General features: G+C 40.9%; 2 protein-coding genes across 5 annotated transcripts in view; one reads left to right on the top strand and one right to left on the bottom strand.

Moving 5' to 3' along the window:
• Window positions 1–1,669: 1,669 nt before the first annotated feature.
• LOC146557689 (3',5'-cyclic-AMP phosphodiesterase 7B-like) lies at window positions 1,670–28,454 on the top strand. 3 transcript variants are annotated; one of them, XM_085246123.1, is made up of 14 exons: window positions 1,670–1,954; window positions 6,740–6,800; window positions 9,100–9,162; window positions 16,280–16,369; window positions 19,308–19,471; window positions 19,565–19,628; window positions 19,849–19,944; window positions 21,093–21,193; window positions 22,365–22,496; window positions 22,595–22,686; window positions 23,117–23,255; window positions 23,388–23,490; window positions 23,938–24,018; window positions 25,056–28,454. In XM_085246123.1, the coding sequence occupies exons 3-14, from the start codon at window positions 9,138–9,140 to the stop codon at window positions 25,265–25,267; spliced, it is 1,299 nt and encodes a 432-aa protein (XP_085102249.1). In that variant the 5' UTR covers window positions 1,670–1,954; window positions 6,740–6,800; window positions 9,100–9,137; the 3' UTR covers window positions 25,268–28,454. The 3 variants fall into 3 exon arrangements, with proteins under 3 accessions (XP_085102249.1, XP_085102248.1, XP_085102247.1); XM_085246122.1 differs by lacking the exon at window positions 9,100–9,162; XM_085246121.1 differs by lacking the exons at window positions 1,670–1,954; window positions 6,740–6,800; window positions 9,100–9,162 and adding an exon at window positions 9,196–12,667.
• Window positions 28,455–67,254: 38,800 nt separating this feature from the next.
• The window catches only part of myb (MYB proto-oncogene, transcription factor), an 8,241-nt gene continuing 3,406 nt past the window's right edge, over window positions 67,255–72,089 (bottom strand). Inside the window, exons 6-15 of one of the 2 annotated variants that reach the window (XM_085247725.1) lie at window positions 71,536–71,764; window positions 71,396–71,449; window positions 71,198–71,302; window positions 70,535–70,789; window positions 69,990–70,078; window positions 69,769–69,883; window positions 69,559–69,654; window positions 69,139–69,237; window positions 68,894–68,977; window positions 67,255–68,806 (exon numbers count right to left, since the gene is read on the bottom strand). In XM_085247725.1, the coding sequence (XP_085103851.1) occupies window positions 68,696–68,806; window positions 68,894–68,977; window positions 69,139–69,237; window positions 69,559–69,654; window positions 69,769–69,883; window positions 69,990–70,078; window positions 70,535–70,789; window positions 71,198–71,302; window positions 71,396–71,449; window positions 71,536–71,764 (1,237 nt within the window). In that variant the 3' untranslated portion in view covers window positions 67,255–68,695. Of the gene's footprint in view, window positions 68,810–68,893; window positions 68,978–69,138; window positions 69,238–69,558; window positions 69,655–69,768; window positions 69,884–69,989; window positions 70,079–70,534; window positions 70,790–71,197; window positions 71,303–71,395; window positions 71,450–71,535; window positions 71,765–72,089 lie in introns of both variants that reach the window. The other variant, XM_085247724.1, reaches the window with a different exon arrangement.

Below are 72,089 nucleotides of genomic sequence, written 5' to 3' on the forward strand. Positions count from 1 at the left end.
ACCTCATACTCTGCTTCTTTGGCTGCTAACTCTGCTGCAGCCTCTGCTCTTTTAACAGCTACTACTGACATTGCAGAGTATGACTTACTGGCAGAAGAGTTTTTACTTGAGTGCGTGACTGAGGAACTGTAAATGGACTGAGCATAGTCTGGCTCAAGAAGCTCACGGAGACGTATCTTTACCTTGTCCCTATCATAGTCATCTATCCCTGAGAGTCTTTCATGAGCAATCTTGATAATGTCTCTGGTGACTGCTTCACATGCGTCTATGAGTCGCCTTGTGCCACTCGAGGGAGTAATGTTTTCTCTAATTTCCATATACAACTTTATGACATTCTCCTTTTCATTCTCTAACATGTCCATGAGTGAAGCAATTTGATTGTTTGTCAAGTCTCCTTTTAATTGCTCTCGTGTTTTACGTACTTGTTTTTTCCATTCATCATAAACTTTGAGAAGCCGTTTTTCTTTCTTGTGGGCCTCCTCCTCCTGATACGCTTGCATTTTTTCAGTAGGCCTCCTTCGACGAACAGAGTGTGGAGGCTCCTCTTCCTCATTGGCCTTGGGATCCTCCGCAAACTCTGTCTCTTCTTCAGATGCTTCCATGCTGAGGACGGGGCAATTTAGTTGACCATCAGATCCCAGAAGACTTTGTGTGGAGCTGTGGAACTGGGACCTCGATGCTGAGCGTGGGATGGAGCTCTTCTCAGCTGGGGTCAAGCTCTTACTGTAGCATCCCCGGTTGAAAAGATGGTCTCTCAAACTGATGGTTCACAATCCTTTTATTAAACAGCCGTGTATGTGAACACACCGTAAGAGCTACAACATACAGAATAAAAGACTATTAGTAAATCAAACAGTGTGTTACCTTTAACCTTTTGACTTATTCATTAATCACAAATTAATTCTCCTTACCTTACATAACAAATAACACTAAAACTTGTAAATTATTGCATATAACAGGGAAATCGTTGCATCGCTGCCTAAACATGACGAGGTACGTTAGCGCCCTCTAGTGGGTGAAAACTTAGCCTTTATGCTTAGTAGCGGTCAGCAGCTATATGCTCCGTAAAACAACAAAATACATATCTACAGGACAAACTTTGTTACAAACCTTGTTCCCTCATCAACCAGGTGCTAAGAAACTGCTTTCGACTCAGTGTTGCACCTTAATAGCCGTTCTTTTTCCCATTCCCGTCCATTAACCATAGAGCACACCTTCTCTCTGTGCATTAAAACTCGCGCTTCTGCCATATGGTTTACGCCACTTGATTTACGGCACCTTGTCGCTCTGTGACTTTCAAAATAAAAGCATTCACTCCAACAATATAATAGCCACTCATAAGTTTACAAAACACTTTACCAAATATTAATGAGGTCATTTACACTGTTAGTATAAAATATATATACTCTTATTTCTTCCAGTAAACAACTAAAGGTTGGGCTGCATTGCTTTATTGTGTTGTGCAGTATCCTGTAGTAGTACTTACAGTACTCACCCTTATTTTAGAATATTCCAAATTAAAAACACTGTTTATTTGATAACGACCAATCGTAATTAGAGCAGGTACTGTATCCTAGTCCTGATTGGATCTTTCCCAACAAGACCCGCCCCGCCCCCCTCCTTTCCCTCTGCGGCTCACCAAGCACATACACACACAGCAGCAGCACGCGGGCAGGGGCGGAGAGGGAAAACAGCAACTTCGGTTTCACCTTTTAAAAAGCCCACAGTATCCTTACCACGCGAGTATGATGAGGGACAACCGCGAGAGGAGGATGAAATAGTTGTTTTAAAACAGTTGTCAGCTCGGACTCTGTCACCTTTCGTCCTGCTGTACGCGATTAACTCCTGAGCTCCCCCCGTGACATGAAAACAGTCCGCACGCGCCTGATTCCGTAGCGTTCACTTGTCATCTGCGAGCTGCCACGATGGTTAAATGTCCTGTTTAATGGTCGAGGTACGTAGACTGTGATTTTTTTCCCCAGCTGTGTCGGCTGCGTGCCTCTAAACAGACAGACTTGTTTTGTAATAGGCCTTAACGGCAGAAAGCCGTTACACCGTAACGACCTGTGAACAGTCTTTGGCGCTTAAATGAGAGTTTGTAGTGAGCGAATACTGTTTATGGTGCATGCTGTGGCGTTGCATTAATACCGGATGAGCATGCTAGTATTCTCATATGGACTAAATGTTTGCACGACATGTAGCAAGCCAATAATGACCTTGTGTTTTTTTGTGGTAAAGACTTATTGGTGCAGGCTTGTTCTTGTACGCCGTGTTTGCTGCAGTGTTCGGCCTTGTGTATTATTGCCATGTGTCACGTCAGTGTACTGACAGATTTACAGCAGTCAACCTGCAGCCTGGGCACTGCAGACCACACGCAAGCAGGGGAAAGATGTGAAGTGGACTTGTTTTTGGCTGGGTTTGCTTGTGGTATTTGCTGACATGCCACAGCATATATGTTAAGTATTAGATGTTCAGTTATAAATGTCTAAGCAGATACTTGAATTGAATATGCATAAATTATTTACATAAGGTATGGGTAAAGAGGTGCATGAAAATTATTAACCTTAACCTTATTAACCTTATAAATAAATAACTCTAATCCTAACTAAAGGGTCTGTAGCCTATTAGAGAGGGTGGTTTTTACAATAAAAGTTATTTCAGGAACTTTGTAACGCACCTCATGGTTTTCCATGAAGCGTGGAGCTTACTCAATTGTGGGGAAGATGGTTTAGCTGTCCCCACTTCTTGACTGTGTGGCATTGTAGTGCTACCAGCAAGTTTTTGGTAGATGATATTATTGAGTAATTGTTGAATTTTTGGGTTAGTTTCTGTTAAATTGTCATTGTTAGATTAATTCCCTGATTTGATGTTTACTATTCTCTGCCCTCTGATATTTTGAATAGACGCTGATTATGCATTATTATGCATCATTATGCACACTGCTTATTTCTTTTATTCCATGCATCACTTAGTACAAGTGATGCCTGCACAGACCCTGCCCATGAAAACTTTTGAAGAAACTGATCCATAACATTAACATTTAATATGTGTTTTCTTTGACCATGTTCCACTTCAGGGTTTAATGAAATTTGTCAGTGGTATATATGAAAAGTTTTAAATAATTTAAAACTATTTGTTGTCCAAACATCTGTATCCATGACTGTCACTGACCTGTTGGTACCCGAGTGGACATTTAGCTACAGATGCAACCATTCATATGTTGTACCACATCCATTTTGTATTGGCTAAATATTCAAACATAGTGTAACGAAAATTTAAAACACTTCAAATTGCCATTTGTTTCCCTAGCACAAAACGGATGGGGGATAAATATCAACAAAAACAAAACATTGACTCCCCGCTATGTACAGGAGAGTGAAAAGCTGTGTTAGTCATAAGCATTTGAGAGAGAGAGAGACTTAAACTAGAAAGCTGGCCAAATGAAATGAGTAATGATGTGAGCATAGAGATCATGGAAAAAAATGACAAGACGTGTCCTGTAAACATGCCATAACCACGTGGGCTGAATGAGCGAACAGTCACTGCCTCTGGTTTGCCTCCTTCCACCCATTTCCTGCTTGACGGTAAACAATGTGCGCTAAATCAGATGTAAATCCTCCTACTCAAGGTACATGCTTATGACTGTCTTGCTCCAAAGGAGTAACAAAGTAAGAACATGTTTAATAATGGATAACAGATGATTTGTCAGGTTAGCTAGAGTACCTGCTTTCAGTCATAAGATAAGATAAGATAGATAAGATAGAACTTTATTAATCCCTCGGGTGGGTTCCTCTGGGAAATTCGATTTCCAAAAAAAGCACAGCAACGACCGAAGTTACAGTTACAGAATTGTTATATATATATATATATATATATATACACACACACACACACACACACACACACACACACACACACACACATATATAAATACAGAAACAAATATAAATAAAATATACAAAGGGGATAAATAGAATAAATAGGAATAAAAAATAAAAATACAAGTGAATTGCACATTTCAAGTATTGAGTCTATTGCACTGTTGACTATTTACAAAAAGTATTGCACAAGGTATTGTACAGTGAGGTGAAGAGGCACTACAGCTTAGTTGTTCCCCCCTCCTTTGTCCTCCTACTTCCCCTCCCTCTCCCCTCCAGAGAGGAGTTAAACAGTTTGATGGCGTGTGGGACAAAGGAGTTTTTAAGTCTGTTAGTTCTTGTCTTGGGGAGAAGCAACCTGTCACTGAACAGACTCTTCTGGTTGTTTATGGCCGTGTGCAGAGGATGCCCAGCATTGTTCATAATGTCCAGCAGTTTCTTTAGTGTCCTTTTCTCTGCCACTGTCACCAGAGTGTCCAGCTTCATGCCGACCACAGAGCTAGCCCTCCTGATCAGTTTCTCCAGCCTGGATGAGTCCTTCTTTGCTGTGCTGCTCCCCCAGCACACCACAGCATAGAAAAGTACTCCAGCAACCACCGACTGGTAAAACATCCTCAGGAGCTTCCTGCAGATGTTAAAAGACCTCAGCCTCCTGAGGAAGTACAGTCGGCTTTGGGCTTTTTTATACAGGTGCTCTGTGTTGCATGACCAGTCCAGTTTATTGTCCACCCACAGCCCGAGGTACTTGTACTTGTTGACCACCTCCACCTCCTCCCCCTCTATCTGAACTGGCAGTGGACCTTCTCTGGACCTCCCGAAGTCCACAACCAGTTCCTTAGTCTTTGAGGTGTTGAGTTGCAGGTGGTTTGTGTGACTCCATGCGACAAAGTTCCTCACCAGACTTCTGTACTCCTCTTCCTGATCATCCCAGATACACCCCATGATGGCCGTGTCATCTGCAAACTTCTGAATGTGGCATAATTCAGAGTTGTAGCAGAAGTCAGAGGTGTACAGGGTGAAGAGAAGAGGGGACAGCACAGTTCCCTGTGGTGCTCCTGTGCTGCTGACCACTGTGTCAGACGTGATGTCCTTCAGCCTGACGTACTGTGGTCTGTCGGTGAGGTAGTCGGAGATCCAGGCCACCAGGCAGGGGTCCACCTCCATCCTGTTCAGTTTTTCCTGAAGCATACAGGGCCGGATGGTATTAAAGGCACTGGAAAAGTCAAGAAACAGGATCCTGACCGTGCCTTTTCCCCCATCCAGGTGTGAGTGGGCTCTGTGTAGGAGGTACAGGATGGCATCCTCCACTCCGACACCCGCCTTGTATGCAAACTGTAGTGGGTCCTGGGCATGTTGTACCTGTGGTCGGAGGAGGTTGAGGAAGAGCCACTCTAGAGTCTTCATAAGATGTGACGTCAGTGCCACCGGTCGGAAGTCATTCAGCTCATTGGGCCGGTTCCTTTTGGGGACCGGGACGATGCAGGATGTCATGTATATATATATATGTGTGTGTGTGTGTGTATGTAGTTTGTTCCCACATTGTACCCAGTCCCCTCTCACCCGTTTCCAAAATGCACATAGATGTCAAGCCATTATAACTATTATAGCCATTACTGGCTATTATAAATAGATGACCTCAATTGGGAAATGTACCGAGCTGTGTCTGACTGATCTACAGCACAGGACTCTGGGTTTTAATTATACTCAAGAGCTGACATCAGATCAGGGTACACAGGCAGATGTGGCACTGCTAGCAAGCTTTATCAATTTTGACTCATAAGACAGTCATGGTATTTTAATCTTTTGACATTCATATTACTTTGAAGGGACTCTTCGACATTTTGTAGTACAAAACAAAATTTAAAAAAAAAAACGTCCAGTGGGACAGTAGCATCTGAGCTGAGAGTCTTAAACGGAGGCCTGAGTTTAATTGGAGGGTGAGAATAAAGTTTTCTGAATATATAATTGAAAACAATTACATAAACTCAGGGATTGTGACATTTTTGTAAAAATAATTCTTAACTGTAAACTTAATGTTAACTTGCCGTTATACCAATAACGATAGTAACAGTGTAATAGTATCAGGTATTGGAGGGTGGGAGTTGAGAAGAACAGTACTGTGAGTCTTATCTGCTCCATCTTTCACTATTAAAGAAACAAACAAACAAACAAAAAAACATGTGATTTAAATTAGAGACAAGTACACCTTTGATAGAAAATGACTAAAAAAGATGACTAAAGACCCCTGGCTGTGAGGGCCAACCATGTGGAAGCATGTGATCAATGCGCAAATCATTGCCAGTGTATGCCAGTATGCCGCCTGACCCACTTTTTAGCATTCTTGGCCAAAACACAGATATGTCTCTACTGGAAGCACAGATGCCAGTGTCACTGATTGCCCCTACCCTCTCTTACTCACTGTGATGAATAATAATCTTTAAATAAATACCCTTCTTCCTTCCCCAAATTACTTTTTCAGTTTGACAAAGCACCCAACACAGGAAGTGTCCTGATGTGATGAAAATAGACCAAAATCTCCTGAAATATTTGCTATTTGCTATGGTTGGATAGATAGATCATCTTTAGTTCGTTTTTAGTTTAAATTCAATTTCCATTTATAACTGTTCATTTAGAATTTCTCTTACTTTTAAGTGAGGGCTTGTGGGAAAAGAGTGCAGGGGTGGCACACAAGTGTGAAAACCGTCTGTGGCTTCACACGTAGGGTCACTGCGGCTTTTAGCACAGTTTCCTTTTTCACTAAACACAGTTCATTGATAGCAGTGTGCATATTTTTGGCCTTTGTAATATTAATGTCAGCCTTTCCTTCCCTTTCCCCTTTTCCCTATTCCTCTCTGTCACAGAGGTGTGGAGCTGTAGCCTTCAAAAGTTGGGAGCAGAATGCCATACAGGTTCGCATGCTGGGTAAGAATGATCATTGACCCGATTCCATCAATGTGCTACGTATGCTGTAAATACAGCATATGTAGTCAGCTGTAGTCTGGTAGAAGATAGTGTTTTCAGATATTTGGTTTCAGGCTTTCACTGACCTTTGGCCGAGAATAATCTCTATGTCAAACAGGGATGCATATTTCCGCTATCTCTGTAAACTGTCTACATTGTTCAGCTCTGTGGGTTTCAATACACAATGTGTTTTTAATCTGGAAAAGTCCTACATATGCAGGACTTAGCCTGCTTAGGCCATGTTTTCAAAGGCTTTATCTTGAGAGGAGATATAGCTGTTAATCATAACTACAGTCTTAGACCTTGGGGATGAGACGATGAAGTGTAGCCACAACAGTGTGTCTAAAAATACAAATGCTGATGTCGTTTAACCCCTTACACCATGAATGTCATTGTAGCTGTTATAAAAACACAACCAGCACTATTTCTTGAAAGCTACTATATGAGACACTTTCACTGTTAAGACTCACTGTGTTATTTAACGTTTTTAAAATACATATATCCTTATATCTATCAATTTATCTATCTAAATGATAGGTAATGGGTACAGGCTAGTTTAATGACTGCAGGCTATAACTAGGCAGAAGACAGACACTGTGATGAGAGTACTCTTTGGGAAACGGAAACTCAAAATTAGGAAGGGGTTCCCATTAAAGAAAATAAGACACCTGAAAGAAGTCAGTGAGTCAGGCGAGCTGATTTTTGTTCACAGCTCTGACTTTGACCCCCTTTAGTTTCACATGGTTTGTGCGGGAAATCCTTGACAATGCTTGAGTTTTACGGAGAAATGCTTGAAAACATTTGAAATTGGAATTGCACTGATATCTTTATAGGTCGCTGTTTGTTTCAGTAGTTTGCCTGAGATCAATAAAATCATTTAGAGAAGATTTTATCTTTGTCTTTCTCAGAAAATGTAGGAGACGTTTGTCGATTATTGCATGCTGCTCTGAGCGTGTGACTGTAGTGTGATCAGCTATTCTTTTTTTTTAAGTCTGTGGGTGGGACATGACAACATGTGGGGGACACTGCAGTTTCAATGAGTGCAGGCTTGAAAAGAAATCATATTAAATTAAAGAAAGACCCAGTCTTCAAGTCTCCTTCAAAAATCTAAAGGACAGAGAGTCAGTGGTTTCCAGCCATATAAAGTGATCTTTATTAGAAAACCTACAAAACGTACACTGTTCACATCTTTTTTCCCCTTATTTTATTTTTTATATGTGCACATGTTGTGTATGAGCTGTGTCTATCTGATAGATAATGATTGGTTAAACCACGGCACTGTTTACCCCCTGTTAACATGTCGTGCAGAGATCTGGAAATGCATTACAATGATGCAGACGAAAGCCATATGTAGAGAGTGAGCAACTGGTTAAAATTCACTGTACGGATTACAAATGATTTCAAATGTTAAAATTTGAGTTGAATGAAATCTTAAGTATGTGTTATTAATGTTGATATAGCATTCTGCCTTAAAGGAACACCTCAGACTTGAACAGAGAGTTATCAGACACAGATATGTTTTTATTTGCTGGTGGTTTTAAGTAAAAGAGGCATTTTTACTGTTCTCCTTAGGCTACAGAGATTTAGTGTTCCAATCAACCAAGCTAAAAAGAGTAACCCACGGCACAGATTTTCTTATCTAGTACAAGGTAACCTTTAATTAAAAATTAATTCAAGCTTAATTAAATATTAATTCAATAGTGCAATGTTTATGGCAGCAAGACAGACATTTATGCCAGATGTAATGTAAATGTATCATTTTCCACAAGGATGGAATGCACATAAGGTCACTGTGACCTTGACCTTTGAATACTCAGATATAATCAGGTTATGATAAAGTCCAGGTAATCACATTTCATATTTGCCAAAATTGCAGAATTTTCCTTAAGGCCGTTGCATGAATGAATGATGTGAACATATAGACAGTCCAAGGGTTCAATCCTCTGAAAATGGCTGTCACTAGTCTAAGCATAATAATATTCCATGTTTAAGGGGAAATTTGTTTCTGATGTGAATATAGTAAGATTCTTGGTGCAAGCACAGAGAAATACTACAAATACAGCCAACAAGAAAATACATTTTACACAAAATACCAAATGCTGATCTAAGCTACAATGAAACAACTATATTCTCAGCACATAGCAATGATACATTTTCAATGAATTACTCTGTTCTGCATTTACTCTCACTGCCTGCTTCACACAGTTTCTCACAGTAGTGTATCTTTTATCTTAATGCTCTTTGTCTCGTGATTTCTTAGAACGAACTCCCTGCAAGTGATACGTGGCGTTCAAGGCTATGTTCCTGTCATGTGTGTGTGAGGGTGAGTGCGAGGGTGTTGAAACTTTTGTCTGCATGTGACCGTTTCTCAAGGAAACAATTCCACTGGAAAAACCAAAACTGTTAGTACTGCATCCTCCAAATGAAGTGCATGTAAAGAGGAGCACATGCTATATCTAACTGGCTTACATTCACTGAAATTCATTCAGATTAATAGATTTCAGCAGCCACAGAAATACATATATTTTCAGTAATGTAGCAGGTGATAACAAATAACAGATACTTCCATGTGAAAGTTCATTTTTCCTGCAGAAACAGAGCTTCTAACATCTTAGGGAGCTAGTCACACTAAAATACTAACAACAATATCTACATCAATTTTAGCTGTCATTATGATCTAGTTTTCTGCTTTTATCACATTTTTATCTCACTGTTATGGTTCTGAAAAGCTGGATGGATAAACTCAGCGTTAACAGAGACAACTGATAACCAGCAACCTTGTGATCTCATTTATCAAGGATGCTCAGTGTTGGGCTTCAATGCTGAGGAGCTTCATCAGCCTTGGTTCCTTATGAGAACCAGACTACATTTCAGTGGGTTTGAGAACTGAATATTCTGTTATTTAGTAAAAGAAAGTCGTGACAGGCAGAATTTATAGGCTGCATTTGTGAGTCATCAGTGAATTTCATGTAATAAGTCTTTCCAAAGGCAATGACAACAGTGTTTCTGCAGTTTTGCCATTGCCAGCTTTTTAGGTCCAGCACAAGCAATTTGCAGTGGAAATCCAGGTCTTTAATGGTTGAAAAGACATAAAACAGAGAGGTTTGAACTTGTCTTGAAGTACAAGTCTCTGCTACAATTGGGCCAATAAAATCAATTAGGCTAGAGAAGGGACACAGTTGCATGATGCATAATGGTTGTATGAGATAAAAGAATGAATTAGGCTTAAGGTAGAATTGATCGAACAGAGGATTGCAGAGAGTTAGCTTTAGTTTAGGGACATTAGCTAGCGGATTTAAAAATTACTTCATTTTAATTTTGAAAACTGACCATTTTCTTTTAACATTTCTAAAACATGAAAATCTTCTAAGAATTTAAAGGGGTTTGGGTTGTTTGTTTTTTTTCTCAAATCTTCTTCTGCCACTCTCAAAAACCCTTGCTGTGTTTTGGCCCAGGGCTGGTTAGTCACCTATACTGAAGAATTCAGAGCCAATAAATCACAGCAAATCCACCCAAGTGTTCCTGTGCCAGTGAGGCCTTAATGAATGGTGACTCACAGCATGCACCTCGTTTTACCCCCGAGCAGAAGAAGTTTATAATTGTATTCTGTTGAATCCTGCTCCTGTGGCATTGTTACTGAGTCAGTGCACCTGGGAACAGGGCATTAGTAAAAAAAGAGCTTGTATGCATAAGAGTTAAATAAACTATGCGCCCGTAGAGGTGGGAATCTTAAAATAGCTCCTGATATGCTGATGACGCAGATTGTAAACTCTTTCAGGTGATCTGTCCACTTAGTTGTAATATTCACTGTCAATACAGTGTGCTGATTAGAAAATGCAATATGTAATAGGCTGCAGTGGTAGGTGGCTTGCTCTTTGTGGTAACAGAGACTTTGGCAGTCAATATTCTGCCAAAGTAATCAGTGACAACTTCCCTCTGTTCTGTGTTTAAATATTTATTAGCACCAAGTCCTGTGCCATACAAATCCCATCCCAACTTCTTAAGTTTTCCCAAAGTAAATAAATAAATAATTTTAAAAAGTTTTTAATGTCAGAGTTGATGATTTAAAGAAAAAAAAAAAAAAAAAAAAAAGAAAGATCTCCCACTCTGGAGACTGAACCTTGTAAAATGACACAAAAATTACTGCATAAGCATAAGCTAAAAAGTTGGTCCAGCGTTCCATGGCCACGACAAACACTGCATGGTTTCTCCTGGATCTGAGGTTTAGCTAACAGATGGACTCCTCTTTGGTACCGTGAGTGACCTCAGTGCCCCCTCGTCCCCCTAATTTTGCTTCCTTTATAGAAGCTATGTCAGTGGGATTGAAGAAATCCTAAAATTATTCCTTCCACATCCTGACTATAGCCTAAGTTGACATCACCTCGCATTTTGTCCGAATTTCTTCAAGGCTGATCAAAAGTCATGCTCACCAAAGATCTCCGCTCCTGAGTTTTTGCTTCAACTACTACCAGAGCCACACTTGGCCTGCAAGTACCTACGAGCTGCCTTCAGACACCCACAAGCTAACCAAGCCCAATAGGATTGCTTCTCCAGCCTAATGGCTCACTTCACCACTGATGTCCACCGTCTGGTTGAGTTTACTACCTCTATTTATGTTATTGTAATTTTCAATATCTCTCTTTGCTTTAATTTTTTTTTAAGTAATTTGATGCATTGGAAGTTGAATGGACATTATTTAATATTAGTAGTATTTTCTATTGTTTCCATCCAACAATGATGCATATAATTGAACAAAAACTGTAGGCCTGTAGTGAGTTCTTATAGTCTTGTCTGCCTTTAAATGCTAAATTTGTAAAAAATAGACTTAATGTTTTGAACTACCGTTGTTGTGAAAATGAATTCGGGGGACTGATGCGTCTGTGTATATATCCTAAATTCACCTCAAACAGCTTTGGTCTCACTATTCTCACCATGTGACAGAAGCTGTGAACCGAAGCTCGACGGTGTTTCCCACAATCCTATTGGTCTGTTATTGGGCTAGTAGGCAGAGAGAGACGGTGTGTGAGCGAGCTTAGAGAGGGGGAAGGAGGGGCTTTTAGACAACACAACAAGGTTGGCGCGAGTGAGATTGAAGAGGGAAGAGAGAATGCGGCAGAAGGAAGAACCAGACTGTCAGTGGCTCTGGGACAGAGGGATACGCAACGATTCTCTTCTCTTGTTTTTTGGCTTTTCACGGCACCTCACTTTTTGTTTCTTTTTTGTCACTCCTCACCTCTATGCTCTCATTCTTTCTGTTCGACTGACTTTCCTTTTACTGATACCGTGTCTCCCTGCAGTCTCTGTTACACTGTCCTACATCTAGACAACTCCTTCATCCTCACCCATGGCTACCTGACAGTGAGCTTCTCCTTCTGCCTTCCCTCTTCTTCTCCCTCTTTCTTTGTCAACACCACCATATTTTCTCACCCTCTCCTCTGTTTCAGCCTCTGTTTGAGTTTGATATTTTTTGGTGCACCTGTCATCCATCCTTCTATCCCTGCGTGGTATCAAAATGCCTGTCCTAGAGGGACTCTGGGGCCCAGATCTCAGGATGCGGGACACCGGTCTTGATGTTGGGGTCTGTCCAGAGGAGCCTCCTGATTCTCCAGTTTGGGGTCCCCTCAGGACTCCTCCTGTTACATGTGGTGGCCTCTCCCTAGCCCTGGAGCTACCAGCTCTTATACGGCAACTCAGAGCAGCGTGGAGAGCACGCAAGGGAGGCTCTCAGGGGCCAGAGAGAAATCAAGCAAGTCCTTGGGTGGAATCAGGAAAGGAGCAGGAAGAAGAGATAAAGCTGGACACAGAAAACAGGAGTGCACGTGTGGAAGGTAATGCGTCCAAGTTTGAGAGAGACAAATTTCATACGTCTCAGTTTCACCCATTAGCACTGAAATTAGTTTAAGGTCTTGTTTTTTTGTGGTTTTGCAAATGCATTTCATTTTTTTTATTTAAATATTGAGCTTCTGAGTCCGTGCCATGTTTTCACTGTTAACAAGACAGATTTGACAGATTGTCTCTGACAAGCACTCCTCGGGCCGTATGCTTACATGCGCGTGTGGTCGTACGCCACGCAGGTCGAAATGCGGTTCAGAATAGTTCAGACAGCTGAGCAGAGTAGACAGTGAAATGAGGGATTTGGGCTGTAAAGCCAGAGGGTCCATTAAATAAAGCTGTGTTACCATCTGTGAGCTGCAGCTGTCCGTGTGACATCATCAATCAAGCCTATGTCTCTTACTAACGAAGTTCAGCATCAACCGCAATTAAGGACAATGTGTTTTATATTTAACAATCACAGTAATAAAGCATTGGAAAGTTGCACAGCATCAGTTGCATAGCATCATTATCACATAGGATGTGATTCCAAAAACTTACGTTGACTGAGTATTTATTGAATATTTATTTTTGACATTTAGAAGTGTTTTCGGCTCGATCTCGGGCTTCTTCTACGATACCTTCAGTTTGTCTTATCAGTGTTTAGTGAGACTTAACCTTTTAAGGAAAATTAATAGGTTTGAAGTCTGACGGCAACTGGAAAATATTTTTATAATAATCTGATGATTAAAATTGGAACAGCGTGGATTTTTAATAATGAATCGATGATTCATAATGTGGGGAATTACCTTTGCTGACTCAAGCAAGGGGGAAATGGAGAAATACTGTTTTCTGTCGGTGACTTTCCCTGTGATGACCTCATACATGCGACGATTTCTTAATGAGGGCGAATGGCTGTCTGCGCACTGTTCGATATCAGCACATACAAATGTGTGGAGACACTGCTGATAAGTTGTCAGTGGTGATTGTGAGTCATTGTGACATTTACTGTAGCAAGGGCTTAAAGAAAGCGTCACAAAGCACAGATGGATAGTTTTTAAAAAACACAATAAACTTTCATCCTGTGGTTTTGGATGTCAGTCTTAGCAAGACAATGAAGTAGAAGTGCACATACTCATAAAAAAAATAAAAGAATGGTAGCATTACCAGTGGGTTTTTACTGTATCTGGTCAGTGTGTTTACTGTATTTATCTGTGTATCCAGATAAAGCAGCAGCTGTTGGTGGAAGAAAACATCATCTCCCCCTTTGTGTTTAAAATGTGTTTTTCCTTTTGTTGTTGTTGTTTTTTGTTTTGCTTTTTTTTGGGGGGGGGGGGGGGGGGGTTGCTGTCATATGCTGGCACTGCATATGACAGCAATGCATGTGTTAAAATTTCAGAACAGCCCCAAAGTACAGTTTGTGCCACAAACACCCACAGATTCATGGAAGCCAAGTGAATGTATTCCTGTCAGTTCCCCTGTGTCTGCTCGCGTGAGTGGGCGCTATGTGGCAATTGTGCCATCTTGTTTTTGTATTTGGAATCAGGGATTTAACCTCATTTACAAGCGTGCATGTGCACAACAGCATGGTTTGCGTGACGAGGCGCATGTGCGTCGCCGCTTCTTTAATAAAACACCTCCCGACTGATTCACGTTTTCATCTGAAATGACCCAGTTTTGCGCATAGTGGAATCAATGACCTATTTTACCACACGGAGTTAAAGGAAGAGAGAGAGAGAAAGAGGGATGGAGAAGAGGAGCAGGTGGTGATGGAAATGATGGCTCATATTGAGAAGGGATGGGGTGTAGTTGTTGAACGGGAACGAAGGATGAGGGCACTAATGGAGAGGGAGGAGGATGTGCAAAAAGATGCCAAAAATTAGGGAAGAAAATGAAAACTTGGAATGATGTGAATGAAAAATACTGCAGCTTGAATAGAGGGAGAGAGAGGTGGGGGTGGAATTGGTGTGATTGTGTTTGTCTGAGTTAGAAGGAGGATGATCTGTGACTGCGGTGTTTTTCCAGAAGATGTATTTCCTCCTCTCCTCGCGCATCAGAACACAGGATTAAGAGCAAAGAGGCCTTCCCCTTATTCTCCTTTTATTGCAAAAACTAGGCCAGTGGGACCCCTCTGCCTTCTTTAGCAGGCTGAGTCACTTCCCCGCTGCACTTGTTTTTGTTTTTTTTTACATGTATAAATCAGGATTTATAACATTTGTGCCATATGTTTTTTCCTGCAAAGCACACATACACACACACATACAAACACAACATCTACCTGCAAACTCCAACGCTTTGGCAGCTTAAACTTGCATAGCAAGATCTGGCAACTCGAGGGCGTTACCACAGTGACTCAAACCCCATTAACAGGTAGTTCAGTTGCTTTTAGCATCTCCTAAGCAAGACTCAAAGAGGTGATGTGATTTGGCAACCTTAGGGATATAATACGCTCCAGTTCCCCACAACTGACGTGTAAATTATTCAGTATACCCATAGCTTATTCAAGTGCAAATTTTATCTGTGTGCATGTTGGCTGTGACTTAGGACCTAGTTCTTTTGTGTCTCCTCTCTGGCCTCAGAGTGTGTGAATTGCAAAGTGCTAAACAGAGGAAGTATTAGGAGTCTCTGTTTAGCTTTTGTGCTCCTTCTCCATCAGATAGATGCTCGAACCACAAGGAAAACCCAGAAGGGGACCTCTCAGGCTATTCAAGACTGTGGATGAGCGTTCACACAGTTTGCTGAAACACTCGATTCCTTTCAGGAGAAAATTTGCTGTTTGAAATCCATTGGCATTTATCAATATGTTCCCCAGAAAACATTTGTCAGCTGTGTAAACAGTGGAAATCAAGACATTAGGCTGATAAAACAAAACTTTTCAGAGAAGGAACAAAAACAAGACTCCGGCTCTTCAAAGAAATCAATTTTTTTATAATAGAAAAGAAAAAAGTTCAGGTCTTTCAATTAATCTTTGGTTGTAAGACAAACCAGACATTTGATTCAGATTAAAACCAATTGAAACCATCAGTTTCAGCTACACACACACACAGACACACACACAAAGTTTAGGCAATAACAATCTGATAAAGGCAAAGTGTTAGTGTGATCCATTACAGCTGGAAGGTGGCATGAAATCCATTTTCCTCTGGCAAACCCGGATGAGATGCATGATGTCCTGGTTCTTCTGTGTCATCAAGGATCCTCTTGTTTCACGGGGGCTGATCTGAATCTGAATCCATGAGGCTGATTATCGTGACTATCTACTTTAAGTACAACACTGTTCCCAAAACCCTTCTGGCTGCTCTGTTTTTTGTTCTTTGTAAAGTTTTATTTTGCTGTTTTCACTGCTTTGAGGCATTGTAAACCCACACAGGTTTTTGTTTGTATCATCTCTGCTAAGCACATTGAGTGTACTTACAATGAAATGTCTTATATAAATAAAATTGCCATTGCCGTCAGCCCCTTGTTTGCTCTCATTCCGTCTCCGCGCTTCCTCTTGAAATCTAGACTTATTATTCATGGGGTATGTGTGCCACTAAAAGCCACCACAAAAATATAATCCCAAATCTTTCTTTCTTTATTCATGTTTCTCGGTTACACCCCCTCTGTCTTTCTTTCTTCTCTCCATCTAGCTGATGGCAGGCTGAACACTGGTCATGCTGGTGTGCTGCTGGCTGAGAGACGAGGCTCTTACCCATTGATTGATCTGCGAATTTTAAAAAGTAAGTCTCCTCATTTAAAAAAAATATACATGTAAAAAACTATTCTCCTTTATACTTCTTGGAAAATGAAATTTTCTTGGAACAACAATAAACTGTATTTGATTGTTTCTGTATTTCAGTCTAATATTAACACCTACTAAAAGGTACAACAGTGAAATTTAAGTCAAACAGTCAAGATTTAATTGAAGGGCAAACTTTCAGTTTTCATTCAAAGGGTTTAACAAATGTAAATTAATTAAAACTTTGTTTGCAAATCACACACAATATAAGGATTGTTTTTAATACTTGGGTGAAAATCAGCCCATGACTGCCTGAAGTGTAGAACCCATGAGCATCATCAGATACTGTGTTTCATCACTTGAGATGCTCTTCCGGGCTTTTAATGCAGCCACCTTCAGTTGCTGCTTGTTTCTGGGTTTTTCTGCCTTCAGGTTTGTATTTAGTAACTGAAAAGCCTCTCTGTTGTGTTGAGATCAGGTGACTGACTTGGCCATTGAAGAGTATCTTATTTTGCTGCCTTGAGAAACTCTTGGGTTGTTTTTGGAGTTTGCTTTGGGTCATGATCTGGTTGCACTGTGAAGCTCTGTCTGATCAGTTATGCAACATTTGGCTTATTCTGAGCAGAGAGTGTAGCCTTGTACACTTCACAATTCATCCTGCTGCTTCTATCATGCAGTCACATCATCAATAAACACCATCCAGCCATACATGCCTATGCCATAACATTACCTCCACCATGTTTGACAGATGATGTGGTATGCTCCGGATCATGAGCTGTTCCTCTCCTTCTCCATACTTTTCTCTTCCCATCATTCTGGTGCAAGGTTTCACCTGTCAGATTCTTTTTTCTTTTCCGAACTGTGAAAACTCTTTGAGGTAGGGCTGTGCGATATGACCAAAATCTCATATCCCGAAATAAGAATTCTATTTTCCCGATAACGTTATAAATCACAAAAATTTTACATTTCCTGTAAATTCTGTGAATCTCAGGCAGCTCGACTTGCGTGAAGTGTTTCCAGCTGCGCGTCCTTCACCCTGAGTCGAGGGTTTTAACCGATGCATGAAACTATATATTTTTAGACATAAGTTGTATTTATTACACGGCGTGCTGCGGGTTGCCTGTTCTAACGTTTGAGTCTAAGGTTTATTTTTTAGCACCTGGCGGCTGTTTTTTTTACTTCTCATCCGTAAATAATCTGCTCTTTCACGTGATTCTGTTTATTTTGAAAAGTCTCAACAGGATCTTGAGCTTTATTGTGAAAAGTTTATGTGGAACATAAACAAGCGGACACGCGATGCTGTTACCGTCGTTGTTGCTAACCACAACGCATAAAAACAGGCGCTTGTCCGTCAGTAGTGTGGTTATATTACATATAAGAGAAAGAGAGAACTTTAAGAAATTAATATAGCCACTACAGTGACCATCAGAACGATGAAAAAATATTGTCGTAAACAGTCTAATCTTGCCTTGTTGTTCTTGAGTGTTTACCAGTGATTTGCACCTTGTTGTGAACAATGATACACCTTCTCCAGAGGTGTGTTCATGACTTGGTTAGATGTTGTAAAGTTGTTTTTCTGAACCATGTAAATGATTGTATCGTCATCCACTTTAACTGTCTTCTGTGGTCTTTCAGGTCTTCGAGTGTTACTTAACTGGTATTCCTTCGTTTTAAGAATGTACCAGATTGTAGATTTAGCCACTCCTAAAGTTTTTGCTCCTTCTGTGATAAGTTTGTTTTATCAGCCTAATGTTGGCTCTCTCACTTACCCTGATCTCTTTGAATCATCTCCAGATATTGTCTGTATCATTTGGGAACAGGCCTCATCTGTCCATGAAACTGCTTGTCAGTCAATTGTTATGTATTATTGTAGGGTCTACCTTACAATATAAAGCACCTTGAGGCGACTGTTGTTGTGATTTGGTGCTGTATAAATAAAATTGAATTGAATTGAATTAAATTATTTTTGACCCCTCTTTAACTGTGTTAAAGAGTGGCTGTAAGTCATAAACAATTAATGCACAATTTTTTTTTAACCCCCTTATCTTAAAGCAGAAAGTCTGCACTTTAATCACATCTATTTTTTTCTTTCTTTGATTTAAAATCCACTGATGTTGTTCACAGAGGCCAAGCAGTCTCTTTGTTCAAAACAGTTACCTAACTGTACATCAGTGTGAAGCAGTGTTAGTCGTGTCAACCTAAGAAAGTGCTCAAATTTCTTAGTTTTTTTTTCTTGTTACATAACAATTACAAAATACTATCCTTGTAAACCACAAAGGCCTTCTAGAAAAGACTGTCTGACATTCCCCCCTCCCTTTTTTTTTTGGCTTTTTACTAAGCTGTTTATTTCAGCTATAAATACATTTAATGACTAACAACACATGGTAAAAACAAACAAACAGTTTTTATGAGTGCTTCTGATTTTAACATATATATATTTCTCTTGTTTTACTGGCATCAGGTTGGATGTGATAGGCTACTACTGCCAGATGGTGGCAGCAATGTGCCTGTAAGCAGTTTACTGAGCATGATGAAACAATAACAAGAAGAAAAAAAACAAAGCAGTAAAACATGTGTGCCACTGTGAAATTAGATGCTACTGTATAAACAGGAGAAACATGCAAAGCCAGAGACAACCACAGCTTTCATGAAGGAGGTTCAGTGCAAACTCATATCACAAGTCTACCACAACTATGCACAGTCATTTGAGCAGGGGTGGAAGAGGGGATTTTCAAAGAGTAGGCAAATACCTCCTGGTGAATAAATTATTTTTGAAATTCCCACCCTTTGTAATGATGGGGTTTTACCTAAAATATTTCTCTTCTTGGTTTCTGTGACAGAACAACATACCATTTAAATCCTGTAGGTCACCCATTTGTGTAGAAAACGTGTTTCAGCTATTCACACAACATGCATTTTCTTTCTTTTTGTAATTTAAGCCAGTGCCCAACAGGGGGAGGTAGAGACCGTCACCAGGAGAAAGGTGAAGCGTCTCCTGAGCTTCCAGAGATACTGCCACGCCTCTAGGTTGCTGAGGGGGTTAGTTCCTCACACCCCCAGGTCCTTACACTTGCTTGATGATGACTACCTGGGACAAGCTGCTGTGAGAAAACACACAGACATATTCATATGCAGTCAAAGCCATACACATATTCCCAACAGATAAAGTCTGACAATTTTCTTTCTTTCTTTCTAGCACATGCTATCAAAAGTAGGCACATGGAACTTTGACATTTTCCTCTTCGATCGTCTTACAAACGGTGAGGTGATTTATTATTAAATTGGTTATTTTCATAAACTTTTTTGACCCCCACCTACAGGATACAATCCACCATCACTCTATGCATGCTTCCAGCACAAACACTGTATAAAGTTATTCCATATGAAATGTAAAATGTGATTTATTTATTTTTTTAACTTGGTGGACTTACTGATCTGAGTTATATGAATTCTTTTGAATGTCAATGTTGTGTGCTTTAGGTAACAGCCTGGTGACGCTGATGTGCCATCTCTTCAATGTCTACGATCTCATTCACCACTTTCAGCTGGATATGGTCAAACTTAACAGGTTTCTTGGTAAGCTGCAATAAAGTGTTCATAGTTTTTTTAAGCTTCCGACTTAGGAATTCTTTCTCAGCTTTAAAACACTGCTGTCCTTACACATAATTATTTCTCCTGCCTCCATAGAAACATTACTTACTATGAAGTGCGCCTGCACTGTTATTTTGGCGGGACTGAAAGCTGAGAAGGAAAACTCCCAATTGCTTTTTACTCAACCAGTAAATCATTACAAAAGAGACTCTGAGCACTAACAACAAATCTGGGCAAAGTGATAGTCCGCACATTCCTGTAGTAAGTGAATATTAACCCAGTAACCATAGCAAGCTAAATGGTACCTCATAGACACTGCAGAGTAACAATGAGCTACGTGTTGTTATGGCAACAGAGCACACAGTCAACATCGTTTTGTAATTTCACACAGCAGAGGAAAGAAACACAATCTATGGGTTCAAGTATAAATGAATTTTTGCACGATGGAAATGACATTGAATGCCCCGCCAAAATACTATCTGTCTACCTATCACCTGCCAGCTTCCTAGTACTGTGCAAGTCAGTGTGATGTCTGATTGTGCTGGGTGTAATGTAAAGATAATGCAGGAAGTAGTGTGGTAAAATCACAACAAACAAGTATTTATTATTTTCTGTAGTGAGATTATGTCTTAAACTGATCATATCCAGTGCCAGCTGACCCGATTCAGACATTGTCTGGACTTTGTGTGCGTAAACTGATCGCAGTAAAGACATTTCAAGTCATCAGAATTTTATAAAACTAATTAGCCATTTATAGGACTTGTTAAGGAGTAAACACATCACCCGCTGTGTTCACTCCTTCTGAATCAAACTCTGGTTCTTTTTCTATCGCGGTGCAGTTTGCTTGTGCAGGTGTGAATGTGGTTATCACACCATGGTGTGACTATGATCCAAGCTATGAGGATTCAGCTCCCACATACCAAGAGACCATTAATAATTGACATATGAAACTATCTAGCACATATATTTGTTTCGCAGGCCGGACGTGACACCCTTGGACCAGGGTAAACAAACTGTTGGTGTGAAAACACCCTTAAAATCAAATGGAGATTGAAACAGTCAAAACAGTAGTGCAGGTCAGTGGTGTGAAAGTCGTGTTTCACAGGGTTTGGCCTTGTGTTTTTCCTTGCTAGGCATGGTGCAGGAGGACTACCACTCCCAAAATCCCTATCACAATGCTGTTCATGCTGCTGATGTTACTCAAGCCATGTACTGCTACCTAAGGGAGCCCAAGGTAATGAATAATACTGTATTCACACACATGCGCTCTGCCTCTCTCTATCTGTCATACTCACACTGTAAGACCTCACCAGGCTAAGCTTCTCCTTGACATATTCTATTAGCTTTGTTCCCTCTGGGATAATTCCCGCTCACTTAGACTCAACGACACATCAATCCATAGCTCTGAGAACTCTCCAAAGCCCTCTGACCAGATTAAGCTTCTCTGCATCTTTCCCTTTTTTCAGTAATTGCTTTTGTGTCCTCTTTTGCTCTGTGAAGTGCTTTGTGATGCTTCTATTTCGGTAAAAGCCCTGAATGAAATTCAGTCAGCACACGCACCAGTGTGTCATAGACAACAAACATTCCTTTATAAGAACAGGCCTGGAGGTCAATATTCTATGATTACATGCTATGGCACACATCTAGGCTTTAACTGCAAGTACTTTAAATGGCATGATACACAATTTGTTTTCTCCAGCAGGTAATATTTGTAGGCTGTGCTATGAAAGTTAGAGGTGCTTTATACCACATTCAGATCTACTGAATGAGTAAAGCACAAGAATCACAGACCAAAACGCTCACATTATGTAGACGCACACACACATATTTTATCTACAGTCTGAGAAGCTGTTTTTAAAAGTGCTACAGTCATCAGCCCACATAAAATATTTAAAAAACAAACATATTACGGTGTGCCCCCACAATGCCAACAAGTGCATTTTCTTTCTTGCCTTCTCTTTTGAATGATTCTAGTTGAGTGAATTTATAAAATACATATTTTAGCCTGGTTTTCTGAAAATTGGTGTCACTTTGGCATGCAGACTGGAGCAGCCAGAGATCAAACTACCGAGCTTCCAATTAGTGGATGATCTGCCCTACCTCCTAAACTACAGCTGGTGTAGCCAGTAGCTACTTAAACACGCAGATACTGTTTGTTTTTGGTTTTTTTATGCCACTGCATGAATGTTTAAAATCTCATACACAGCCTCTTTTGTAAGTACCAACTGTAAAAACAGACCCAAGAAGTGGCAGTAATAAGAAAACTGGGCACTTGTCAGACTTAGTATTATTCTCCAAAGAACACGTGTCTTTTCACAATCAAGCAAACAAGCTTTCTTTAAAATTTCTTTAAAATGAGTCCAAGTCTTCCTCCTGTGTAAAGAACAAACATTGCTGTGTTGTAGCTGGCAGAGCATCTGAGTCCTCTGGACATATTCCTGGGTCTGATGGCAGCAGCTGCCCATGACGTGGACCATCCTGGAGTCAACCAGCCCTTCCTCATCAAGACCAGACACCACCTGGCATCCCTCTACCAGGTACACACCAGTTTGCAGATGGATGTCAGCGTGTGGATGAAGGGCCTTGTGTCTCGGCCTGTTTGAAACACAGTTTGGTTTTTATTTGTCCTGTCTAGAACACATCTGTGCTGGAGAGTCACCACTGGAGATCTACTGTGGGCATGCTGCGAGAGTCGGGACTGCTGTCCCACCTGCCTGCTGACATGTCGTAAGAACACACAAACACGAATACAGCATAGCAGGCTGATTTGGATATTTGAAAGTGTTACTGTAAAATTTCATTTGTTTAAATGGACAATATGCAGGCTTAAGCTTTAACTTGCACAATATAATGGCTCTAAAATGTAAATCCATCTGTGTTTGGACTGAGAGCCTCACGTCCACTATGTAAGTCTTTTGGAGGGAAGTATTCTAGTACTACTTTATACAATTAAAGCATTTTTGCTACTCGTTTCTTTGCACCATGAGTCTTTGAGCCTTCACAAGAAGGTCAGAGGTCAGTCTCGGTATGTGAGCGCCAACCAAGGAGCTCTCCATGTAGGACGTTATTGTAAAAACAGTTGTTGCTCGGTTACAGGTGGAGTTGAAAGTTTATGTTTTGCTGTTTCATCTTGGTGACGCTTCCCTCTTTTCTGCAGGCGAGACATTGAACAGCGGTTGGGCTCTCTCATCCTGGCTACAGACATAAACAGACAAAATGAGTTCCTAATGACCTTCAGAGAACATCTGGACAACCAGGACCTGGATCTTCAGCTGGCTTCACACAGACACTTTATACTGCAGGTATAGTGCACCGTCTCCATTTCTCACAGCAATTCTTCCTGTGACTTCAGCTTCATTATAAGCTGAATTTGAATGAAAACCTTCTCTACATTTACCGTATATGTGCATTTCTTTCAATCTGCAAACCTGCAGATTGCGCTCAAGTGTGCAGATATCTGTAATCCATGTCGGGTTTGGGAGCTAAGCAGGCAGTGGAGCGAGCGGGTGTGTGAGGAATTCTACAGACAGGGTGAGAGGATGTCTTATCTCAATTTATGTCAAGGTTTTCTCAAATGATCAGTGACATGATCAGTTCATACTTTTACTAATATTCAGTGTTAAAACCAAATGTGCATTTCTTCAAAATACCATTTCATTGTTTAATAACAGCAATACTCTTTCTGTCTTGCAAAGCAATTAAAAAATTCAAGCAAAACTCAATATTGATGTAAAAAAGAAAAAGAAATAGGACATCTCTAAATGTGAGATCAATTAAATGTGTGTTGTTTTATCATAAATGTATTCAATTTAGCCACCACTACCTACTAGTTATGCAGAGATGTCATTTTTGCAAATAAAGACATCACTGTGTTTGAAGTCTATACACAGTATTTTGTTTTTTAACAGAGATTAACATCTGTATCTCTCTTCATTATGTCTTATATCTGTTTTCTGAGTTCTGGCATTTAACCTGCAGGTGACCTGGAGAAGAAGTTTGACCTAGAGATCAGTCCTCTCTGCAACCAACAGTCTGACTCTGTCCCAGCCATTCAGATAGGTGAGTACTAGAGTGCACTTACAGACACACAACTGCACTTCATAGGGGCTCTCTGTGTACAATAAAAAGAAAGCACAACCCCTTTAATTCTAAGGTTTTATATATCAGGAGTTAATACAGTTTATCTGATCAACTACAAAACATCAAATATTTCACTGTGTCATTAATTGTTAAACAAAAACTAAGCCAAAAAGGAAGAAGCGGTTTGCAAAGGGCTAAGTATATCTTTACTGCTTCCACAGAAAACTGCTAAAAAAAAACCCCAAGAGCTACATCTCAGACTCTATAGGCCTCAGTTAGCATGTGAGATGTTAAAGTTCATGACAGTTCAGTCAGAAAAAGACTAAACAAGTTTGGCTTGTTTGGAAGGGTTGCCAGGAGAAAATGAAACACAGCACACTCATATCAGCAAGGAGGTGGAGGGGTGATGATTTGGGCTTGTTTTTCCAGCCAAAGGACTCGGGCACCTTGGAGTCACTGAAACAACGATGAGCTCCTCTGTATACCAATTCTATAGTCAGCTAAAGCTGGGCTAAAACTGAATCGTGCAACTTTTCAGTGATCCCCAGCTCAGCAGCAAATCTACAACAGAATGGCTGAAAAAGAAACAAATTAAGATGTTACCCAGTAAAAGTCCAGACCTGTGGCAGGACCTTAATAAATGAATGGCGACAAACCTTAATAGCCAGAAGCACTATTGTAAAGAAGAGCGAGCCAAAATTCCCCCACGGTGATGTGGCAGACTGATAAAGTCACACAGAAAAAAAATTATTGTTGTTCTATAAGATACTGAATCACCCTGCGTTTGCATTTTGGCTTAGCTTTGTTAAATCAATAATGACGGTGTAATATGTCATGGTTTTTTTTCGTCTCAGGTTGTATTTACCTACATTTAAGACCTGGTGATGGCTAGATTTTTCTTTTATTGTGTACTAATACGGAAATACTTAGAATCAAAAGGGAGCGTGCTTTCTTTTCGCCCTGTTCGCGAATGCCGTACCGTGTGTACCTAACAGAAGATGTCTGTGTGTTTTAAGGTTTTATTTCCTACATTGTGGAGCCCTTGTTTGAGGAGTGGCACCGCTTCACTGAGCCCAGCCTGCTCAGCCAAACAATGCTAGATCACCTGCACAAGAACAAAGCTAACTGGAGCAGCTTACGATGTGCTCACACACCTTCAGATGTGCAAGGCCGCTCCCAAGCTGAGGAGCCTGAAGGAGAAGTTGGAGAGGGAGCAGACATCCCTTAATCTCCCTCCTCTTTCACGGGGTGTTTCATCTTCCTTTATAAATGGAGGAAAGGAGTGTTTTCAACTCCCCTGTTGTGTCCTCCAGGGTGTTTGCTCCCACAGCCTTTTGTTCACGGCTCTGAAAGTGGGAGCACTGGGTTGGGTTGGATACGTGAGAAATGGGTCCCTCTGCAGGAGCAAAGGATTGTAGCGCTGCAGGAATGATGAAAATGGAGGGAGATTTTCACAGTTACGCAGTCAGGATGGATGATCTTAGTAAATTAATGCAAATTTTGACAAAGTCATGCCTTGCTTAATAACCTGTTGATAATATGTGCTTCAAATTAACTGAGGAAAGTGGGAACAGAATGAAAAGTCTGGCAGAAGAGGATGAGTGAAGACAAATGTTAGTGTGTGATTGTGCAATGCTACTGGGAGAGTTTTTTAAAAAGCCAAAATTATATACAAATCAGCTGGACGGTGGTGGAATCATGATGTAAAATAGATGAAAAAATAGGTGGAATATATAAATATATCAAATATACTATGCTTTTTAAACATTTAGACAGTATATATTAAGCTCTTTACTTTTTCCTCATTTTGTACTGCTTGAACTCCTGTTGGATGCTTTTTCAATCAAGTGTCTCACTTGTCTACTTTTCACTGAAGTGCGTTTTTAACTAAAAGCACTAAGTTGGTATGTCAAGGTACAGTAAACTGTAACATGTATTCTGTTTTAACCTGAAAGAGTGACCCAGATAATAAATACCCTTTCTGACTTATACGCACACACACACATACACAAAAGTGTCATCAGCCGCTAGATGCTGAACACTGACCGTCAGGTGGATGCTTGTTTTTGTGACTCGAGCTCGCTCGCCGAACGCAAACGAGAGCCATTTTTAACAAAAAACAACCAGTTTGTCTTCATGCAATGTTACGCTGTGTAAATACTGTGATATACAACCTCAGCACTTCACATGCCAAAATCTCAGCAATGTGTTCATCTACTTACAGGGTACGGTCACTCTTTGTAACAACTTTATAGGTGCATTTATTTCTAACCTCACTTTATAAGCATATACAACAAAGCCTTAACAGCAACTTGGTCTGTCTGTGAAGCACATTGTGTAAGGAGTTTTGTTTTTTGGAGAAGCTTTTTTACAGTGTATGCCTGTTTTTCTTCAGCCATACCAGCATATACTGAAACACACGCACAGTGCTGTAGCAGCTTGTTTCCTGATTGATCTTTCACCCGCTATCGGGGTCAGATTAGGTCGTACAACGGATAAACAAGGCCAAGGTGCCCATATACCGTTATGACACATCATCTCACTGCTTTGTTACCTCTCTCAGACTTTTGTACTTGGTACAGTATCCTGTCTTAGTGTATGCCATGAAGAGACTTGGGCCAATTAGTAACTGCAAATACCTCTTAATTCATATTTATTCTGCAGTGTTACAGAGAAGTATATGCCATACTTACTAAAAATCTATATGGTTTAAATGGTGTTTATAATATGTATTATGTCAATGGTGAGAGTCATCCATAGAAATTAAAATGTGTGTAAATACTGGTTGGTCCAATTACCAAACACACTGCTGTTAAACAGTCTATTTTTTAGCACTCTGCTCTGGTTCTATACAGTTTGGGTTGTCACATGTATGCAGTGTTTACAGATGCCCGGGTTTTCCTGAGCTACAAAGGAGCTTTACGATTCCACCGACCCAGCCGACACGCAGTATATTCTGTACACAATGGTTCTACAGCATAATTAAAGCTCCAGTAATGACATGTTCACAGAAAGTGTAAGATTAATGACGTTTCTATGATGTCTTTTTTTTTTCTAAAGCTGCGCTAGCTGTGTTTTAATGTGCAATAAAGTTAAAAGTCACTGGCCGAGTTGTATGAAAAAGGCCGTATTCATATCTGTAGCTCTGGTTATTAATGGGTAAATTATTAACGTGTCTTCACTGTAGCACTCTGTTGGCTTTGCTCAGACTCGCACTGTTGTTTGGCGTGCGCTCCTATGTCACTGTTATCACCTGTGAAAAGGTTTCATTACTGCATTGGCGCACACTGGCCTGTTTGATTGCATGTAGTGACAGCAGAGAAAGTTTACCGACTAATTCAGCCTCGTTTTCATTTGTGAGTTCTGCTCCCTTTGCCGAGAGCAAATCTGTTTTGTTTTTTACCATTAATACCGAGTGAAAAAACATATAAATATGCTACCTGAACAGTATTGAATTCTGAAGTCACACGTTACTGCCATACTGTAGACCCAGTCCAGACAGAAGGCCTCAGACTGCCTTGTATTCAAATACCTCTCAGAATTAGCACTGATACAGGGTAACTGAGCCATACTGACTTTACTTACTATTATATGTACTGTATGTCTATATGCCAGAGTAATTATAGTATCGACATTACCATAAATATATCTCACGAAAAAGAAGTCTGTGAATTTATATTTTGATTCTCTAAAATAACAGTCGCACCCAGCTGTTTTTTATACCTTATACATAGCATATACTCGTAGAACAACATGTTACAGAATCCTCTGATTTACGTCCTCTGAGGGTATTCTGCAATCAGCAATAACCGACTAACTGTTTGCAAATAACAAAGAAATTTAATGCCGCAACAGATTTTAATCTCACCAATAATCAAATGTCCTTCATTGCGTATAGTGCAGTAACTTAATGATTTCTAGAGAAAGTGACCGCAGTGCTTAAGACTTCAATATATAAGCTCCATTTTCAGTTCTTCTAGTACTCCTCATACTTTAGCTTAAAGTTCCCGGTCAGTTTCTGACTGTGAAATCTGGATCTTTTCCTATTGCATGCTCTTCATCTGCAAAAGGAGTCTTCTCAGTTTTAATTGTTCATATTTCTGTGTGCTACCTTATGGACTATTATTATTACTACAGTGCATAATTATTAGCACAGCAGCTGAATTAAACAGAATATTTTTTGAATGAAACCTTTCACATAAAGCTCTCGATATCCTGTATCACTAATAGAGGGAACTGGAAATTAAAGAGCTGTTTGCACTATGTCTGTCATGCAGTCTAAACAAGAAAAGAGTCTCTATATGGAAAGGTGGGGTGTCTGACGGGTCCTCTGACTGCTCGACTGTACATTTGTGTTCTGACAACCACCCTCTGAGCACTGTGAACAATATAATAAAAGATTTTCAATAACCATACGAGGTCTCAGTTTTTTTGTATCTGTATTTGTGCTCTAAAAAGAAAGAAAACGGGAGGACTAAATGGGAGTTTTAGCAGCTGTAATAAGTACAATTGACCACTAGGTGGTGACAAATCAATTTCACTGGCTTTGATGCCATGCCATTAGTCTTCAATGACACGAGGGCACCTTTGTCTGCTGTTTTGTTTACAGTATGACTACAGTTGTTAACCAGGCAACCAACATGATGATTTATGGGATGTAGGTATGGCTCGGGGTTATGAGCTCTTATGTAAAGCATAAATAAATAGAAGAAGAAAGATGGGGCAGAATCAAGCAGCATGGAGTCGTGTTTATTGCAGTTGCAGGGCAAAGACAGAAGATGAAAGAATCTAGACTTTTAAAATTGCCAAATTGCGATATCGTGGTGTGTTTACTGCATAATTGAGCATATTTTCTTGTGAATTTCGCACAATAGAAAAACAAGGGAGCGGGAGCTGGGAGGACGTGAGCTATGCAAAGTGTGAGGAGGGAGAACAAGCCTTAAGAAAATGAATGCGGGGGGTTTAGTATTCAAAATGGAAGAGTAAAGAGAGTGCTGTAAATATGGGCTGGAACAACAGGGGAAAGGACGGAAATGTACCAAGAGTAATGAGCAGCAGAGAGGTGCTACAGGCGACCTGTGTTCTCCTTATTTGCATATCTGAAATTTGCAAAGCAAAACAAGCGCACACACAGAGTCCACTGGTCAGCCAGTGCCAGTCACACTACACCGTCCTGGCTCACTTCTCTAAACTTTATCTTTATCCAACGCCACACTCCAGAGTGGCCCGGGCCTGGGTGACATGCTGATAGAGGCTGTGTTTCTGACATGATCTGCTCACTAGAGCATGACATCAGGCACCCATTCATGCTGGTATTTCCCTCTGAGTGTTTCCCTCTCTTTCTCTCTCTCACACACAAACACACACACACACAGAGACAGTTTGCCATAGTCAGTGCTCCTCCTCTGTGTTTGTCACTGTAAATATTGACACTGCAAACAGTGACCCTCTTTGCCCCTTAAATTCTACCCCTCCTTGTGTAAAAACATCCCCTCCATTACCTCATCGAGCTGATAACCATCTACCTCCAAATGCAAAGCTGGCAAAAGCGTGATCGCTGCTTTAAATGGGATACACCTTCATTTTTCAAAAAAAAAAAAAAAAAAAGGGGGCAAAAACTGAGCTAAAAAACGTAAAGTCAGCTCCTGCTTGGCCTCCCGGCTGTAAGATAAAGAGTGAAGGATGTGTGTACTGAAAGTGAAAAATGAAACCCGGTGTTCGGATTCAGCGCTTGTCTCACTTTGTGTCTGACTGCTGCTGAAAGGGTTAATCTCCTGTTGTTAGTCAGTACCCTTTTTTTATACCGTAAGCTCTTTTTGCCACGTTTCTCTGCCTCGTCCCTTGTTTCTTTCTTTAACTAGACTTCATGTGTCAGGTTCATGTGATCTTTTCCAACCTTTGCATCTGTATTCTTATTTGTAGGTTTTTGCCCACCTGCAGCAGAGAGAAGCACATACTTGTAAAAAAGAAAAAGAAGCATCTCTCACTCTTTCACTCTGACCCACTGTCACACTCACTCACGTACTATATTTATCATCATACAGACCAAATGAGTCTATATACACTTTTATGAAAAGAGGAACTCCTCTAGTCACCCCCCACCCCAACATGAGTTGTTGGGGTGGGGGGTGACTGTCTTTTTAAATTTACTCGGAAAGACAAAAGAGGACACATTCATTCTTCCGTTTTGCCTCAAGCCACGCCGTAAAGGCAGTTGAAAGGTCAGCATACCCTTTACATTGCTCTGTTCTCAGTTTGCGTAAACACACCAGAAGCATAATAAGCATACTGTACACTACTGTATGTGCTCACTCTCACTCCTCAGAGCTCTGAAGAACTTCACAAAAGACCAACCCAGTTGTCACTTCAGCAGCTCAGCCTATCGCGCCCCTTCTTTGCTTTATCGCGAATGAAACCTTTCGAACTTTATCACTCGCGCTTTCTATCAGATATCTTTGCACGTCTGTCTCATCCTCTCTCGTTTAAATCACATTGTGAGCATGCCATAAACGGATCGCTGCACCCCTACAATGTGGCTGCAAAGGGGGCTCCACTTTGGTGAAATGTGCATGAAATAATACGCGGGGCGTGAATCAGTGAGACCTGAATGTAAACCTACCGATGCACTTTATCTGCTTGCAATGATTTGAAAGAAAACAGTTATCACATTGAGGTCATAGCTAAAATCTGCTTCAATCTCGATGTTTTCGGGGCTTTACACTCTACTTCATCTGTCCTTAAACTGCACCTCAGTGCAGTGGGTGATTTCCATGAAACACACTGTGTAGTGGAATGAGTAAAGGGTTAATTTTTCTTCTTTTTTGGTGCAGTATTTACGTCTCTCACATGAGCCGCCCCCACACAGGCCCCAAAAAACACACTGCAAACAAATAAGTACATGATCAATAACCAGGAGCCAAACTTGTTGGCACCTCTGACTGTGCCCTCGCTCTTTCTTTGTGTGTGTGTGTGTGTGTGTGTGTGTGTGTGTGTGTGGAGATATGTGTATCTGATGAAATAATACCCAACCCGTAGGCGCAGTGGGAACACACCTGCCACATTTCACCCTCTCATGTTGTGTGTGTTTGCATGTTGGACAGTGAGCTCAGCATTATAATTATTATTATTATTATTATTATTTAGTATGTGTGTGTTTCAGGAGTTGGATTTGTTGGCCTCTTTCTTTTTCATTTTCTTTTTAAACATTTGCATACTGCAAATATGTGTAAGAACGTGTGGGCGGATGAAAAGCTTTTAACAAATGAAGACTAAGCGGTACATGTTAATGTAATTTGGTTGTTTTTGTTCTGAGACAATTTAACGCAGGTCTCAGCAGAGGATTGGCACGCAAGGAGCCTGCAGCCCGATATGCACTATGAGGGACCTGCTCACAGAAAACCTGACGAGTGAGCGCAGTGAAAGTGTTTTTGTGTATAAGTGGGCTGCGTATGGTTTCCTGGCTGGTTGACATGTATGATGTTCACCTCTATAACCTGCTATTGACCTTGGACCTTTACCTTTTTTTCTGGCCCAATTCATTTCCATCTTCTGGTTGTAAAGTTCAAAAAGAAAAAAAACAACAACAAAAAACCTCACCAACCATCATGGAAACGCTCAAATATTTAGTCAACAAGTTTTTATGGCGCTATTTATACTCAAGTGTTGTTAACAGCCCTCGAAATCATTGCGATTTTTTTCCCCTTTCTTTACTGCATCCACCTCCCGTGGCCTGCTGGGGGAAGACGTGCAGCTTCCTCTGACTCATGCCTCCTCTTGTTATTGCAGGTACAGCTCAGCCTGCTCGGCCTGTTCTTCCAGATCTGCATCATTAGTCAAATCATATTGCTATCAAAGTCACAATTACACAGGCTCAGTGATATTGTTGCTCCTGTAAACAAGGTGTCTAGTTGTGGATTAAGCCATGCATGGCCGTGTTTATTTTGTCTAGTTTTTGGGGGAAGTGTAATGTTTGTTTTGGGTTTGCACGGTCAAGTTCTGTAGTGCGATTGGGTAAAAGGTTTTCAAACCTTCTAACACACCCCAGAATCTCAAGTCAACTTTTCTTTTCTTTTTGTTGTTGTTGTTGTTTTGTTGTATGTGTGTGTTTCTTGCGGAAAATACAAGTTTAGAACAATTTTCTGAATGATGTTTCCTCATTATCTTTAACCCTGAAACATTTTTTAATACCTCGCAAATCCACATTAACGTGATCTTCCTTCTGATCCGTTAGATTCTTCTTCCCTTCTCCCAATCAGCCACAGCGTTGTTTGTGTGCCGTTATTTTCTAATCAGACGGGGTGTGATGTCACACTACAATGCCATGACTCAGCAGTTCATTAAAGGTCAGCTTGATTGTGATATACACACTATGAACTACAGACGTGCCAAAATAAATCACCCGCTGCTATGTGAGCCCTTCACATCAGCATCTGGCTGCTAAAATGCTGTTTTTTGGGAGAGAGATGACTTATTACTTACCAGCTAATGCTAGCAAGCTTGGTTAGCAAGTTGCAGCTATAAACTAATTATTAAGAAGCTAAAACTATAGCTTATTTAGTCATCTGTGCATCCAGCAAGTTGTGTTATTTATCATATGATTTCAGTGCATCAGCACCACCGAGGTGCTGGACAATGGACAGTGGAGAAGTCCAGATCAGTGACTCAACAGGTGAAGCCTAGCCAAATTTAGCTGCCTGTATGGGTACAATCAAAATGGGCATGCCCCACTTGCTCCAACTTTAAGCTCAGTTTTTACAAAGGGCAAAATTATCTTTAGAGAGCAAAACATATTTCTGTACACTGCTGTAAACATCTCAACTTCACAGCTAAAGTTGAGCATTTTAACATGTCATGAGGATTTACTCACTTCTGGAAGCAGCCTCTAGTGGCCACTTAGGGAATTGCAGATTTCAGGACGATCACGTCGGCTTCACTTTTAAGCACGGGGAAGCTGTTGCTCTGTCATCATCTGCAATCGCATTCCTATTTCTAGGTTTAGCTGAAGGTGTTCTCTAACCTCTTTATTTACACAGGCCTGCACTCAATATCTGTCCAAGTCCTAAAGCCTTTTAAACCTACAAAGGTTTCTATGTTTATATCCGTTTATATCTCTATGCTAGGCACATAAAGGTGCTATACGTGTAAAATTGCCATTACTTTCGACAATCTTGCTGCAACCTGTGAGTGAGTTTACAAAGAGTTTTTTTCTGTTCATAATCGGTTTAAAAGTTTAAATATAATCTCTTATATAAACACCCTAATCAGAGAGAATTGGCGCTGTCCCCATAAACCCATCAAAAGCAAAATTTTACAATGTAAATGATTTGATGCAGTTAGTTTTTTGTTTGTTTGCTCCTGTACTGACGCTGACTGAGGACATACCAGACATCCATTTTCAGTATGTTACCCAAACAGTTGCTAAAGAGATAAGATAACCTGATATGTAGAAAAATGCATGTGTTTGTCACACTTTTCTTTAAATGTATTGAAGCATGTAAACAAATACCGTTTAAACACTTTACCTGAAATCTTCAATCTTCAGTGTGAAAAAAAAAGTGCAGGCATGTTTCATTTTAAGGGGGAACTAACTGTAATGCTGCATATCTTGTCTGGGCAGTCTTTATGCCACTTATCCAGAAAATGGCTCAAAGTGAAACTAAAAGAAAAAAAAAAACAAACGGCAAATGAAGCTGAAATACTTTGCTGTACATAATGTAAAAACAGTTAAATAATCAAATATCACTAACATTTGCATTAGATGTCATCACATACATCTGTCAATATTATTTAGACTCCACTAGATGCCACCTTTACATGCTAAAGTCTTTTAGTGGCTCAAAAATGTCCCGCTTATCTCTTAAATGTAAATATTTAACTTGTAAATAACGATCATGTACGTGCCGTCTTAGTGACAAGTGTGTTATTGTTTCTGATCAAAATAACCAAAATGCTTAACCATCCTGCCAATACAACTGTGTACTCCATAGGTAATTTCTGCAGTCAACAAGGCCTCGGGTTTAGACGACAAAAGAAAATAAAGTACCTTTTTTTTCTTCTTCTTTTTTTGGTGTGGCATAACATCAGTTTCAATAGCACAATGTACTATAATAGTGTGTGTTCGACACTGATTGTAAAAGATTACACAAAAGTCCCACAAGATTGCACATTTGCTGTAATTGGTTGACAGATTATGTCATGGTGACAGAGAAATAAAAAGCTTTATTCTTCAACACGGCCTGAACTTTCTTTAAGTTGTGTTCAGGAATAGTTCTCCAGGCTTCCTGAAGGACATTTAAAGCTCTTCTTTGGATGTTGGCTGCATTTAGTTCCATTCTCTGTCAAAATGTTCCCACACACTGCTTCAATAACGATAAAGCCAGGTTCACATGGTATTACATGGTGAATCTAAACCTAACTGTACTTTCCTATGTTTGTATTTTACCTTTGATAAGTTCCCCAACACCACTGGCTGCAATGCAGCCCCCAAAATGGCAGAGGTTCCACCATGATTTACAGATGGCTGTAGACACTTGTTGTTGACAATTTGAACCAAAATAATCTCAAATTCATCACTCCATCAGACCCCTTGACAGTCATCAGTCACAGAAGGTCCTGATTCATTTCTCATTATACTTTTTAAGACCTGACTTACATATCATTCATCTGCTGTAGATAGTTTGCGTAATCTTTGGTGTTTGTCAAAGATCCGATTAAAAGAAAAATGGGAACAAATGATGTGTTTTTGCAACAGGATGCTAGTAACAAAGTTGTCTGTTACATGTAGACATAACCGCAATTTATCCCTTGGAGCCTTTATTATGCTTTAATGATTCATAGGTCAATGTGAAGTAGCTCAACAAACAAAAAAACATTCCTCTGAAAATGGTCAAGTACAAGGATTGAACTGAGAATGAGGGAAAAAGCAGCAAGTGTCCAAAGAAAATTCTGGAAAACTCCTATGCAAGAGTAAAATGATCATTTTGGCTCCTTGGAAGCAAAATATAAAGAAAAGCAAGGTGGCTCAAGACTCTTGCACAGTAGCATAGCCTGACTAATACAACCTAATCAACTGCTTGAAAAAAAATAGCATCACAGTCTATTTATGAGCTCCCACACTCCAATGTGCACACTGAAAACATCAGGTTCAATAAAAGCCCTCACTCTGCGGGTGATGAGGGTCTCCATCATACTGGTAGTGAACAGAGTACAGAAACAAAAAAAGGACACGGAGGTCTTGACCCCTCAAGCACACATTTCCAGTTATCCACAGTGTGTCAGCTTGTGCAACAAATGACAGCGACAGTAATTTAATTTCAAGAATCTCCCTGAATGAAGCGAGGTTCATTCTCACCATCAATACAGTGTTTTCGCTCTTGAACAATTCCAAATAACACACAGCTCGTTTTGTGCCATTTAACACACGCTCAAGTGCGTCTTCTCCCCCGGCCACTCAGAGAATGACATGCTTTTCTAGCAGTTTTCTTTAATCTGACTTCACCTCTTTTTTTCTTGGATGTAATTTGGGAGTCTCCTGAGGAAAAAGGGGGGAATTCTGGGGAAGTTTGCTCTCTAAAGTACTCACTGCTACTTTCCCATGCATTTGATTTGACTTGCAAACTTCAATGCAAATTTCACTGCGGACTGAGGGAGTGGGCGGGGGAGTGTACACCTTGAGCTGGGTCAGTGTGTGCGCATGTGAGCGTGAACCGAGGGATTATTGCCTTCATGCTCTGTCTTGCCCCCCTCCGGCTGCGCGGTCTTGCCTGGGTTATTTATTATGATGTTGGTTTTTGTTTTTAGTGATGAAAATGTTCCCAAGCGATAGGACTGGCTTTACAAAATTTTGCATGCAAGTCTGGATAAGAACTAAAGGCTATGTGTGTGTGTGTGTGTGTGTGTGTGTGCTCTCACTGAGTGTGCTTGTGTTGCATCACAAAAGAATGAGGGACACATGTACCTTCCTCTTTCTAGTTGCAAAACAACTCTCTTCTCCTTCTCTCTCCTTCCACGCGCACACATGTGTGAGTGTGTGTGTACATCTTTCTTCATTCATGTGCAGTAGTAAGCCTCCCTGGTAGTGAAAACCGTGGGGAAGTTGTCACAAAGAAGGGAAGTGTGTAGTAAAAATATATCAAGATATGTCAAGTATTGTTCAGCTCATTGACCGAGAATTTCCTCTTTTGCTTCTGTGCGTGTGCCATGGGGTGTGTGTGTTTGTGTCTGTGTGTGTGTGTGTGTGTGTGTTGCTTTTGCAGGTGTGTGTGTCCGTGTGTGCAAAGAGGGATACACCTATCACTTTATGCGACACATCTAAAATAGCTGGATTTTGCTTTTGTTCCTCCTGTATCGAACTTCCTCCCGTGAAGTTCTCTGTGAGATGATTACACCATAAAATAAAGAAGCTTCCCTCTCATTTATCCAACTGCTTCCCTGAAAACATTTAAATTTATTTAATTTCACCAGCTACTTCCCAGCTTCCAAACTATCAATAGAACCTCTACAAACCTCCCTCTCCTGCGACGAGTAAAGCTGCGGTGGAGTCGGCTGAGCCTCGTCTACAGGACGGCTCCTTTATATGTTATTTATGAAGAAAACCCAACTGAAACACACCAGAAAACACCATCTAAACAAATGTGATGTGTAATTGTGGCTATGGCAACACTGCTTTGCTTGCATCATCATCGTGCGCGTTAGTCTGCAAACACGTGTGCATTTATTTATGTGCTCATGCATCTCTTCGCTCACTTCCTGCTGTCTCCTCTTTGTCCACTCTCTTTCTGTCCGTTCAGTCGGACTTGACTTCTCGAGAGAACCGTTTGGTCTCCTGCTGTTTGCGTCTGTGCGTGACGGAAGGAGGACCCTGGCGGTTGTGCCATGTCCAAGTGAGTCTGCTTACCGACTAGTTTTCTCCCCGTTCTTTTCCCTGCTTTCAGCCTCTCGTCTTTGGATTCATCCGGACACACGACCGCTCAACTTACTCGCCTTTCCACCTGTTTTTTTTTTTTAGGGGGGGGTTGTAAGTAGGCTGGGGATTTGAGTGTGTTTTGCCTCTTTTACAATTTGCTGCACATGCTGAAAATCTGAACTAAAAGCATGACCAAAAAAAACCCAGAGTCCAACAGTTCGACTCGATTCTTCTTTATAACGCGCATCAGAGAATCCAGGCAATGTTAGAATATGCACAAAACACACCAACGACACATAAAAAGAAATGTAATTCAGCATTTTTAGTGTGTGTGTGTGTGTGTGTGTGTGTGTGTGTGTGTGTGTGTGTGTGTGTGTGTAAGCACATGTGGCTTTTTTTTACACACACACAAGGAATCTTCCTTATTGTTTAGCTGGTTATGTTTCATTTTCTCTTTTTGGGAAATGTGGAGAAGTGGAACAAGGAAGTTGATATGAAAAAATCTTTCATGTCTTTCGAGCCTTTAGGACACACTAATTAAAAGGTTTTATTTTTCTCAGTTAATACCAAATTCTTCACCTTTTTAAAAAAAAACAAATCTGTTTTAACATGCAAAAGTGAAACTATGACAGCTATGACACATGTTGTCTGATGTGAGATTTCAAAGACACATGGGCATTGGAGCATAAACAAATGCGCAAATACACATATTAGACATCAATCTTTGCCTCTCGGGGACCAGTGTTGTCCTGTAAAACACCGATGTGAGTGAAAATATTATCTAGTCCACAAACATCCTGGTTTGTTTCAGGTGCGCCCGGGGCAGGTCACACACTATTCATCTGTGTGCGTGCATTTGTGTGTGTGACCTGCCCCCTCGAGTGCACACAAATGCACTCTCCTGACTCCTTAAACTTGTCTCTCAAGCTCTGTTTCTTCAGACACTTACTTCCTTCACTTTTGGAGCGTGTAAACAGAAAAAAAACACCATGAGCGCCTTTGAGCAGACTCCCAGCTTCCTTATTTCACAGCAGACCCCTTTTCCCCCCATATATCTAAACAGGTGTAAAGGCTATAATCTAATGTATTGACACTATGGCATGCAAAGTCATATTCTTCCAACTTTTTCCTCTGTTTTTAAGATACCTCGTCAGGAGCCAGTGTTTGTCAATGGGAACATTTGACCTCATGGTGGCATGAGATAAAGGGCAGAGGGGGTCACCAGAATCCCTATTATTTATCTCATGGAGACAGGAGTGGGGGCAAAGCATTTGATAGGCAAAACAAGCTACTGACCAGCTGCCAATCAGATTATTGCAAGCACTCGTGCATACACAATAAGCAGTGCAGGAAAGAAAAGAAAATACAAGAAAAACAACTGGATTTTCAAACGTAGCACATGTGCAGGGTCTAATTTAAATAGATTTAAATAATTTAAGTTGCAAATGCAGCTTTCAGAATAAAGTCCAGTGTGCACCAATGAATAATTTGGCTTTGCAAAAGGTGACATCTCATTTTTTTTCCCTTCAGAAGGCCTGCAGGCTATTTGTTATTTACTTATTCTCATAAGTAAATAACAAATACACATTTATTATTTACTTCTACCCATGAAGTAAAACACTAATATAAAGATGGATCGATCTCGCTGCCTCCTTCTTGTCCTGGGCCCTGATGAATCTGCACATGTATGTGCGTCACAAATAAAATGTTTTTCATGTGCTTTCTAATGGTAATAAAACAGGGGTAAAAAAACAGCACAAATTGTGGGTCTCTGGGTGTTACCTGTTGGTTTTTTTCTTCTCCTATTTGTTCGAGAATTACATTCTTCACAACGAGGATTCGCACGCATCCAGATTCGCATGCTTTCTCTGCATTTTAAAACATGCAAATATACATTTATCATATATTTTATAGGTGGGAAACATTACTTCCTTGTCGAAGCTGGTTTCTTCCTGAAGTGATCGACTTACTGAAAGTCATGTGACTTACTTGACTTGACTGGGGAGTTTGATAAGTATAGTGTAGCAGCAGATGTACAGGGAGATATAGTGGATCTTTCCATTACTAATTCCACTCCCATTCTTTCATTTTCTTCTGTTTATCCAGCTAATTCCAATTAAATTCAATTATTTTTCTTCTTAGCTAAAAATGCTGGTAAATAATTTACTATTATAGGCTTCATGATAAACACTTTGCATTGTCATGTTGCATTTTATTCAAAGAAATCAGGGTTGTCTTGATTGCTTTAATGTAGGTGTCTTCTTTGTATGGAAGAGTCCAAATCTGCTGTGTTGAGGAAAAAGACAGAAAAAAAGATGGATGAGTTTCAAAGAGAAATGTGAGTCATGGATTTAGCTAGAAGAAAAAGTCAAAAGACGAGAAGTCGTGGAAAGGTGCTGCGCGCAACCAAAACCTCTGAATCCGGCTGAGCGAGAATTTCCTAACATCTGCGGCGTGTTCGGACACGATGCCAGTCGTCATGAAGACTTTGGGATTGGATCATGAGTGGGGAGTGAGATTAAATCCTGAAAAACGGGATTCCACTCTCACTCCCTGCTCACGGAGCAACATACCTCTCCAAGATTTTCCCATGAGAAAAACCTCAGGCGTTTTTCGGTCCAGGTAGAAAAAAAAAGAAAAAAAGAAAAGGAAATCAGCGTGGTGCTAGATATAAGACGCTATAGGGCTGCAAGGGAGAACGTGGGGGCACGTTTTAGTGTGCTGCACTTACTTTAGACCATCTGACATTTCAAGACTGGCAAGCGGCTGGATTAGGAGCCAGATTCATGAGAAAAACCGCTGGATAGGCATCAGCTGGCCACCTCTGGACCACAACGTTTTCATAACTCTCTGGTGAGGTGTGTGCAGCTCAGACATGGGCCATTAATGCCAAGTGGTTCGCTCAAGTTGCCGGAGAAATGATCAAATGTTAATGATTAAATGATCTTTGCTACTGTTTGCCATTAAGACAAATAGAAACACGTTCATAAAAAAAGAAAAACACTTGGGTGTGGTTTATATTTCACTGTGACCTACTAATATACCTGGAATTGCCAGTGATGTGACATTTTTTTTCTTTCTCTTTCTCCCTCTGCCTCCCTCCATCCATCCATGTCTTTGTTGGAAGGATTGAGTCAGAGCTGTCAAACCTGTTCTTGGTCTTCATTTATCAGCTGGATCTGGATGGATTTCTTTCATTCACCACCTCTTCCTGCTCTTTTAAGGAACACGCTTGGGAATTATTTCGAGCTAAGTCTGTCGCTAAGTAGTATATTATATCTTTAATCCCTCTATATGCTTTTTGTACCACAGAACTTAGGTACATCGACAGAGGGACATCTTCTTGAAGATGATGTGACAAGTGCTCACTCACCTACAGCACTGTTTCTAACTGAGACTGACCTGGATTTTGAACTTTTGCCCTCTTTCCCCACTCAACCTCTGTGTGACAAGAAAAACGGTGTTACATAATGGAAATAATAAAATATTCATTAAGTATTAAAACACCAGTAGCAAAAAAAAAAAAGAAAAAAAGAGAGAGAGAGAGACAGAAATGTCCAAAACTCTCAAACAACCCCTCTTTGTTTATGTTTTCTGCCGAGGAGTCACACTTAAAGTGATCTTGAGCAATAGTTGAGCAACAGTTCCTATGAAAACCACAAAACGATATCGACTGCTTTTTCACTCATTTTCATTTTCATTCCCAGTTCTTGGACCTGATCATTATGAGAGGGATGTATTTATTTGTTAAGCAATTTGACACTTAATTATGCATCATTCATTTTTTTTAAAGGCTCCTAACTCAAGGGATGATTCAGTGTTGTCTCTACACGAAACAGACAACTTAACAAAGAATCAATATTTAAACTGTATCTTTACTAGCGGACTGTCACAAAAACATGTCATTTATTCCCATTTATTTGGTTGAATCGGTAAAAAAAATGCCAAAAGATAAAACAGTTAGACAGCATAAAATATTTTAATCTAACAAAGCTATTCCTAAAGAGCTATTAGTTGAAACTCGATATTGTGGGTGCGTGCCTACATTTTTTTTTTTGAGAAACTGGAAACTGGGCAAGTGGAGGACAAAAGAAGAAGTGGTAGATCTAAAAACAAACCAAACAAACTACAACAGATGAACAGCATCTGAAATTAAGCCCTTAAGAAATCATCAGAAATGGTTTCATTAGAAGAGTGGCTGTCAAGAAAACACAAAATTAAACACTATCAGTCCTGGATGGGCCTCCCCAGAGCCTGGACTTCAGTATTATTGAAACAGTGGGATCATTTTGACAGGGAATGGAACTACAATAAGTTCTCACTCCCAAAGCATAACATTTTACGCTAGGTGTCAGTATATTATATGTATATCCGAGCACCCAATATGTCCCTATATTACGAGATTGTAAAAGTGACGAAACATGAGAACCATTTGGAATGAATGGAAACATGTACGTTTATTTTACTTAAATCGCTTTGGAAAACGCAATCTAACGTCATTAAAGTGGTGGTTAAGGTTAGGGATAAGGTTAGGGTTAGGGCTGGAACACATGGCAGGAACATCTATTACCGCAGGACCGCCGTTCTACTGGATTTCATCCACAACCTGGCGCGTAGCATAGGAACACGGAAAGTCGCCTTTTACATTCCCATGGAATGCCTTACAAATCGTCGGTATATGACGCCTCGGGAGTGAGAACAGTCTGGGAACAAAAAGGCAGCCAAAATCCAAAGAAGAGCTTTGAAAGTCTTTCAGGAAACTTGGAGAACTATTCCTGAGGAATGCTTAAAGACATTACAAGACAGCTGTCTAAGAGAGCTCAGGCTGTGTTGAAGAATGAAAGTGGTCATCCCATATATTGACTTTCAAGCTTGTCAGAATTGGGCAAACTCTGCTTCAATAAACTGCTACACCTATTAGTCATTTTCCTAGGAAAATACAAAGAAATCACAAGTTGCTTTAGACGTTTGCACAGTGCTATAACTAGTAGAAGTTGCTTATAATAATAACCTTGTTGAACCTTGATTTCAGTAAACATAGCAGGAAAATAAAATCTTGAACATAGCTTGACAAAGTTGTTTTCATGTTTATTAATGGTCACACTTTGGAAAATCCTTCCAACTGGATTCTTTCTCTTAACCCCTGAACAAGACATAGACGAAACAGACAAAGTTCTTATAATTATTCCTTGTAATATCATAATCTCCCCATGTCTTTGGACTGTGGGATTGGGACAAAGCCGGAGTACACAGAAAGATCCCATACAGGCACAAAGAGAATATGCAAATCCCATACAGAAAGTTCAATCTCTTGGTGTATCCACTGAACCACAGTGGGGGTTTTTTTCTTTTCCCTTAGGGGAAAATGAAAAAAAAAAGTCTGCTATCTCATTATTTTAACCTGAGTTGTTGTGTAACCATAGCTGGAACCTTAAGACTAAGCTCACATTATTTACTCACTCACAATAGTGCCAAAAAAAATTTCCATTATGGGACTGACTCAGTGTTTGCATCTTATTTGCATAGTTTTGCATTTGACTGTGTTGATTTGGCAAGTTATCCTTCAGCTGCATGTTTGTAAAATATTACATTACACTATGTTAAAGTAAATCTAAAACTGAGATTTTTATGTGTGGGCACTCTCTCGGTCCTCTGAGCGACAGGGTGCAAGACAAATTGTGGTAAAGTCCCCGTCATCAGCACAACACGGACCTAAGGTTTACAGTAAAGGATCAATTTCATCTCTTGTGCAAACACAAGTTCAAAAAAAAAAGTTTTTAGGCATTTGCACTGCTACATCCTGTTTCACAGAACCCCCTCAATCCACACACACACATACACACACACAAACACTAGTACCACAGAATTTTGTCTACTGTAAGTTCCCCTTATTGCAAAAACAAAACCTTTCCATTATGCCAGATCTTCAGCTTTAGATCAATATTATCTGAACATCCAGCGTCTGCTTGGGGCTAGACTAGTGGGTTTTTAATATCTGCATTTTATAATTACTCTAACTACTGTACTGTGATCATAATAAAGAAACAGAATTACTTATATAGGATTTGACAATGCAAGTACAAATATAAAAAATATAAAAAACCTGTTGATTTGCCGCCCAAAAACACATAGCTTCATCTCTTTTCGGCAGCTTCACACTCTTGACTTTTTCAGCAGTGACTTTTAGTTTTCGTCCTATAAATTGTCTACCTCAGATAAAAACAGGTAGCCAATTCAAGTCTCGTCTCTGGTGATAGCTGAGGGCATAGCTGGCACAAACAAAGGCCGATCTCCAAATACGGGTGGGGGAAAATATAATTCTGTACAGCTGTTGTGGCATATGGTCTGCCTGCAAATGTTTCACAATAAAAGCCTTTTAAAAACAAGTTAAAGCCGTTCCATTTCACACCCACATAAGTCCAGTGCTGCAGTGAAAGACCTTTTAAATAGCAATAATGCAACATAATGCTTGATGATTTAATTACTATTTAAATCTACTTCTTTGCTTGAGTTGACAACACTTGTGTTAAAACACCTGACATCATTCCGGGACCTAAACAAGCCTGCCCAGACAGGAATGTGAACTCCTGAGCTTCTGTTTGACAGCAAATTTACTATTGTAGCCTTTTACTGTTAGCATTTTTTTACACTGTGATGTAAGTGTTTTTTCTGTCAATTCTTTTCTTGCTTAGCCTTCAAATCTGAAATGGGCTGGAACTAAGTACAACTGATGTAACCTCTCCCAATATACATGGGTAGTTTATTTACTAGGTATACCTTGCTGGTACCAAGTTGCTAGTACCTTTTGTTATCAGAACTACCTCAATTCTTCATGGGGCAAATTGAACAAGCTGCTGGACACATTCCTCAGAGAGTTTGGTCCATATTGGCATGATAGCATCACACAGTTGCTGCATCCATGATGGAAGTCTACCGTTCCACCACATCCCAAAGGTGCTCTTTTGGATTGAGATTGGACTGTGGAGGCCATTTGAGTACAGTGAACTCACTGTTGTGTTCAAGAAACCAGTTTGAAATGATTTGAGCTTTTTTAACATGGTGCAGTATGCTGGAAGCAGGCACGAGAAGATGGGACCACTGTGGTCCTAAAGGGATGGATATTCTATTACTCGAAGCGGTATGCTTGATCTCTTCTGACCTCTGGCATCAACAAGGGAATGTTGAATATCCAGTCCCACTGACTGGATGTTTTCATTCTTTTAAACTATTCTCTCTAAACCCAACTGATGGTTTTGTGGAGAAATCCCAGTACTTTAGCAGTTTCTGAAATACTTTTACGGGCCTGTCGACGTCACTCAAATCACCTTTTTTCTCAGTCCAGATGTTCATTTTAAAACTTCAGCAGGTCATCTCGACCATGTCTACACACCTAAATGCATTGAGTTGCTCCAGTGCGATTTGGGTTAATTAGCTATTTGCGTTGATAAACAGTTGAACAGGTGTACCAAACAAACTGACCTGCAGTTTGCATTTTGCGCCAGTTACTGCAGGGTGCAAGAGCAAGCACAGAAACGCTGCTTGTTCTGTCTGAACTTAAGTTTGAGTCCAAGTTGTCTGAGCTACTTCAATTCATTACAATAACTGAAACTCCCAAACACTGCAACAAGGCACCAGATGTTAAGCTTCAATTAAAGCAAAGGCAATGAGAAGGCAGAAAATCCTAAGGTTGCGGTTTGTGTGACAGAATAGCAAGCAAGATGTAAACGATTAACTTAAACACACAAGTAGCCATATATTCAAGGATGCAGAAGAATATAAAGCTCCCTCATGACAAAACCCTATCATGTTTCTGATGAAGTACTAATAAGTGCTGTCTGACCGGTTCAACACGTGTGTATTGTGTGTGTTCAAGTCATCTCGGGCTAGTGTGCAAGTTCTGTCTTGTCCTGCATTCACGGAAAAGGCAGAGTGCTGAATGCATATGTGTATTACAGAGTAATAGATACACACACAGAGAGATTACAGCAGGAATGCACACATCCTTCTCAATAAGCGCCCTTCATTTTGCTGACACTTTCTTTTGTTTTCAGTGTTTTTCCATTTTTATGTTTGTTTTTTCTTTTCTCACGTTATTTTTTTAGTCCTCGAGTGTGACTGACAGCTAAGAGCCCCCGTACCATTAATGACACATGATCATTTTTGGCAGCTATGTGAAGCCCTAAACACATCTTTAGCTTCACAGCTTGCATACAAACACACACAAACACACACCCGTATATATCCTGTACTTACTGAGGTGTGTAGACAAACGCATCAGATAGGGCCATGTCGCTGTGACACATACACTCGCTGTTTTTCACTCTGCCCCATCTCTCAGTGTTCTAAGCAACATGCCCACACACTTTTTGTATTGCCCTTGTATATGTGAGTTATCAAGGCCTCGTGTTTCCTGTTTTGCAATCACCACCAAGGCCTCCCAGAAAACGTCTGCCTCTGGCTGATTCAGGAACAGCCTGGTTTCTGGCCCCAACCCTCTCGAAGTGGGGATTTAACTCTGAGGTATATATTCATGTATTCTATGTTTCAGCTTGAATATCTCAAGTTTCATTTAACAATTTCCAAACCTTAAAGGGTCTGTATGTTGTTTTAAGCAGATGTGGCTTTACCCTACTTATAAACATAATTTTTAACCCTCAAAGTAGAAGTGGAGCTGTGAAAACAAAAAGTAAACATGTAAAGCTCTGCTTTGACAACACATTTGAGGGTAAGCGCTGCCAGTTTCTGTGCACACAACATATAGTTTAAAATGACAACAGTGGCATGATTAAGTTCAAAATATGGCCCAAAAAAAGGATTCACAATCTTACACCATGGTGGGAAAAATCCAGTTCCTCATTCTAGCAGACAGTTGTTAGTTTTCCTAAAACTGCATGCTGCCGGATTTCTTTTTCTTTTTTTAGCCGCTGCTACCTAAGTAACGTAGCGTTAACATTAACAAAAAATACTTTCTGTATGACTTTCAGCAGACTCGTTTAAACCACGAAACCTGTAAACATGCCTTAAAAAGTAATTTTGTTGTATTAACCTCACCAAACTGTGACTGAAAACTAAAACTAATATGATGTGTCGTCTAGTTCCATCCTACTACTGATATGAACCAAAAGCGATTGCTGATCCCAATTTGGTGAGTGAAAATTATGTTTGCGTGGCCAAAAAAGAGACAAATAAATTGTGTGCAGGCACACTGACTGACACAACGGTTAAAGTCATTTGCACGACATGCTCTTAGTCAGGCAGCTCAGTGGCTCCACATTGGAAATCTCATCCCACCAGATGAATGCAATGAGCCCAACCCCTTGTAAAGAAAATTAAACAAAAACCATAGAATTTCTGAAATGATGAGATGACTTTGGACCGGTCTTTTGAAAACTACTCACTGGTCTTTGTGCCTGCAGATGCAGCTCTTACCGCTAGTGTTATTAACATAAAAACTGTGTCATTATGACACAGAAGTTGATGTTTTTCTTTTGTTTTTCTGAGGATTTATGCTTCACTGGGAAATCTACACTGTACAACCTGCGATGTAACATGATGTGATGAATGTTGACATCAGTCCCATGCAGGCCGCAGCTATTGTGATTGGCCTAATTGGTGCTGGCTATTCCTCTTGTGAATTTTTGGCTACTTTGTTGCTGCAGTTTTTGAATTTATCTATCCAAGGATTCATGAAAGTCTGCAAATTCCCTGTCAGAGGTTGATGAAACTATTGGAATGGATGTGAGGGAATGAATATACAAAGAAGTGGAAAAACTTGAGAGACAGATATGCTCGCCCCCAAAGAGTAACACAATCACCAGGTTATTTAAAACACTTAATGCACCACACACAAGCACAAATGCCATCAATGATGTCAGCTACTTACGTAGGTTGTATCTTAGTTGCTACAAAGACTCAAAACAGAAGGCTAAATAAGGCCTTTAAATGTCCAAGGTCAGAAGAGGCCACTTTCACAAGGAGACGACTTTGAAGGGTGACTTTCAGATCACTCCTTTAGTTTCAGCATTGAATTTCTAAGTGATTCCAGAATGTCCAGACTTCCTGTTGTCAACTGTTCCAGTTCTGACACAGCTACCGTAGATGATGACGCCCACTCAAGACACTTGTCAAATTTCCCCATGCTAATTAAATGCTCTGCTTCTGTGTGAGTTGAACTCTTAGAAAGGACAGAAGAAAACCTCATTGGGCACAGGATGTTACAGGCACACAACGTATGTATTCCCAGGGGTAGCCTATATTTTGATTGCTTCCAGGACCAGCTTTGAAACAGTGTGGAAGTAAAACGGCATGGACAATGAGCAACTGATACAGACTAAAAAGGATAACAGGTTTTAGATTATTAGAAAAGTCAATTTAACAGGATGATTCTGTCAAAGGGAATTAGAAACATTTTGGTTTAACACGCTGCATGTGTTGGAAGTATCTTTATCTTGTGGGTCAAAAAACATAATGCCATTCTGCATGATAAAATTGCATGCCACGGGGTTATCTACTTGGATGCTCTTACTCATGTGTGTGCGAGTGTGTTTGCATATGAAAAACTCCTCCCCGCCCAGCAAATTATCTCTCCAAATGGTTGCACACCTGTACTTTACAACTTATCTTCACTAACGTGCCACACAATAACACTTAAGACCACCTAATCGGGACACATACCTCTACGCCGTTTAAGCGCTAACACATAACAGACGGGGGTTTCCTGTCCATTTTTATTGCTCCCATTTTTGTGCATTAAAATAAATAATCAACTTATCTATGGACATGCCCTTGGAGGTGGTTTCCCTGCTGACAGGTGCGTGCCTGTTTGCATATGTGAGTGTGGGAGTTCCCCTGAGGAAAAGCACAACTTTCACTTATCAATTTAGTAATCGATGAATGACTAAACCATTGACTGATAGTGATCTATACCAACCATGAAAGCAAAGCAGTTATATTCAGTCTATATTAGCAAAATTTGTGCTAATTCTAAATTAGCACTGCCATAGGTCTTGATAATAAGTCAGGGGCTTTAGGTGTGGTCGTGGCGATGAATTGTGGTCAAGAGGGGTACCTACTGTGGTCAGGTGTTCTGTGTGTGTGTGCGTGTTTGTTTGTGTGTATCTCTGTGGTTTGTGTTCAGGATGGGTGGAGTTGGGCAGGGCTTTTTCTTTTTTCTTTTTTTTGCTCATGCACAAAAGAGCAGGGCCACAGCTAAAAAATTTAAAGTAGTAAAGGTCAAAGCAACATTTCTATGCAACAAAAAGTGTTTGCATTGTGTTGCGCCTGTACAATTACAAGTTCCAGCACTGAGCATGTCCCAGCCTTTGTTATTTTGTGAAGACATCTGGTGTCTGACCGAGAGCGGTGTCTGTTTATACTAGTGATGCTTACATGAAATAAAAGAATACTTTTTTACATTCAGAGGGGGAGAAAAAAAAAGAACAATGTCTCATCTTTATAAAGTGATGCAAAAGTGATTCGCTACTATTTTTTTAATGCCTTTATAAAGACATTATACTATGTAGGAAACAAACTACTGTTGGAAACAGACAGTAGGAAATTACTAAATCCTTTTTGCTTAATGCTCTGCTCAAAAATAAATGATATTTAAAAGAAAAATAGACAGAGCCATCATCATATCGCTTGTCATCAGTGAATTGTGTAAGGAAACCTCGGACTGACCGCTTTTGCTGTTGTCATCATTGCAATTTTAAACTGGTTGTGACCTGCTGGGATAAAAGGACTGGTAAAGAATGCTTTTCTACTCTATCTGAGCACTCAGTGTACTTTTTTTACTACAAGCCCCATTCACACAAGCCATTTTTTTCTACAGCTAAACACTTTTAAGCTAACATTCCACACTCGTACTCTAATAAAGACAGTAATGCAACTGGATAGTGTAGTGGTAAGACCACACACCTTTGGAGGGGAAGTTGCAAGTTCAATTCCCTCCCAGTATCCAGTAAGGGTCCTGGCTAGGGCCCCCAGGCGCAGCTATGTCTACAGCCTGTCTGCAGCTTGGACACGACACATTTCACTGCATGTTGCTCAGTATCTTCCCCCAGGATACTTTAAAATGAGGATTAGAAGATCCTGGGTTCAGCCACAGCAACCCTAATGGATGGCCAATCAAAATAATACAGGGTTAGGGATTTTTTTTAGACCTCAAACCTACAGCCATCTTTTACACCATCTATGTGAGCTACCCAACCCTCAGCTCTCAGTGGCACGGGACTGCAGGTTTTTTGGCTTTCCTCTTGTGGCTTCAGTTTTCTTTTCAGGTTTAGTCCCTGAATAACTAGAAAATAATCATTTGAATGTGGTCTGCTGTGCTAACATGTCAGCTTCCATAGAAAAATAACAGCCTTTTTTTTTTTTTTTTTTTTTTTTACGTGATGGCAGAGCTTCAGTTCATCCTTTGTCATTTTTTTTTTTTTTTTTTTTTTTTTTTTAATAAATAGGACAGGGGGAATGAATGAGAGAAAGAGGGGGAGAGAAAGAAAGAAAACCAAAGGGGAGAAGAGACGGTGAGAAGGGGGGGGGGAAGAGAGAGAGAAAAAAAAAAAAAAAGAACTCCTGGGTCACCTGTATGGAGAAAAAAAACAAACAAACAAAAAAAACAAACAGAGGAGACAGCAAACAACAAAGAGCAACATAATAATAGAGAAAACAAAGCACCATCACAATAAACTAGCTAGCCATAGATATCAATATTTACTAAATAATAAACGATATTGTGCAGCACGCAAGATAGACAGCGCACAGTGTGCTTTGAGGCAGCAGCCAAGAAAGCTTTAGTCCGCGTCTGTGAATACCCATGTGTGCATACCTGTGTGGATCAGCATGCTTGCATTCCAAAGGTTTCTCCATGTAATGATCTGCTAGGGAGTGTGGGGGGGCCACAGCCCCGTCCTCCAGGGTGTGAAGCGGGTATGGAGGAGATCAAAACTCCGGACCTCCAGAGGCCCCCAGAACACAAGAGACCAAGGAAGACCAACAGAGGGGCAGCCGCGCCACTGTTCCAGTAAGAGCTGAGGAGAGTCCCAGATGAGGGCTCGCCCAGCAGCCGCGGAGCAGAAGTCAGGGGGAGTTGCAGTGACGCGCCCGTGAGCTCCGCCGGCCCCCAGCTGCGCCTGAGTGACCGAGCCCCAGGCCGAGAGGCCGGGGGCACCCCACCTCCAAAGGGGCCCGAGCGAGCCCCAGGCCCCAGGCCCCGACAAGCGGCCGCCAAGGAGTGAGCCGGTGTGTACCCGGACGCCCACCCCCAGACACAAAGAACCACCAACACACCGACACCTGAGGGAGTCCGCCACCGGCAGGGGAAGTGGTGGTGGGTGGAGATAGGCCTCCAAACCTTGGAGGGCCTGAGGTGTCCCCAGAGAGGTGGCGTCTGATACCCAACCTGACATATAGACACAGACATACAGGCACACACAGACACAAACATCCATTCCCACCCTCATGCTCTCATATGCACTCACTCCACACTCAACCAACGTGGAGACAGACATAAAGAGACGCTGTACACACGATCACACTCCCCAAGCGTACTCTACAAACCGGGTCTAGGTACCCTTGTCCCTGGAGGGGGGAATTGCACCCAGACCCAGGTGGTGTTACCCTTTTCCCTGCGGTGGGGAGAGGCAGACCACCCCGACTCCGCAGCAGCAGGGAGGCCCCACACCCCAGACCGCAGTCGGACGGCCAACTCCTCCTACTAGCCCTCCCGCTCCAGCAGGCCGCAGAGAATGGGGGTGGGAAAAATAACAGCTTAACATGGACAGAAAAGCAAATTGTCTCTCAGACAGCACACACCTCCCTGCATCCAATTGAATTACAACAGGTGTCCAAAACTGTGCAAAAGACCCCCGGTAGCATTTTAGCCCTCCCTCAGATGTGTCCTTCAGATGTGTGTGCAGGTCTGTCAGTCAAGAGTCAAGTCAATCATACCGTGTTTATTGTTATGGTACAGAGGTGATCCCTCATGTCTGTCTCAGTGAGCAGCTGTCACTCCCTACACCTCTGCTGTTGTTGTTGTCTTGATGAGGTACTTTCCCTCTCTCACACTTCCTCCCACAGGACCCTTTGTTTATGACAGGGTGTGTGTCTGTGTATGTGTAGGAGCGTGTGTCAATACATGTGGCACACGCATCTGATGTGGGCCCTCACATTCTCAGAAAATAATTTAAACCAAATGTACCCTCACAAAGCCGCCTCGCACTCACAAAGAGACAGACGCGAGAGCGCACGCCGAGATTTGCAGTCATTTGCATCATTTTGTCTTCCTACATTCAGACACTTTCTCGAAAGCGCTCCACGGGTAGGTACCGGTAATAAAAGCAGCCAAAACTCTCAACTGAGCGGTGTTTTAACCGAACGACAGCACTGCCTCCCTGGTCGTTTGTACACCGCCGCACTGGCAGAGCGACCAGGTTGAGTCGTGATTGTTTTTGCATAAAAACAAAAACCAAAAAAAACAACCACGCAGCTGTTCCTGCGTCTCATTTCCTCTCTCTCTCTCTCTCCATTTCCCTTTCCCATCTTGCTTCCCTCTGCTTCCACTGCCCCGGGGTCCACTCTTAAAAAGCGCACCCAACATCCATCAGGTGTGAGATCGAGACCGTGACCTCACGAAGACAGGAAGTGACAGGTACTTGCGCCCACGTGTGTGTGTCTGAGTAATTGTGTGAGGGAAGACACACAGCTGGTTTCAGCAACACCAGGAAAATTTGCTTACTTCAGCTGAGCTCTGCCGCGGGTGTGTTTGGTGAAAATACGTGAGTGGCCGCTCGAAGAGAGCCTTGGGTGTCAAGTTTTGTTTTTGCTTCTTGCTGTGTTGTTTCTCACCCCGCCATCTTTTTTCTTTTCTTTTCATGTACAGCACCACTGTACATGTGCATAAAAGAAAAGGTGCGAGACTTATCTGTCTATTTGCATGTGTGAGTACTCTGCAAGCAGGATGTGCAGTAGCCACGGAGCTTGAGTGTTGCGTTTCCCTGTAATAATTCGAGTCCATGCATTCGATGCGATGGCGCTAACACGCATGCGCTACGCGGACACTAAAAACCGTACCACGTATTTGGATATCAGTTTTATGAGGAGAAGCACTCAGGCTCTGGCCTACTTGCTAAACTCTTGTCTTTGTCAAGGAATATTATCCAGCACCGACCTCTCACCTTCAACCCTTCCCCAGCTTGTACTGGAATTCTCAGGGATAAAACTCCGGGAAGGACTGGAAATACCCCCAACGGCTTCTTTGATAAAAAAGAAAGGTAGAGAGCTGCACCCAGCAGATGGTACGTGGTGAGTGGATAAGGGCTTAACCCGACAGATGTAGGTAATAAACTCGCTTTCTGGGGAAAACTCATTAGAGTGTCGCTCTTTTATGTGGTAAAGCTGTTATGCATGTAAAATATGACACGTATGCAAATCAGATGAAAGTCCGAGATGTGATAGCTTAGTTTTTGTTGTGTAGTTTTGCTTTGTGCCTTGTTTTTGGTGTATAAAAGAGACATCTCTATTAAAATTGAAGGTTTGTGTGAATTGTGTTAAACTGCATCCCAACAATAAATATCTTTGTGCTGTTTCCTTGTTGTTGTTCTTGTTTTTTTGTGGTAGGGCCTCTAATTCAAAACTCCTAATGCTGACAACACTGAAACAAAGCATAACCTCTCACCCTCTCTCTCTCTCACACACACACACACACACACACACACACACACACACACACACACACACACACACACACACACACACACACGCAGTCTACATATCCATCTGTTCTCTCTGCTTTCTGTCTCTCGATTCGACAATCCCACAACTTCTTATCTCTTTGCACGGCTGTGCTCCCAACACCCTTAATCCTGCCCCCCCACCACGACCACCAGACACACACTCTCCACATCCTCACACACACACACACACATATACACCTCAACACCCCCCCCCTCCTTTTCTGCTGATGAGCTAAGGCGCCTCTGCTTGGTTGTTTGGTCACACTACCCCAGTGTTGCATCCAGATAACTACACTGTGAAGCCTGTGGTTTTGCCTGTGAGTGTGTGTGTGAGTGAAGCAAATTTTCAAGGTGTGTATAATGTCCCTGGGTTTTACTCGAGCTGTTGTCAGATGGTGTAACTCAACAAATAAAAAGGTTTGAAAGTAATGCACTCTTGTGTTTTCTTTCTTTTTCTTTTTTTGTGTGACTTCTACAACTTAAACACCTGCTGGGTAAGGTAAATATTTTATATTGTTATATTTAAAGGTGTGCCCTGGGTGTCAGGCTCACATTGTAACGGAGTAGTTTGTGACGTAAAAAAAAAAAGAAAAGAAAGAAGAAGCAATAGAAGCACTGCAGCTACATTTTAAACCTTCTGCCTTCACCACTTGCACACAGCAAGTGTTATTAAAGCGGAGTGTGCATACAGCTAGCTTTGGAGCTCAATAAAATGAGAAAGCAAATGAGTTAACCTGTAATAACCTTAAACTCTATAGTGACTTACAGTCCCATCGACCTTTATCGTGGTACATGTCTCGGATCAAAAACACATTACATATACTTAGATGCTGGTTCATCAGTGACTATATTAAAAACAATCCAAATAACAATCGTATCGATATCAATGCTGGTATTGGTTTTGGATCAATAATAGCCCAAAAGGATCCGCATTCTATTTCTATCCTCCAACTTTTTGTGTGTTGACTGTCACACCTATATTACTTATAGCCTATAGCGCATTTAAAGAAGAGAAGGTGACCCAAAGTGCTGCAGAGACAGTTAAAAACACACTGCTGTCCCCTTCATATGCTGCCATTGTAAGTTAAAAGTATTGGTACTAATTTCAGCAATACCGCCCCCTGTATTTATTTCTAATTATTGGGTTTTGGATTAATACCAAAGCACTACTTACAGCACTACTTTATACTGGGGGGTGTCACCTTTATTGGATGGTAACAGGAAATGTGGAGGGAGAGAGCAGGATAATGAGCCGCTCGGTGTCAAACCACAAATTCTATTTAATGTTCATGTTGCCATGTTGCATTATAAGCCAGTGTTGGGGTGGTTACTCAAACAAAGTAATGTTTTGGACATCGCGTGCTAGTGTTCTTAAAAGTAATTCGTTACACTACTCATTACATTACTTTTATGTTACTCATTAAAATTAAGCTAAGTTCCACACACCAACACTATTCTACAGAGGATACACATAAAATATTTCTTTGAGTTTTTACATAGGGGCACAACAATCACAATACAAACTGAAGATGAAAATTCAACTGTGGAAACACGAACAGGTAGTAATAGAGGCTACACTGCTGCGAGCCTCACTGCTCATAACTGTTTTCGTTACCTGATGAAGTTCAGGCTCTGGGTGCTTGCCTGAGGTCGACATTCACTCAGTTTCTTCTTGACTAGTTTTGCGCTAGCATGCTGTCTGCGAAAGATGCTTGGAGAGAGTGTTTTCTATCCTGGATGCAGTTGGACATCACACTCTTGTCCTTTTTGTGCAACAAAATTTAAAGTAATGGCCATATCTCCACTCAACAAAAGCTGTACCACTATTTTCTCTCGCTAGCACACAAACTAATATCAGCTAATAGTAGAGCGCAGGAAGAAAAAAAAGTTTTGTTTATTTTTTCTTTCTATCCAGATGGCATCGAGATAATGGAAAAACCTTTGTAACACACGTAAGATCGGTACATAACAGTAACAGTACTGTAACTACTGAATTTAATACAGTAACATGCTACATTAAAGTGCTACTAAATATGTAATGTGATTACTGTAGTTTTTCATCTTTTTATCTGTAATAAGTTATGCTATTTTTTCCTCTGGTGGATACTGGTAACTGCAGTATTAAATACAAAACTCGACACATTACTCACTGTAACCCACTCACTCACTGTTTGCTTTTATAAGAAGCAAAAACAAGTCAAATTACCTCATTCTGTAAAACTTTGCATCTTTTAAGGTAGGGCTGTATATAAGAATTCTATCGTCCCGATAACGATATAAATCACAAAAATGTAACATTTTCTGTATATTCTGTGAATCTCGGGCAGCTCGACTTGCGTGAAGTGTTTCCAGCTGCGCGTCGTGTAGCTGGAGTCGAGTGTTTTAACAGATGCATGAAACTATACATTTTTAGACATAAGTTGTAAAGGCCGCCGTTTTCTTTGTGAGTATTTATTACACGGCGTGCTGCGGGGAAAAGCCTGTTCTAACGTTTGAGTCTAAGGTTTATTTTTTAGCACCTGGCGGCTCTTTTTTAATTCTCATCCGTAAATAATCTGCTATTTCACGTGATTCAGTTTATTTTGAAAAGCCTCAGCAGGATCTTGAGCTTTATTGTGAAAGGTTTATGTGGAACATAAACAAGCGGACACGCGATGCTGTTACCGATGTTGTTGCTAACCACAACGCATAAAACCAGGCGCTTGTCCGTCCATAGTGTGGTTATATAAAATATAAGAGAAAGAGAGAACTTTAAGAAATTAATATAGCCACGACAGTGACCATCAAAATGATGAAAAAATATTGCCGTAAACTGTTTATTTTGCGACACCACGAAACAAACGATAGCGTAAAATGAAACGATAGACGTTTTTATATCGTCATCCGATATATATCGTTATATCGAACAGCCCTATTTTAAGGCATTGCATATTAGCCCATTTTACTCTCTGTTTAAACTTAAACCCTCTCTCTGAGTGGAGCAAAAACAGCAAAAACCGGAATGTCACAGCCACAGTGATGTCACCTTCTGGTTTTGAACTCAGCACTTTGAAATATCAGTGTTAGCTTTGTGGCTCTGCTCTGGCTGGAGTGTTAATTTATGAGCTAACACTTGAGAACATGCTTAGCAAGCTGGATACATAATGCATGTGTACATACATGCAACGCACAAGTATATGCCAATTAGCATTAAGTGGCATAGTGATAAATTAATCAAATTTCACTCACCAAATCTGAAGCACAAACTTCCTGGATGTTAGTTAGCGCCAACAGTACAATCACTGAAGAGATTTAGTTCAGAGCCTCGAATGGATCTGTATGGAAGTTCATTTGTGCCACGGAAAAATGTAAAGAAAGAAAAAGTTAAAAAAAAAAAAAAAAAAGAGTTTCTCTGAAGTAAGTTGCAATTTTGAGCTACGTAACGTGTTTGGATATGAAATGCTTGGATACTAACTTTTTCAACTTAACTCTATTTAGTGGTTTTTTTCCACCAGTGGTGGAAACTAGTACTGTGCAATACTGCAAATTTTAGTATCCCATACCAAGCAAATAGAAGGCCAGCGTTGCCGGTAACAATACCAAGGCTTTTAACTCATTAAGGCAAGCTTATGTAGGGGAGAGCATTGTGCGTGATCTTTTATGAGCTGAACACATTTTAATGACCACTAAATCGCTGTGATTTTTACTTTCCACAATAATTACAACAAAGCACACCTTTCAGGTTTTCTTGTATTTTGAAACTTGGTTTTCTGGGGACGTGTAATGTAAATGTGCCTTCCTCTAAAGTTCTTTAGATCAGCTTCTGTTGTTTAAATGCGCTATTCGGTCTTTAAGTCTGAGGTCATTAACCGTTTCAGGGTCCAAACTAAGCTTCAGGTCCTAAAGTCAAACAAACACTCCGGCATCACTCAGAGTTAAAAACTGTCTAAATTCTTTCATCTTTAATAAAATTATCAGTGTTGCTGCTTTACCAGGTGTAACAATTAATTTTAACATCCAGGCATCCATGAAAACAGAATTTATGATATTTGATGGAGTTAGATGTTAGCAGGAAGTTAGCTCACTAGTTTCCACCTAAACATAATATACCATGTTCTAACTGAGGGATTTCTGAAAGAATGTAAATGTAGATGTACAGCTCTGCTAAAATTTAAACATACAGCTCTGCTATCACTTCCGACATAAATGAAGACAGGAAACTAAGTTGGTATAGAATGATGTGCTACGTGGTGGCTAGCTACGCAGCTATGGTTAGCACAGTGAAGCTGGAGGATGAACGCTAACGTTTTTCCACTCAATAAAAGTTAACGCGAGAGTTCCCAATGGTTAAGGACAAATGGAATCACATGGCAGGATCCAGTTTGGACCTGGAAGCACGCGACGGTCAGCACAAAAAGGTTCAGACAACTTTCATAGCGCATGTGTGAGTTATATTGTTTCATTTCCAAAAACACAATCCAGTGGGCTGAACTTAGAGGACAGAAGATAGACTGAAAATATCAATATTATAGTGCTAGTATCGACCCAATACCAGTACTATCAATATTTGGATCAATCCACCTACCTCCAGTGGTCACAAAATTTCATAGATGTTAAATCTAATATACAGCAAGTCTGTGTCAGCATTTCTTTCAGGAAGTCCAACTTGCAGTATCTACATGGATGAGTTATTAAATTACAACACAATAATTGATCTCTTTGTATAGTGTCCCACTGAAAAGGAAGACAAAAAAAGAGTTTAAAACTGCTTTTGTACCAGGCTAAAAACACTTTTTCAATATTGTAAAGGTGGGAATTTTAACATCAAGTGGACATTACAGAACTGGTGGAGAGTCCTAGGTAATAAAACCTTAGTAGATGTTTTTCCCCTTTGGAAATGATACACTAATAAGCATGTGAGTCATCAAATGAGCCAGGATGTGAAAAAGGTGTGGGCATTACCATCTCTGGTGTGGGCATTACCACCTCTGGGAGGAGCTGGCTCACCCCACCATCACATGACATGTTGAGATCCCCTGAAGCAAGGTGTGAATGGGGGTTAAAATGCCTGGAAGGGATCTCAGTACTACATTGTAGATGGCTGATAGCCGGTGTCGTAAACCACCACTTCTGTTCAACGATCGTCATTCTCAGCAAAGAAATGACCTCCTTTACTCATCTCTCAAACCATTTGTCTTCTTGGTTCAAAATTTAAACACTTTGGCATTCTTAAAAGGGTATCCTTTCTCCCAGGGATACAGCTGAGTCTTGTCCTGTTGAGGTGGGCAAATTCCAAGTTACAAAAATGCTCCCCCATGTGTTGCGGTTGTTTGAAGCCTCTTGGGTGAGTGGAAAAATCGCTTCTCAAACCTTGAGAAGTCAAGTGCCTTCTTTTCAAGCTCTCAAGACTACAGTTTTACCTGCTTTATTTCAAGTTCAAGTTCAGGAAAGTCTCTGGAAAAGTTCTTGCCACTTCTGATTTATATACAGCACCACCTGCATTAATAAAAACAGAAAAATCCCCATCAAAGCTCCTTACTGTCAATCTTGCCCCCCCCCCGTCATTGTCATCAGGATGAAGGGTAGAAAATCTCAGAAAGTTTGATGTGTTTTCACTCTAGATGAAGCCAAACTACCGTCTGGGATATGAAGGACAAGAAATTCCCAGTGCCTAAGCAAAGGCAAATGTTAATTAGCTAGTCCTTCAGCTATGTATGTGACAGCCTTTAGTTTCAGGGTGACGGTGGTAAGCTTTCTGGGGCCATGACAACCTTGGAAGATAGAGAAACTGCTCCAATTTAGGACTCTGTGCTAAGGTTGAAGGTGTTTATATGTGATGCCATAATCTGTTTAGCTAGCAGCGAACAGAGTGTGAATAGAGTGGCTAGTCACGAGTGCATTCAAATTAAATGGCATCAAAAGTGAGCCTTGATTTTCTTTGTAGGTGGGCATTCTGGATGGTAGATAGATAACTCGCATTGCGTACACCAGACTTTCAGGTCTTGTAATCGTGTATTTTTTTTCCAGCTAAATAGTGTCATCACATGCAATAATACTTTACACAAAAGTTTAGTTATGTGAAAAGAGAAGAGCAGAGTGCTCAGAGGTCTGGGGAACAATCTAGTAGCAATTCTGAAAGCAAGGTGGATGTACATGAGAAAATGATCCTAGTGGGGAAAATTGCCCAAATTTCAATTTTAAAATTTGAAACCCATAAAGAAATAGACTAATCGACTGAATTTCCTAAATTGCATAATCTGCTTAGCAATGTGTATACACAAATCAGTCTGAGCAGCATGCATCCATGCTGATTAACTTTCAAGATCCATCAGCTGAGATAAGCCCCCTGAAACACACCTTTCCACCAGCCTGGTATCTGCTGCTCTTATCTTTAAGGGGACAGGTGTTAAAAACCTGCCGTCTGCATTGCTGAGTACATTTATCACAGACGCCCACATACTCCAGAGTGTTTGTTCAGAGTTCCCCGCCTATGATAACATCATCACTCAGCAGCCACTGGAGACAAGATGTATGGATGACACCAACAAGGAGCAATGCTTGAGATGTTGTAATTTTCATCTTTAGAGGACTCTCCCTGTTATAGGAAACTTTACTATGATGACAGATACAGATGACGGTTTTGTCCACAGGCCGTTTACAGCTATTTTCAGCGCTAATTCTAAATTTAAGGGGAAAAGTCAGTCTTATTAGGATTTAATAACAGTAAGGATGAGCACTTGCAGATGCAGACTTAATCAGTTTTGCACATTCTTTGTCAGCATTAGTTCTCTTCCTGTGACCTTCCATGGAAGACATGTGATGACAAAAAAAATACATCAGCTTTCATCATGACAATTTTCCTTCAGTTGAGCCTTGCCCCCATGCCCCTACCACGCTGTAAATAAAATGACCTTGCGAAGCATCTCATTTAAAAAGTTTTAATGAGTAATTGAGTGTAGAGGCAAAGAGGGAAGAAAATTGAGCTTCTTTCTTAGAGGAAAAATGAGCTTCGTGATTACAAAAATCACAAGTTACAAAAATGCTCCCTTAGTTTTTCGGAATTCCAAGACTGCAAGTTACAAAAATGCTCACTCACTATTTCGGAAGTCAAAAACTGCAAGTTACAAATAATGCTCCCTCACTTTTTCGGAAGTCAAAAAGAATATGTTAGGTGTTTTAATAATGTGTTTTAGCATGTTTTAATAAAGGTGAAAAATTAAAGGATTTTGATTCTTTAAGTCAGGACTTAAAACTTGTGTTACTTGCTCCACAGATTGGACTTTGAAACAAAACTGGTGCTCTTCTAAAAAGTGCTTCTGACCGTTATTGATCATAAGTGGATGGGAGTTTGATTTTGAAATCAGGAAGGGCATTAGTATCCAAGGAAGTCATGTGGTAGTCATAGGCTTTCCGACTGTTACAACATCTCCCTGTGCATAATCCGTGAATCTTGGAGCCTCTGTACTGGCAGATCATTAAAACAGCGGGAAAAGCGAACTTGATCGCCTACACTCATGTGTTCAATCCCGCTACGGGGGCATGACACAACGCGCCAAGTTACAAAAATCCAGAAATGCACCAACGGCATAAACACCATTTTTGTCATATGTTGCCATTTGCCAGGTAGGCCACAGTGTGTATAAAGGGGCCCTTAAACCACATCTACTTACACCTCACCAGCCCTTTTATTAGGCACATTTTGCTAGTGTTTGCTAGTGCTAGTGCTAGTGTTGCATGGAATCCATTTTGCCTTCACAATTGCATTAATTCTCCTAATCCACCACATCCCAAAGTTGCTCTTTTGGATTTAGATCTGGTGGCAATGGAGGCTATGTGAGCACAATGAACTTATTATAATTTTCAAGATGTTCGAGATGATTTGATGATTTAATTTGTGGTTCATTATCCTGCTGGAAGCAGCCGCTAGCAGATGGGGAACACTGTGGTCAAAGATGTGGACATGGTCAGCGACAATACTCAGGTAGGCTGCAGGGTTTAAATAATACTAATAATATTAAGGGACCCATAGTGTGGCAAAAAATATCCCCCACACAAGTATGCCACCACAAGTATGTTATTTCATAGATAGACACACATGCCCCAGTGTGTGTAATTAACAGATAGGCTGAAAAGTTGCTTTTTAATGCATGTTTCCTGTTATTATTCCTATTGACTGTGTTATTAATCATTGCACTTACTCGCTGTCCTCTAAAACTGTGCGATGCATTCATCGCCAGCTGTGCCGTTGTTTTTCTTTGTTTTGTTTCCCTCTTCGTGCATTTTTGGCCCATATGTCCTCTGCTCGTCTCTCTAACACACACACACACACATGCATACACGATTACAAAGCGAGGAAAAAAAGACCCTACTGTGTACAGCAGAGCATTTGCTTGCTTCAGCTGTCTAACTTTGAAGATGATGTCAGAATGTGACAGTCACCACTCTATCCACCAGCTTGTTTCATAACAGGTGTTATACATACAAAGAGAAAGTGTGTGTGTGCTTATCAGTGTGTGTGTGTGTGTCTTTGTGTGTGTGTGCATTTGCCTTTTCAGCCTGGCTGTGTTTTGGACTGCAGACCACAAACAACCCTGAGGTCTGAGGATTGTTATCTCATTGGTGCAATTATCACACTTGCAGGCAGATAGACACACAGAAACACACACGCGCACACCACTTTCACCCCATTACTTTGAACCACACCCACTGGACGGGTGTGTATCTGAAGGGGGCTGTGTGAGTGTGTTTTGGAGGAATGGAGGGTGGATGTAGGGCAGATTGTACTGATGGTTGGGGCACCCCTGTGACAAGTGTCCTAAATCAGGGTAGTCAGGCATGATCGTGCCATTGTGAATCGACTTGTCAGGATCGCTTAGAGACAACAATGGAGCGGACAGACGAGAGGCGAGTGTGTGTGTTTTATCGCATGTTGGATTAAGGATAAATTAAAATGTGCGTTCGTGGCCAGTTGCAGTGTTGGGAAGTGATGGCAGGGGAGGGGCTGTAGCGAATGTAGCGGGTGTGCGCACGTGTGTTTGTGTGTGGGTCTGTGTGGTGGGCCCTATTGAAAGGCCCTTCCTTCTGCTCTATTTACCCAGGTGAATGGGGAAGCTGGACCAAGGCTGGGCGGGAAAACATGTCATTTTGTGCCAAGCAAATTTGTGTGTGCGCCTGTGTGTGTGTGTGAGGAAGCAGGTGGGGTGGGGATACTGTAGTTAAGTAGAAGTTGTCAAGACAAAAAGTTAGCCGCACCATGACCCTACACTCTCAATCCCTAACCCAAACAGACCACTCCAAGCACACGCGCGCACACACACATGGGGACGCACACAAACCATTGTAAACATAGCAGTTTCTACATATTCTTGGATTCATAGAGTCAAAAAATTGCTTTCAAGTTTCTAAAGCGTATCATTTTTTTTCAGTCACGCCTTACTTTGTGTGTGTTCACATGTGTCTGTGTGTGTAATGAAAAAAAAAACCTAGACAGAGCCAGTGTGAAAGCAGACAAAATGGGCTCTAAGAGGAAGTGTCTGTCGTGTGTGCAAGTATGGCATGTTTTTTTTTGGGGGGGGTTTTTGGTGGAGGGGGGGGTGTTGCTGGGAAGTCGGTAACCTGCTGTCAGGCTGAGAAATTTGACCACACTCCAGCACCAGAAGCCTGCGAGGATGTCAGCGTTTGTGCGTCTGCGTGTGTATGTGTGTGTGGTTACCTATAAAGGCCCTGTTTGATACAAAGATTCGGATCACGCTTGTCTCCAGTGTGACGGATTGTTATGAAAATTACAAAGAGAGACAGGCGCGTGGCACAGACCTGAGCGCAGAGTATAAACGGTAGCTGTGCGTGACTCCCTGATATGAATGATTGGAAAATAACACCAATTACAGTTTGCAGCTTGCAAATGTGACACTGCTGTACTGTAGTGTTATTTATTGTTTACGAGGCATTCTTTCTCTCACGTTTATTCAGAATTTCATATTTGTTCATAGCAAAATTACACTTACATCCCTACATATTATTAAATATAGCTTTGTTTGATAAATATATCAAACAAATTAAGCTCATTAGCTTATAGTGCAGTGAATCCTTAAGTGAAGTACTATTTCGAATTTAAACTTTATGAGGCTACAGTTTCATCATTTCCGTAAATGAACAGCCCACCTCTCTGTTGCCCTCTATTTATTTATTTACTCGGCTCTTTCAGTCTTTTATCTAATGGCCTAACGTCTGTTTTTTGCTCTTTGACCTCGTTGGCACTGCTTTAGCAGTACTGACCCACTTTTTCAAATGTTTACAGTTATTTTTTTATGGCTATCTGCAGCAGGCACATTGGTCTATACATTTTTTTGCTCCTGAAAAAAACAACAACAAACAAACAAACGGCCTAACGAATGGCAGCCAAATCTGGGAAGACAGCGACTTGCAGATGAGTCTAATCACCTCAGCAGCACTCCCCATCTCTCTCTCTCTGCCTCGCTCACTCTCGTACCCGACTATCTCTTCACCCTCAGTCTCTCTTTCCACATGGCAGCGACTATCTGCTCAATCTGTGTGTTCTGGTTGCGTCTGAACATATGCATGTATGTGCGTTTCGTGATTGTGAGCGCGCTCATATCATAGAGCATCCATGCCCGTGTGTTATGGTCCTCACATGGCAGCCAAATGCGGTTGTTTTGGGCAGGGGTCCTGCACCTTTACCTCTATCTGCAAACAGATAACTGAAAAGAACAACTATTCTGTATGGAATACAGGTAAAAAATCAGCACGCATGCTTTCGTAGTCATATAGCAGCACCAAATTTCTTTTTGAAAAAGGGATGTTCAGCTGTTTAACTGACTTGGTGATTCTAACATTAAATGTGTCACCAGCAACAATGAGCCTGTGGTTCCAGGTCACACACGGGTTGAACAAGCCTATCTGTGTGTCCAAGAATTCACTGTCACCCAATATTTTCTCAGAAAAAATTGTTGTAAATAAACCAATCAGGATTTAACTCCTAGGTGCTACATGTTACATGTGAAAAGGGAGGTATTTTGAGGTATTCTCCTTAACCTTTGACCTAGCTAATCCAGGCGGTACTCCTTGGTGACCGATTAAAGTTGCACGAGTCCAGTTTCCTTTTTGAAAATGTAACATATCATTTTCAAATGAATGTTCATTGTAAATGAAATGAATAAACACCAGGGGGATTGTGAAAGTAAGACACAAAATTCCAAATTTTTGGATGAGAAATTTTATAATAACAAAAGTACACAAAGAAAGTGTTTGATTTTTTTGTGAAAAATAAAAATATCAAATTTCATGGTTTGACCCCGGAGTTGAAGCTGTGTCAAGGCCACTTTCGTACATGCCAGTGGGGCACATGCATGACTTTTCACTACCGGTGCTCTATTTGAACAACGAGCGCACTTGTTGCCAAATGCAGTGATCTGATTGGTCAGATCAGTTTATTCACAGGTGAAAAATAATGGAAAAAGAATGCCGTAAATTTGTTTTGTGAAATGACTTGGCCAGTGTGAACTGTTTCATTTAGAATAGGTGTGTCCATTGTTGCTTAGGTTGTCACAAATGGAACAGTAATTTCCAAATTGAACGTCATGTTGTATCAAACAGAATATGAAACTATCAACTGAGACTGCACACTCATTAAGAAAGTGTTTGCTGAGGTCATAAATCAAGTTAGAAGTCGGGTCATTTTCCCGTCAGACTTTTTTAGCAACCTGAAAAGTCGCCCACCTTTGACCAGTGGTAGGAACAAGGGCACGCTAGCTTCATTTTTCAGACCCAGAGACTGCATCTACATTTTATATACATTCTGTGCCTATTTGGGACAAAATGGTCCCATTAAAATGATGTTATTAATTAATTTATGTGTCTACACATGGATTGTTTTAATATTTTTTTATGCCTTATGCATGCTAGTAAATTGTCGGATCTCTGCTGACCTCCTCCACACAAATAACCACTAAATAACCTGCTTTAAAGGCCTTTTTCACAAACTGCATTGTGACATTTTACATACAGGTTTCTGTAATTGTAGGAACTCCAATTTCAACTTCATGGAGCTCTGTTGTTTTTTGCCCCCCCCCCCCTCCCATTTTTCTCCTCTTCTCTGTACCATGGATGGGGACGGTAGTTATCAGGCCCAGCCAGCACAGCCCTGCCCTTCTACCTGACCACTGCCAGCAGGGAGCGGCTGCTCTTGCCTGAATATCTCCAACCACAACAGCAACAAGAGAATGAGGAAATCAGGCTAGAGTAATCTATGCAGACCCAGAGCACGCTGGCCAGCGTGTGAACTAGTGGCATGTGTGTGTTTTTGTGCATATGCACGTGCACGTTCAGGAGCCCGCCATTTCTGCAACATCCTGCTATAAATCTATTGTGACACACAAACCGAATTTATGAGCCAATCTGCTTGCGACAGACATGTTTGATTTGAAAAGGGAAAGGAGGATGGAATAAAAAAAAACAACACTAGCATTGTAAGTAAACTTCTGCTTTGACTTTTAGAGCTAAATACCTTATAAAAATGTAACAGTGTGACTCAGTGGCAGGTGAAAATCTTAAAAGTGCAGTTATAATTCTAAAATATGACTGTATAATTACCCAATAAAAAACAGACCATGGAAAAAGGGTATAGCTAGAGGTTGCTTTACTTGACCTAAACAGAACCAGGCAGAAACAAGAGCAACATTATGACAGCAGTTTTCGCCCCTGTGACCCACATAAACAGCCAATAAGAGCCTCTTTGAGCTTAAATGAATGTAGGTGCACATGCAATGATTTACAAGCCACTTTTGCATTTTTTACAATTGAAGCTCCTCTTCTGTTTTACATGATTTAAACTACATAAAACTCTGTTTGATCTGTGTGAGGGGACAGCAACCCTGACGTGAACTGAAATGAACTCGGAAAAAAATAAAATAAATAATTTTTCACTATCAACAAAAGTGCACTGCAGTCCAGTATTTTGATGACTTACCACAACCTCTTCTGATAGACAGTGCTGTTCTGATAACAGTCACAAGTGGACACTCAGTTTTCCATTTATTGAAATAAGCAGACGCACGAAAAAGCCTGGTTTGTTTGTTTTATTAGTTTAGTCAGTGAGGTCTGTTGAATGGTGAAGCGGGGACTGCAAAAGAGTAAAGATACGTTGTGTCTTGCATCTCTCATCCCAGTATATATTGGGGGGGGGGGGTTATTATCAGTAAACCACTACCATTCAGTATACACACAAGCAGCTGCCTTCTCACTCAGTGGAAGCAGGTGTCTGTGAATCCTGTGGGGTTTGGGGTTTGGGCTTTTTTCTGGCAGGGGGGTCTAGTAGAAGATGGTGAAATTCCCAGGGTGAAAGTCTGCTTCGTGCTATAGCCTCTTTCCACAAGACACCCCCACCCACCCACCCACACACACACACACACACACACATAAAACCACACACTCTACATTTGCTGACAGGGATTGTCAAACCCGTCGTTCAAATTCAAGCAGCCCTCATCAGGCCTTTGCTGTCATTTCTGGGGTTTTTTCAACCATTGTTGTTACAATAGCTAAAAACCACAACATTGTGAACATGTGGATGGACTAAGCATGCTTACACCCACAAAGAAACTATTTCTGTTTGCCCCGGTCTTAAATATCACAGTTCCTGTTAGATATGTCCGTCTTGATGACTGCCATTTCTGTTTATGAATCCCTCTGAGACTACCACTTAAGAGATGGGAATCTATATTTAAGGGCAGTGTGGTGGATCAGGGCGAGGTTGGGAGGGGGGTGCAGGTGGCTGAAGGTGTTGTGGGGGATGTGAGAACGTGTGGATGGGGAGGGGGTGTAAATATAGCTCCTGGTCTGAGTCTGGGCCCCTTAGCTTGCTAAGGCCTCACAGGAAAGAAAGTCTCCTCAAGAGACTGAATGTGGAGCTCATACTTACGAGCGTTTTTTGGCGAGCAGCGACGAGTAATATAACAATTTTCACATTGCCCACAGTCATGTTAGTGCATATTTCTGTGTTTAAAGGAGTTGATAGCATGTTTATGCAAAGCAAAAAAAAAGAAAAAAGTGAAAGCAGTCCAGGACAAAATGTTTCTTTGTATTTCTGGGACATGCACCTGAGTGGTCCCTGCTTATCCATGAAAAAAGAGGGAACGGTTGGAAACATTTGCTTATTTTCTTTGCTTGCTGATAAACTCTATACTCACTTGGTGAGCGGCAGATGGGAGAGAAGGTTTTATGATATGATATGGTCCACACAATTTTATGACAACAAACCTTTGTATCAGTTTATGTGTGCGCAAAAGCGAGGGCTATTTGAATACTATAATCCGTAGAGGAATTTGAATACTAGAGATAGATTACACTTTGGAGAGGGTAAATAGTTCATTCAGTTTAAAAGGCAATAATTACTCTACATAATGGTGCGGCTATTTGGAGTGCTATTTACACTGAGAACGTAGGCTTCTTGGGCTGAACTTCGCACTTTACAGCTTAAATATATGAAAATGTTATTTCCATATATTTTTGTCCACGAGTAGCTGCGTTTGAACTGCTATCAACTTTAGTACGCTGAACGTCAGAGATTAAACACTGAACACAAGGTTGTTATAAAAACAGCACACTTTATTGAGTAGGCAGTCAAAAGTAGAAGTATAAAAACTTGGCATGTGTAAATGCTTTTACAAAAAGTGTGCTAAGTGTTTGACACGAGTTACTGCAGTTTCGTTAAAGGACACAAAATGCTTGTTGAGTGTACTTTTACAACAGTGTAAATCCACCAGAAGAAATGTTTATTTCTTTCTCTTTTTTAAAAAAATGGGATTTTGGCTGTAGCATTAATATCAGTGTTTGCTACTCTCACAGTTTTAAGGAGAATATAAAATTCAAGTGCAGCTTGGTCTTACTCTTACTGGGTGAAGCTCAGGTTTCAAATATAAATGAATTTCGGATTTTCAAATGTATAAATAAATTCTCTCTCTTTCTGTAGATATATATATATATATATGTATCTAAATTCTAAGAATTGCTTGTTCATTGAATGTTTTCCCGGTTGGGGGGGATACTGTGAAGGCCAGAAATAAATCAAAAAAACTTGAAATGAAAACTCAATTCCTATGAAATAAAGGCGCCGATGTGGTTGTCAGGTAATACTAAAAAGGCTGGCCCCTTTCTGTTGTATAAAAAAAGTATAAAAATTGTAGTTGCATAGTGGTACGAGAACAGACCGAGCAGTCCTTGTTCAGCAGTGGAGTGTTTACATGAGGTGGCAAAGACCAAACACTTGAAATTCTCAGTAGACCCATTAAAAACCCCTTAATAATTTAAAAAAAAGGACAAAAAAAGGTAAAAAAAAAACAAAAACCAAAAAACCCAAAATAAAAACAGAGGTCAGTTAGAAAATAATCATTATGACTTTGGATGTACGATAATGCTAAAAGGGCTTAAATACTCTGAAATACAACACTGCTCCATTGGCCAATTGTAAAACAACAGCAACAAAGTCATAATGTAAAAAAAAAAATCAATAAATTAATGAGCTTGTTCTTTATATTACTATCAACATGTGTAATTAATAATACAGCCCAAGGCATACATGGTCACCATTTCCCCGTTTGTAATACAATAAAACCAAAGAAAATTTTAAAAATTTAAAAACTTTAAAAAAGTCACCCCCCCTCCCCCCTTAAAAAAAGTCTTTGGTTGGTACAAATCCAACAAATGTAAGTGTGAAAAAATCAGTGGCATATAGCCTCTCCCAATGACTGTACCACCGCAAATATGTATCCGCCCGTCTGTTCCACAAGTGTAGGTGAAAGCGAAAACTCTTTGAGTTTTGAACCCAGTGATGCCGTAAACGCCTGTGTTCCAGAAGTAAACAAGTAAACATCTGCTTGATCCATCCATTGCTCCAACCATTTTCTACTGCTTCAGCTGGGGGGGCTAAACACCTTAGCCTGGTTGAGCTAAGGGCTTTTTTTCTCTTTCTTTTTTTAAACTCCAGTGCAGGAAAAGTTGATGTGTTTGGATCAGCATTTATCTCAGTCTATATCATCAGTGTCCTTGAAGGGAAAGCACTCAAGAACTTGTGTTCCGAGGCCAGTATGTGCTCCTCTGTTTTCCCGGAGGCCAACAGATCCCAGGAACCCAGCTGTTGCTGCTGTAAGAAAAAAAAGAAGATGATGAGTTTTTATGTTAACATGCAAAGCTATTTTATAAATTTATGATTTAATTACACACACACCTGTAGTGGGTTATTCAGGCTTCTGTGAGGGAGCTGGTAGATTTTGTGTCCGTCTTCGTTCAAGAGTGAGCTTGTAAGTAGGTCCTGAAAGAAAAATGCAACAACACTTGTTAACAACACAATAATTACAGTACAATGACTGAAAAGGATCTTAGGGTTGATCCTGTGCGTACTCATTGATGGACTCACATAAACAAAACAAAAACACATAAGGAGGTCTGACTTAAGGTCAAATGTCAACTTACCGATACTTCCTGAGCTGGGCGACTGGGGGAGAAGAGCTGCCTGTTAAGTTCTTGCCCTGCCCACTGCATGCAGTGGCCCCTCTTGCATGGGAGCTCGACCTAGGACCCCCGGAAAAAAACACAACACGGTCATTTAAAACCCCACATTTTCCTCTTTTTGTAACCAAGTCACACAAGCTCGCTTGCAAAAATTAACCTCAAGCTATTCTTTAAGCTGATGTCAAACGTGTTGCAAAATGTAACTAAAAAACAAAAACACAACACGTTTGTCACCGCAACATGCAAATGGTTGAGTTTGATATTTCACCCCTGTCTGCTATTTTCTTAAGATACAAAATAACACTTCTTATGTCAGTCTCACATCATATGCGCATGCTTTTTTTTGCATATCTGTACATGCATATGTAGGGTGGAAAGTACCTCTTGCTTTATCTTCTTAAATGGAGGATGCTTAATGGCATCTTCCACTGGCTCCTGCTTGATGGACCCAACCATCTGCTGCCCCAAAGTGGTGTTCTGGAAACAACACAAACCTCCGAGTGAGTCCCGAGGACAATGCAGTGTGCAAAGCAGCAGTTTGCATGTCAAATTAAGCACCGAGGGATATATACACACATTAAAGTCTCTCACCATTAGTTTAACGGGGCCATATTTGATCTCCTGATGGGTCGAGGCTGATCTCAAAGGCGTGGGTGTACGTGGGGTTGACTCCAGAATTGACTCACACATATTGGGCGTCATGAGCCTGAGGAGAGAGGAAAGAAAAAGCGCAAAAAAACAGCTGTTAAAAAAGGCTCATATAACAATAACAGGTTTGCATAATAAAAGTGATGAGAACAAAAGCTTCTTACAATTCATTATCATTTAGGAGGCTTGCAGGCACAGGCGAGTTAAAGGGTAGATTGTCTGAGTGTTCTGGGCTCACTGGCTGGTTGAGGAACTGTGAAATAAAAAGGAAGAAAACATTAAATTAAAGACCCCTGACAAGGCTTTGACAACCAGGCAGCTCGTGTAGCACGCTAAGCTAAGCTAAACAATGGGACAAACACTAGTTTTGTGTGGTGACTGTGTAAGCACGGGTCATGTGACCTGTGAGGGTGAACAGAGTAGATTTGTGACTTCACATGGGTTGGCATTCGACATGAAACCAGTCAATGATTCTTTAGCAGTTGTTGAGCACCGATTGGGCAAGACCCTGTCTGCTTTAAGAGTGCTACTTTCCAAGAACCCACTGCTAACAGGCTCTGGGAAAAGGGTGGGAAATTCTGGGTCAAGGCCCGCTATTATATCTGTGTTTCTAATTTATAGGGCATCTTCTTCACCTGGTTCCAGTTGATCACGACAGACAAAAATAAAAACATAATATAGCACGACACAGTGTAAGGAAGATACTTACTGAGTCAATCATGGATTCCATTATCCCTGGCATTGGATTTGAGAATGCAGGACTGTTGTGGGGACTGTTGTTGTTGCTGTTGTTGCCGTTAATGCCTTCGACGGGTGTTGTGGGGGCGCTGTCCTCAGCTGAGCTGCTCTGGTCAAGAGACAGTTCATGGCTGGCTGCCTGGTGATGAGGTAAAGGCAGAGCAGCACCTTCTGAGCTGTTGGACATGGAGCTCTGGTTGGTCCAGTTTTGATAGAACGAACAAATCTGGAGAGAGGAAAAAAATGTTACAGACTGGAAAAGAATAATCACCTGAAAACACAAAAGCACAGAGGAGCGAGTGCAAAGGAAGCACAGATATAAGAAGCGCAGGGAACGCTCAGCCGTGATCAAATGAGAAGGGGAACTTTAATGTAAAGGCCGACAGAAGAAGTGTTGAGTAGAGAATTGCACAAGGGGTCATGCAAACCCAAAAGAAATGGTGATAAGATCCTATTGCATCACTTTTTGCAGAAACAGACCACCCAGATGTTTCCTCCTCCTCATGCACACACAAAAAACACAAGTCCAACCACTGTCCTTAAAGCCAGGGTCAAAAAACCCAAAAAACACATAAATTGTGCTGTCACATGTTTCACCCTCCTGAATCCAGACACAGATCCGAGTGTGACTCACCGGTAGTGACGGCTGGCCCCTCAGTTCATTTTCTGTTGACATGAGCAGCATTTCGATCTCTTTCACCCTCTTCTCCTTCTCAGGGTCCTCCTCGTTATAGTGTCTCTGAAAGAGCAGAAGAAATGCGTGAGCACCAATTCAATCCAAACAACTCATCTACCCCATCTTTCGATCGCCGCTCAGGTTTGCGATTCTTACCTGGACTTGGGGAATGTTGAGTATGTTCATATTGAATGAGAGGGTGGAGTGCACCTGTTACAGATAAAGAAGCAGACGTTAATAAATGCAAGATCTTGCGGGCGGAGATCTGCCTAAATTCTGGTTTAAAGCCCACTTACTCTACGTGCGTCAGACAGGTAGGTGGCGTAGCTGAGCGGCAAATTGGAAGTCAGCTGCGTGTGACCGGGCTGTTGGGGAAAGCACATGATCTGATTGTTGGTCTTCACGTAAGTGCGGCTGGCGGGGAGCGAGGGGCTGCTGTTCTTGGCTGTGTTCTGAAGGTAGCCCTCCTGTTCCACCTTTCTCCTCATGGTGGAGTTCCAGTGGTTCTTTATAGCGTTGTCGGTCCTGCGGGTCATAAGGGACATGTGTTAACTTAAAGGGGATGTGACATCCTCTAGCTGCACACAGCAGCTTTATCAATGCAGGCGCACGCACACGCTGAGGGAGATAGGAAAAGTCTCAGTCACACACATACACGCATATTTAAAAATGTGCGCAATTGATAAGGTTATCAGTGCAAAGCAATTACAATAACCACATATTTATCTGTGTTTTCTCTTCTGTCATTCTACACCTTCCCCCCACGTCCTAACTTAGCCTTTTAACCTTTCTTTCCCAGCTTGCGTTCTATGTCCACAACTCCATTTTCTCTCATGCTCACTTTTATTGG

The sequence above is a fragment of the Mchenga conophoros genome, linkage group LG15 (genome assembly GCF_057382185.1).
Source record: "Mchenga conophoros isolate Kocher_MC1m ecotype Shallow Benthic linkage group LG15, M_conophoros_male_GT1.1, whole genome shotgun sequence".
NCBI classification, from domain to species: Eukaryota; Metazoa; Chordata; class Actinopteri; order Cichliformes; family Cichlidae; genus Mchenga; species Mchenga conophoros.

What these genes read in the sequence shown, in the direction of transcription:
- LOC146557689 (XM_085246121.1), top strand. Translation starts at nt 12,352, where the DNA reads ATGCCTGTCCTAGAGGGACTCTGGGGCCCAGATCTCAGGATGCGGGAC. An exon ending in CAGGAGTGCACGTGTGGAAG is followed by an intron (nt 12,668 to 16,279) that starts GTAATGCGTCCA and finishes CTCTCCATCTAG; the next exon opens with CTGATGGCAGGCTGAACACT. An exon ending in TGATCTGCGAATTTTAAAAA is followed by an intron (nt 16,370 to 19,307) that starts GTAAGTCTCCTC and finishes TTGTAATTTAAG; the next exon opens with CCAGTGCCCAACAGGGGGAG.